The 72,089-nt window shown below is 40.0% G+C and overlaps 2 long non-coding RNA genes across 2 annotated transcripts in view; both read left to right on the top strand.

Annotated features, from left to right (window-relative positions):
- Positions 1-9,106: 9,106 nt before the first annotated feature.
- LOC120734970 lies at positions 9,107-24,312 on the top strand. Its single transcript, XR_005696147.1, has 3 exons — positions 9,107-9,119; positions 22,262-22,267; positions 23,474-24,312. It is a non-coding gene; the product is annotated as an uncharacterized LOC120734970 (long non-coding RNA).
- Positions 24,313-69,733: 45,421 nt separating this feature from the next.
- LOC120735009 overlaps positions 69,734-72,089 on the top strand; it is a 13,868-nt gene continuing 11,512 nt past the window's right edge. The window contains exons 1-2 of the long non-coding RNA XR_005696159.1: positions 69,734-69,744; positions 70,897-70,902. This is a non-coding gene — a long non-coding RNA (uncharacterized LOC120735009). The remainder of the gene's footprint in view (positions 69,745-70,896; positions 70,903-72,089) is intronic.

The raw sequence follows: 72,089 nt of genomic DNA on the forward strand, positions 1-72,089 counted from the left end.
CTCACCCCGGCTAGCTATCGAGCTGGTGGGTAACACACGTCTCCGAAAATGTTGGAGCACCTTTGTAAATATGTGATGTCTTGATAAACCAAGCAGATATTTGAAGTTTACACACCAACATTCCTTCTTGAAAATATCTTAAAAGTTTATTTTGTGACCCAGAAAAAGTAATAAGAGTAATATTAGGGGTAAGTAGCTGCCACCATTGTTGGAAACTGGAATCGGCTGGGCCGCGCTATGAATACTGGGACATGGTGGGCCACGAAGGATACACCCGACCCATCGTTATAATCTGGGGAAAAGGAGGGCGCATTTGTCGGCCGCATTTGGAGGAGTCTACGAATTTGGACAGCCTTCGTCACGTAATGTAATCGGCCTACAAATGCAGACTTAGGAGGATGCAGCTTATGAATTTGGACACCCCCTTAATCTCCTTGCACTTCCTGTTCTGCAACCAGACATGATGTTAGAGGGGTGGAGCTCACTAAGAAAATGAGAATGCAAGAATTGCAAGCTCATAAGGTAGCGGCTTGTCCGTCACTCTGCTGACCAACCAAAAAAGCTGTACTCTCCCTTATCTTGTCCACAAAATGAACATCATATTATAGTCAGTAAAATTCTAAATCAGCTCAACAAATCTGTTTCTGATGAATCAATGGAAGATATTTCAGTTCCTATCAATATGCCAATATAAATATCTCCTAGAATTCCAGTGGATATGGACCTAAAGATTTAAAATAATTATTTTATCTTGCTTCCAACTGGAAGGTGTAGTTTATGCATTGATACTACGTCTAAAAATGTGTTTTGCATGGTGCACAGTTTTCTTACAGGGAGGACATCTTTGTGCATAAAACACTTAGAATTTGCTACTACGTGCTGATTGGTTGGCTAAGAAGATCACCTGTTTCCAAATGAAAAGCATGGTTAAACCACAACAAAAGCTTCCAGTTGTAAATCCTAAGATTGTTGCAGTGACTGAAGGTGACGAAAATGTATCCCCCCTACTAAATAATTAAATAAATAAAACCAATGTTTATTCCACAAAATTTGCATTTCACATAGCGTGTCATTCATTCTTGGCCAAGTTGTGTGTGTTTCCTATGTAACTGGAAGTCTAGAGAGAGTGGGAGTTCTCAATGATCTTTGATGTTCAGCGTTCTCCTCAAAGAGAAGAAAGTCTATGGATTGCTATGCAGCTGTATTGCTTTTTGAAATAAGAGTAGCAACCCGCTACTGGCCTTAAAAAATAACACATGTTTAGGGCACTCGTATATTGACTTCATATCCAGAAGCAACATCCATTCCACACATTCAGCTTGAGCAAATGCTCTGCTGAATTAACATATAGAACATATAGCAGTTTTTTCCATCTGTAATCCCCCTGGCTAACCAGTGCACTGATCCACAGAGTAGGAACTGGAACAATGCAAGCTGTACATGATGCTGAGGCTCAGTACACCACCGCAAGGGTTTAATAATGTGTCATCTCTCTCTTACAGCTGAGTGTGAGCTTTGCTGTGTGGCTGCATGCCTATATGTGTGTATGTGCGTGTGTTTGTGTACAGTTCTGTCACATTTACTGCAAGACAACTGGTGATTCCCCTTTCATGCTTCCTGCAGCAACACTTCGACAAACCAAACTGACAGAACTTGCGGAAAGAGTTGAGCCATGAAGGCTCGCAGCAGGGTGCACAGTTATTTGGAGTGTGCGCCCGTGCCACCTGCGCGTGCACCCGCACATTACTGCACAAGTGCATCCGAGGATGTGTGTCGATATAACCAAGTGTTGGTTGGGGCCTGGGGCAAGAACAGAGTTGGCACAGTAAAGGTACTTTGGTTCTGCCCTTGACCCGAATCAATCTGCCATGTCTCGTTCTCAAATTGCAGACATGATGGCTGCAAAGCCCCAGCCCACGCACCTTCTGGCAACAGGAGCATCTCAACATCCTATCCTACCGATTGCCGCTACTAATCAACTAAACCAACTGGCAGCTCTTCTGCTTCATTGGGTGGTAGACCATCCTGTAGTGACAAATTTAATGTCTTTCCTCAGTGTCAGTCCACAGCTGCCAAATGCAAGTCATCTGATTAACACTAACTTTTAGAAAGAAAGAAACCATTTGTCAGACCTAGAGAGCTGGTCAAAGAAAGGAACAAGGATTTACAGTCGCAATACAGAAAATACAGATGGAGTCTTTTCTGACCTAGTGAATCATGTTCACTGTGTGCTCACTCTCGCTCTTTCAAAGTATAAAAATGGAAAGAGAAATAGGTCATTCAGACCAATTTGGCCCTCCATCAAAGTCACTTTCTCCCTGCAAGGAGTTCAGGTACTGAAAAAAAAGCACTGTGCATATGATGAGTGAGTTTGGAAGAAAATGCTTGTTCTCTGAACATGTTAGTGGGCACTGAATGAGTTTTCAACAGTTCTTCAAGACTTTAGCTCGGCCAAGTTAAATAGTGTAATCATAGCCAGTGTTTCTTATTTAAACACCTTCTGGCAAAGATCTTTGCATGCTCGCAGCCAGCTCAGAGCACTAGTTTCACTCAGCATTTGAAGAGGTTATTTTTATATGCAGCTGATGGACATATTTTGAACACACTGCGAGTAAGACAGATCGACAAAGCCCTGTCAAAACATTTGCAGGCAACTGGCAGAAAGCTGCTGTACTCATTTTGGAAAGATGCTTTCCGTATCCTTTATGTATGGTATGAGAGTTTGTTTTTACATAGTCAAGAGTAAGATTCTAAATTAGACTATTAATTTTTGACACCGCTTTATATATTTTCTTGTTCTCGCTTTTGTACTGGTGTAACAAAAACAGCAAGCACTGAGATTGTCCTTGACCCAGAACAGCACTGTTTAAAGGGTTGGTTGAAGAAGTCTCATAAGAAGGGCAACATGCTATTTACAGATGCAATAAAAAGCTAGGCAGAATCAGAATGTTATTTGACATAAATATGAGGTAAATATCAGCTTTTAAGTCCTGAAATCCTAAAATCCTAAAAGTTGATGAAGAGAAATAATTAAATAAAATTTAAAAAAATATTTTCTTATTTATTTATTAATAAATAAATAAGAAAAAAATATCCCAGTTTTACATATCTGCAAATGATTAGCAGCAAATTTAAAGGTCAAACAAGAAGCAATCCAAGAACGCAAGCCTTCACAAAACAACTCACTTTCTAGGAAGTATTTACCTTTAAGCTAATATTATTGCATTTTTTTATATTCATTTTGTTTTCTTTGTTCTTATTGAACGTACTTCAGTAAATTTTTAGTGCAGTAAACACAAGTACACGCTGTCGCCGTCAGTCCTGTTGAAACCCTTTTTAATATAATGTAATTGACATCATTTTAGTTCAAAATTATTTTTAGTATTTTTTATTTATGTGAATATAGTACATGTGTGGTATTCATTTTATTGTTTAACGACATTAGTTTAAATGTTTAGTAATAACTATGAAATGAAAAAAAATTATTTTGTTTACAAAAATACATTTTTAGGATTTTTGTTCATATATTCAAATTGTTATGCATTTAAACAGGACATCACTGTAATGTTACAGTGATGTCAAAAGCAGCCCTAAAAAATAATGTGGCATTTAAAATCCCTGTATATCATTTCCTATATCCCTTTATGTTGTCAATACAAACAATGGCAGTAAGAAAAAGTTTTAATAAACTTTTAATTGACATGATATTTTTAATCATTATACAGTGCTTTTTAAATGTTGACAATACACAGCAACTTTGTAAGAATCATAGTTTCAAAGTTTTAAGGCTCTTTGTCCATTTTTGACCAATAAACCATTAAGCTGACCTTAACCCTTTAAAGCCGGTCGGAGCGGGCACGCTCCGTTTTGTGCAACTATTTTTAAATCCCGGTAGCACTGCAACCACGTAAGCTAGCGCAATAATTTTTTTTGCATATGAAACCGGAGGAGTTATGCCATCAGCTTGTCCTAAGTCACAGTTTCCTTCCACATATAGCTTTGCAAAAACTACATAAAAAGCACTTGCAGCAACAAAAACATAATATTCCAGAAACACGCTTTGCCGATCCGATCAGCTGTTTGTAACACTTCCTACGTCCATCAGCGCGAACTATTGCGTGTCCGCCATGTCCTGCCCGAAACCAGAAGTGATGTCATTTTGCGGAAATGTCATTTTTGTACCATCAGGGCCTTATGAGCCTATACTGGTGTTTTTAAAAGTTTTGTTTGACTTTATGACTTTCTGTGTCGTTTCTGGGATGCTTAGGACTCATATTGCACTGCTGGAAATAGTTTATTTTGATGCATATGCTGTTTTTTTGCAAATTTGCACTATAATATTTATTTTCGTTTTTCCTGCAGTATATAAAAATTGGTGTATTTCAAAAATAAAACTATGAAGACACTTAAAATAAATTTCCTGTGGTGGGAAACTATTTTGTGCAAACTTTTTTGTGTTTACAGTTTTGAGGGATAAGCCTCTTAAATTTCTCTAACTAGAAATATATGTTAAAAAAACAAAAACGATTTTAATTTTTTTTGTAGTTTTTTGCACTTTTTTGCAATTTATGTAATTACTATGCACTTAATGCAGACATATTATTCAAATTTGGGCTATAATGGTTGTATTGATGTATATCAACTTGAAATGCTCCCAAAAATGGCACTACAGCATGTAAAGATATAATATAAGCTCTGGTGGACTTGGTTCTATGGTAGGTCTTAAAGGGTTAAAGACTTTAGTGGATGTAAGCCAAATTTTAATGGACTGTTAACACGACCACACCCTACACTGCTACAAAGTTTCATCAGAATTAATAAGAAAAATCTTTTGAGTCCTCGTGCAAACGCTACCCAGAAAATTACCTAATTAGTAGGGGTGCAACAATACTCAAAATTCACAGTATGGTTCGGTTCGATAGTTTGGTGTCAGGGTTCGATATTTTTTCGATACAAAAAAATGTTCATGCCTTTTTAAATTTGTCATTTATTAAAATTATAAATAGATATTTTAACTCAAAAGTACAGTTTTTAGATTTAATGTTGCTGAAACAACAAAATAATAAAAAATAAATAAATCTATCTGATGGAGAAATCACTAATCTTTGAAAAAGATAGTTTATTACAGAGAAATGTCTCTTTCCAAAATAAAAGCTATAGCTTCTTCAGGGGTATACTCTCAGCAGCATATTAAACATATCAGGTCCCCATAAGGAGAATCATGTGCTAATGACTCTGGTAAAGTTTGGAGCATGCGTACTTGTTGTTTTTGTCTGCTTCTACTTGTCTTTGCACTAGGATGATGTCGGCGTAAATGTGCAGTCATATTCGTTGTGTTCCCACTAGTGCTGTCAGCATTAATCTCGTTAAAATGACATTAACGCCACAACACAGCAAATCTCCGTTAATGAGTTACCACGGATCGCCCCGTGCGTGTGGCTGGACGGCGTCAACACGTTAATAAGCTAACTGCGCTAACGCACTAGTTCCCACCAATTGAGCATTGCGTGGTACATCCGACATACTGTTTTACTTTTGTCCATAACGCGCTTACCATCAGGGTCATACTTCACATGAAAACCAAGATAGTTCCAGACGCCAGATCTGAATGAGGGTGGGGGAGGTTCAATTTTGGCTAGCGTTGAGGAAGTTGCCATGTTGCAACGAGCTTAGCTTCTGTCTTGCTAGCTTGCACTGTGCTCAGTGGATCTGCACTCGACAGTGCAGCCTAGGTGGAGTAGTCGAACACAGATCCACTGAGCGCACAACACAGACAGCATCGTCAGAAGAAAAGTTGATAAAATAAATAAAAAAATTTGTATTGCTCGTACCGAACCGAAAGCACTGTATCGAACGGTTCAATATCGATACTAGTATTGTTGCACCCCTACTAATTAGAGTAATTAGAGTTGAGTGTTCAGAGTAACTGGGATGACAATGATGTGTGAGCAAGAACTTTTCTTTTCTCCTAAGAATAGGAATCTATCACAGTGTTACCCTGACAGCACATTTGAGGAAATCAATCGTGGTGTGGACACATGGGATTTCTGGGGACTTCAGAGAATAAAAGTTGTTCAAGCTTATCGGGCTGAAAAAGATTATAGCACCATCTTTAAAGATTTGGACTTCACTGTTGAAGTTTGGATTCCGCAGATACACAGTTGGACAGACTGTGTACAGGCGGAGGATATTTAAGAGCACAGTTATCGTCCTCCAAAGAGGTCAACCCATAAAGATTGCTCAAAGAGAGAGGCATGTAACAGTCTGGGAGTGCACAAAGAAGGAGGTCAGTGTTACTTATAAGCAACTAAAGACCTCTCTCACATTGCCTAGTGTTATTGTTTAATGGTTCACCATCAGGAGCACACTAGACAACAATGGTATGAACGGGTGGGATCCAAGAACCCTGCTGCTCTCTGAAAAGGACACTGCTGCCTGTCTACAGTTTGCTGAAAATCACATGGACAAGCCAGAAGGTTGTTTTTGGACAGATTAAACAGAAACCTCTCTCTTAAGAAAAAACAAACAAACACTGTATTGCAGCGTAGGGAACTTTTCCAATCTTGAAATATGGTAGTGTCATGAATTAATTCTGATGTATACACCTGAATTTGAAATGTCTTTCTGTGAGCCTAATCTCAAAATCAAGTCAGTCATGAAACAAGTACATTAGAAGTAGGGGTGGGTTCTGATAATCGATTTATCGATTAAAATGGATTCTGGCTTGGATAACGTGATATCGATTCATTAAAATCCTAAATCGATTTTTTAATATAAATTTATTTTGCCCAAAATGCCAGAATCTCAGGTTAAACCTCACAAAACTTCAACAACCACCAAACAGCTAAAACAGTAAATGAGAGCAGGAACACGGATTCTGCACAAAGATGTAAACACAAAGCGTGGACCCGGCTGTTATCTCTCTCCAAACAATATTGACCGAACCAGCAGCAAAAGAAGATCCAAACTACGCTTCACATAAACATCGTCATTAATTCCCTCTTACTTTTGCTGTTTTGCTTCCACCACAATAAAACCACACTTCATGCAAACCTCTCTCTCTCTCTCTCTTGCTCTCTCTGTATACTTCAAGAACAGTTTCCCATCTAAAAGTCTGTTTTCTGCATTATTTGCTTGCTTGTTATGCACAAGTCTACCGTTGTTTACAGGCTGTCAGCCGCTGTTTTTTTTTCCTTTTACTTACTTCTGAAAAGAAAACCTAATTTCTGCCGTTCAATAGGCTTCTGATCAAATTTAAACTTTTTAAAATTATGCAAAATGCAAAACGCTTAGCCGTGTCTCTAATAAAACCACTGTAACTTCAGAGGTAATGTTCATAGGTTGATTAATGGTTTTCTTTTGTTTTTGATGTACTGCAGAATATTTTTATAAAATCCCAGTCCAGGAAAATCACCTTCATGTTTTTCTGTGTTTTATCTTCAGCTACTTTGACACAAAGGCATCTGCTGTGATTCTTACACGTTTGATAAAGTCTTGCGAGTGTCAGCTTCCTTTTTATAGATACAAAAATATGTAAATGTACTGATCTGAATTGTAATATTTCTGACTGTCTGAGGCAAAATTTCCCAGATTCAAATGAAATGAATTGAATCAAATCGAGTTAAATCGAATCGTGGATCGAATCGATTGGGGACCTTGTGAATCAGAATCGATTCTAGAAATCAGTGACGATACCCGGCCCTAATTAGAAGTTCTTCCAAAGAATTCTCAAAAAAAAAACCTATTAAAGTAATGTTTTAAGATAGCCAGGTCAAAGCCCTGGCCCTAGTCCAATAGACATGTTGCAAAAGGTAGCTCATCCAAACTGGAATCATTGAAGTAGATGCTTAAAGTGGAATAAGCAAACCTTAGCACAAAGTTTAACTGGGTCTTTTTTGGTAATTACCACGAAACATGATTACTAGATCACCTTTCATATCTTTTGAATTTTCCAAACCAAAAGGACACCTCAGAAAAAGGTTAAGATGCTACAAATAATTTCACCTCGTTTGCTCTTCGGACATCAGTATTCACACTTTCTGCAATATTTATTACTTTTCACATAACCTTATTTTCCATTCCCCTATAAATAAAAAACTATTCTGTGTGAGTCATTATTAGCTGCAGCTGTGTGATGTTGGTTGCTATCACGCCATCTGGGAAAAAGCAGAAAGGAAAAAAAATGTGACGCTGAGCGTTACAGAACAGAAGCCCAGAGGCCTCAATGACTTGCTATGCCTTTTCATTTGGTCCTATGTTGGAGTTCCTGCCACTGAATCTTTGAAAGATCTAAGAAAAGCCTTAAGGTAACTTGAAAAGTTGCTCATGAAAAACAGCAGGAAGCAAAAAGTTATTTACCAGTCCAAGTAACTCTAAGTCTCAACTCCTGGCCATTGACCTCAAGTGAGGGAGCACAATGAGGTACTGGCATATCGGCGGGGGGGGGGGACTTCTGCTGTTCATGGGGGGATGAATATGTTGCTGTCCACATTCATATGTCAAGTATAATGATCCGCTCTCTTTTTCACTCATTCACGACTCCCTAAAAAATAGACCTGGTGAGCTAAGGTTAAGGACATTCAGTTATGCAATGGTCATTTGGGCAATTATAACTGTGGTGCATTATTGTGTGTAAGTGTTTTGTGAAACAAAATCTGTGCAATGGGCTGTATTTTTTCTAATTCCACTGTAGGATTTCGGAGGACACTGTATAACAGTCCAAATGCTGAATGGTGGGCTAACCCATATATATTAAAAACAACTGGCATAAATTAGCAGTTGTGTAATGGCCTTATAGTTATATCTCTAAAATCTATTTGAGTTTTTGGTATAATTTTGTGATTCAAAAAAAAAATTCTGGTAAACTAAATTTACAACTTTAATATAGATTACTTTAACTTGAATACTGTCATTGCCATCTAGGCATTGAGCCATCTACCTAGCACTACAGTAGGAGACAAAATTTTACAACATAATTTTTTTTATTACAACAGTTTTTTGAAAACCAGGTAGGTGAAAAGTAACCAATGTTCCCTCTAATTTTTCATGTATCTGAGCAAACACACAAACTCCCTGAGCGATCTCGTGGACAACTGTGAGCGACATTAGACGTGTGCACTGTGGTCACGCCAGCGTCGAATCCATCCAAGTTACATGGTTTATTAAAATAATAAAGTTACAGCATTTACATTTATGTTAGACTACTTTTAATTAACTGCTGTAGCCCACTTACAATAAAAATTTAAAAAAAATCTTGTTCATGACCTGTGTAGTATGTTAACACTATTGGAAGTGAAAATAACTTGAACTCCAATTTTGAAAACACTTTTTTTTATTAAATAAAACTCTGACTTGTATTATGAGTCTGTGATCTGGGAGAGAGTCCTGTAACTCTCTGTCTGCAAAATACACCATATAATGACCAATGTTGGGCAATTAATTATATAGTTACTTCTTCAAAAAAGTTACTGAGTTTTGCAAACAACAATGTTTTTTGCAGCTGTTTACCTAAAAATGCAGCCAAGGTGTTTTTTTAAACAAACATTTCAAAATATTTACAGAACAATCAGGTGTTCTGCATCAAATTTGATGCCACACAAATTATTTGTGCCACTCCAAAAAAATAAAGGAGAACATCACAAGCCTGATACCTGCAGGCCTGACAACAGGAGATGTATCACTCCTGTAACACCTGTAACATTCAGCAGTCGCCTCATTGTTCTGACACACACAACAAAACTTTTGACTACACTACACACTAACTACACAAGATTTGCGCTAAACGTTGCAAATCTCTCACATCTCAAAACATCGACGTCACTCCTAAAACTTCCTCCCGTTTCTTAACAACTAAATGCCATGTTTTGATTGGTCGACAGGGTACATTTTTTTCCGACCAATGGGAAAGAGTGGGGTGTTTTGGTTTTGTCTTTGCTCACAGGCGGAGAGTGCTTTTGAGCGTTTTCCTTATAAAACGCAATTTTTACCGTTTCTTCCCGCAGTAAACATAAACAACGATAGTATTCAGGAATAAAACCAAACATTGCAGATGTTTTTATCATAACTCTGGTTTTACGTGGCCTATCAACACAATTTAAAAACTGGTATAATGTCCACACTTTTTCCATCAGTTGAACACCGTCTGTCCTGCTCACATCTCCAATGGTTGTACACGTTGTCATTAACGTGGCTTCACTCCTCATCAGCCACGCCGCTTTGCTAGCTAAAACACCGGTGTCGGCACATATTTACTTTAATTTCAATTCAGGTTAGATTTTTTATTTGTGTGCGCAGATTTTCTCTGCGCAGAGACCGTGCCAACAGTGCGCAATTGCGCACGTGCGCAGCTTAGAGGGAACATTGAAGGTAACCTTCAAATAGATCAACATATATCGCCAAATCTCAGTCTATTTTTCACATCACATCCTGTGTTGCAAGACTCAATCTTTGTGGTGCGTTAGCTGGTTGTGACCTCTTGATTTTTTTAACTTGACACGGTTGAGCCCAGCCATGACAGCTGGGTTGAAGACATGAAGGGTATGTGATTGTGCCGGTTTTTACCGCCATTCTAGTGACATTGCCGCACAAAAGCTCAGAGACATACAAACACACAGAGGGGGAAGTAGCAACTGTGGAAAGAACTTTGCAAAAAAAACCCTCGACCAAGTCTTGGCTTCCAGTTTTGGCTTTTTCTCCTCCTCATCAACGCATATTACGGGATATTGTCTGAGTGGTGACACCTATGTTTTAGGAGAATACTACAGCGGCTTCCTGCACTTTAACACCGGGTATAAATTACTGCATCTGTGTGGTGACGGCACGGCAGTGCGGGTGGTGAGCAAACCAACCACTGCGGAGGGTATATTGGCAGCATTAACTTCACAGTCACAGATCAACAAACAAGTAAGAAAGAGAGGATGGAGAAAAAAGATGAGGGATGTTTTTCAAAGGGTAAAGATTACTCAGCAAATGATAGCTTGAAAATTGGAAATATAAAGCTTATAGGCACTGTGTCGTAGTTATTTTTACATTTTTAATCAGACAGATGATCTATACAGGATGTATTGTTGAAGTTATCTGGTTATTTTAAACTGTGACATGTCTTTTCAGTAGGAAATAGTTTGATGTCCATAAACATCTATTGTCCCTGTTAAAAAAAACAAACAAACATACAAATATAAATCAGTCAAATGAAACAATTGATTACCATTAGCAAAATTGAAATTATTAGCTAAACATTAAGTTCATCTGAAAAATTGTAAAAACAAACAAAACTATTTGACACATGATCATGAAAGACTGAAAGAATGAAAGCCTGTAGCTGGCATTTACTTAATAATGTGTGATTTTTTAATTAATGCAGACCTGTAATGCTCTGTATTCTGCTCCGAATACAAAATACAATAACATGCCATCTAAGTGACGCTAATCAAAAATAGCACATGCTATCTGTTTTGTGTCATACCTAGAAGGTTATGTTTTCTCTTTTTTTCTTTGCAAATGATGGCGGCATAAAACCTGTCTCAATTAGCCATCTGGGGGTCGATGGAGAAATAGCACTCAGACTGTAATCACGGTTTCCCTACCTTGCTTGCCAAATACTCACTAACCGGCTGGACTCTCCAGCTCCCTACTCTCAAATGTCCTTATGCGCTTGATAATCACTCGGTGGAAATGTTCACAAATCTGTCTGGGTTCGTGTTTGTATGTGCGCATATCAGAGTTAATCTTCTGCCATGAATGTCTCTGTCTGTGCATATATGTGAGTGTGTGTGTGCACGTGTGCGTGTCTTTGTGAGGCTCTCTGTGCGATTGATGATCACCGAGTGAAAACATTTAGATTGCCTGCTTCTTGGTGCCAGTCTGGATTAAGCTGGCGATGAGACCATTCCACCTTGATTACTGTTTTGGCATTTAACCTGCACGGATAACAGGGGCCATCAGCAAGAGAAAGCTCGGAGAACTAGACACTTGGTACATTCATATACACACACACCCATACACACATTTCACATAATTGACTCATCATGCCTTTGCCAACACCCCCGTCTTTTCTCAGTACCCCCCCAACCCCACCCCACTAATTCACACTCTCTGCACTGTTATGCACCCAGGACTATTTGGATTAAAAGCATCCACCATGTGTGACGTGTGAAATTCCCTTTCTCTAGCTTGCACACTATTTATGCTCAAAGGCACCTCTGCATGTAGCTATCAAGCAGCACGAGCTGTTTGACTCACACAGTAGCTATATGCAAATCAAGTGATTATTTCACCGTCACAGAAACATCATTTCTGTGTTTTATGTTAGTTTGTTTTTTTAAAAAAATATTATTATATGCTTCTGTATGTACCATAGGCTAGGGATAGCGAAAGGTAAACAAGTTTTCACATACTCTACCTAATGAGTTTATGCTAACACTTACAATTTACATCTGTCTAGCTGGTGAAAATGTAAACCAATTTTTGACACTATACACACACACTCTAGTTTTTAGAACACTCCATGGATGTCCCTTATACCATATAATCTTCTCCACTGTGCAAAAAAAATGTCCCTTCAACTTTAATTTAATTTTGAAGAACAGACACCGTGTGAGAAGGATGGATCGTCTTGGTCATGCTTGTCACCCGCTCTACTGCCTTCAGGTTTAATAGCAGCAGGTTCTTCCACTTTTGTTTGGTATCAACGTTGATGATCCTCCACTTAAAAGTCAGGTTAGTTTGACACATAAGTTGGTATTTGGTCTCTGCACAAGTTTAAAAGTTGCAAAAGCGAGTGAGAATTAAAGAATTCAAAGAAAAGCTATCTGGAGCATGTACAAACTGATATTAATCTTTAATAGGGCTGTCAAAATTGCGCGCAAACAAAACAACTGCTGTGTAATGCCCTCAGCTATCTTAGTTTAATTGGTCACATGACTGCATCACATGACTAAAATGTGTCATTGTTTTTTAAAAGATTCCAGGTTCGCTGTCCACACTGTGACGCGAAAATGGCATTTTCAAATGTATCCACTTTGGAGAGCATTTTCAAAACGCTCTGTTTTCCTTGACCGAAAACGCCGTCTCAGTGTTGGATGGAAGGCCAAAACGGAGAGAAAAAGATGCGTATTCAAACGAAAACATATTAGTGTGGACATGGTCTTACTCATTCCTTATGTCAAGTTAGGGTTATTAGTGTGGATCATATTGTATATTTTAATCCAGTCAGTTGGATAAGATCATAGTCAGATCTAGTGCAGATGCAATGAAGGGTTGGGAACCAAACCCTACTTGATTAGCTAGCTTGGCTATGAATAGCTTGGCCAAGTAATGCACAAGTAACTACTGTAAATCTTACTGAATCCAATTCAAAATGGGCCCCTTCTTATCTTAAAGAACTCACTGTAAAATATCATCCCAACAGAGCAATTCCCTCACTCCTGACAGGGTGCTGCTTTACTTCCTAGGATATTTAAAAGTAGAATGGGAGGCACAGCCTTCAGCTTCCAGGGCCCTCTTCTGTGGAACCAACTCCCAGTTTGGATTCAGGAGACAGACATGCTCTCTACTTTTAAGTAGAGAGCTTTATCGAAAAACTTCCCTTTTCGATAAAGCTTGAGTTAGGACAGGATGAGATGACCTTGAGCCATCCCTTTGTTACGCTGCAATAGGCCTAGGCTTCCCATGTTGCACTGAGTTCTTTTTCTTCACTCACCTCTTTTCACTCATTATGTGTTTATACATCACTTTTATTGTTGGACTCTCTTCCACATTTTTTTCCTGTCTCCCTCCCGTCAGCCCCAACTGATCATGGCAGATAGCTAGCCTCCCTGAGCCTGGTTCTGCTGGAGATTTCTTTCTATTCAAAGTGAGTTTTTTTTTCTTTTTCAGTCTCCAAGTGCTTGCTCATTGAGAGCTGACTGATTATTGGGGCTTCTCTCTATTACTGTAGGATCTTTACCTTACAATATATAGTGGCTTGAGGCATCTGTTGTTGTGATTAGATGCTGTATAAATAAAACTGAACTGTGAACCGAACTGTACTGTTTTTCTCAGCAACATACACTGTCCTACATCTTGTTAATTGGATGTTCAAAGCAAATGAAAAAGAAAGACACTGGCACTGAAATAAGAAAATCCGCAAAGATGTACAATAAGCATAACTGACTGACAACTAGACTAACTTAATAACAAACTAGAAGACGTACTTAATTAAAAAATAAAGATTATTCTAACTTGATGTAAAGGGGTACAGTGGATAACAAAAAAATGAACAAAACGATTCTCATTTCAAATCTCCTTGTGGGCTTGAGTTTTTGACGTGGAGTGGGCACATTCACCTCATGTGGTTTTCCTCTGAAAGCTGTGGGTACTCACACAGTCCAAAGACATGCAGTTTCCATTAATTCTTGTTTAAAGTGCTTCACACACTTTGGCTCATGAGTGACTCACTGACTACTACTACTGTAAATGTCAGGAAAAGTGTAAACCTTATGTGCATCCCTGAGATGCCAGGTTAAAGATGTTGTATACGATTCCTTAGGTACTTGCCTTCACAGGATCCATAGTCTCAGTCCTGAACTGTATTAAAGTTTCTGGTGGACAAATGGTTAAAGATAAAACATGGGCATTCTCAATAGAGACTGCATAACTGTAGTATATATTATGGATCAGTAGTTTTAATTGTACTTAATTTTAATTTACTTTATACTTTATTGTCTCCAAAGAGGTATTTTGTTCAAGTTGCAACATGTAAATAAAAAGCTCAACAAATCACAATTTAGAAACACATCAAACTCCACATCAACACTAACTGCAGTTATAACAGTTATGGTGCACAAACCCAGTGACCTCCACACTCCAGACTGCCACTCAATATTCGCTATAATAATACCAGGGTTGAGTTTGTACACTCAAAAAAGGTGAAACTGGGTGGTTATTAGATTTACAAGAGTTTGAAGTTTGAATAAAATAATTTTATGTTCCTATTGTGAACGCAATTAAATCATGTACAATCTGCATGACAACTTAACACTTGTTAAATTAATTCTTCTTGAGATAATGTGATACAACCTACCAAGTTTGCATCTCACAGCTATTTATTGTGGTTTAAAGTGTCAATGACAAAAATGAAATGAAAATTCTGTATCAAGCCTGGTAATCATAGCTTTCCTACTTTTTTCAAGTATGGCACAACACCTCAGTGGTGCCATATCCGTGGCGTCTTAGCCCAACTTAACACAAACATGGCAAACAACAATTGTACTTGAGTTCAAATTTAGGAAGTCAAAGATTATTTGGTGGAACGTGATGAATGCTGGAAACTCCCTCTGCACTGCTATACTTGTCATTGCAGGCGTGTTAGCATATTAATGCTGTCATTTAGCTCAAAGCACTAGTGTGTCTAACTCTAGTCTGTTAAAATTGGTACTAAAATAACACAACCCTGGTTTGCATGCAGACTGAGACTATATCGTATCTTAGCTGTCAAAATCAGACTTATGCCTTGTGTTAAACCTCACTGAGGTTTTAGGTTCTCCCTTTAGATAATGGTTTTATAGCAGTCCAAACAGCATACCCCGTGGATAAGACTGCGTCTATATTTTCATCACTTAAAGGTCAGGGCAATTTCTCCGACACTCAAGGCACAAATGAATGTTTCCCGAAATCTGTCATTGACATTTGTTTATATTTGTGGTCTTGATGCCTTACAATAATCGGCATGTGGAGCTTGTAGCTCACCCCACATTTTATTTACTGCTACATCACTGCTCGTATGTGCATATCCGCTTTGGCAAACAGCCCGAGCTCTAAATCTCAGAGGGGTGCGTGCTCCTTTTTTTAATTTATTTATTTCTTCTTCTTTTTTTTTTGCCTCTTGCCTCTGTGTACGTGCCCCTACAGTTCATGAATAACTCTTGCTTTAAGATAGTGAGAGTGGATTCGGGCAAGGGGGGGAACATAAATCTGAGGCTGACACCCTCAGTGAAAGTCATTAGTCAGCCGTCACCGACTCTGGCCCTCTGCCATGTCAGGAGAACCACCTTGCTCTGCCTCTATCCTTCTCCACTTTCTTCTCTCTTTCTCCCTCTCTCTCATTCTTCCAACCTAACAAGGTCTATCTCACTCGCCCACAGCCTCATTCCTCTAATAGAGCCAATGAAAATTAGGAGGCATATTCATGCTTGGAGGCATATATACTACAACGTGATATGAACACAGATACTGTATACATTACCACATCTTTAAGTAAGCTATATTTAGTTATCTACATTCATCAGGAAAGAATTGCACATACAGTACAAATATAATGGTAAAAGGCATGAGTCAGTAAAAATCTCGGTTAATAATTTGTTACTGGGGTTGGATCCATTTTTCAAAGAGGAACAGAAAATAATCAGGTTCATCTTATTTTTTTCTTTCTTTCATGAAATGCAAAATGCACAAGACACACACATACAAAAAAAAAAACCCACACCAGAAGAAGAAGCTAGTGTTCAAAGTAGGGGCAGGAAATATGTTTACTAAAGCGCAACCCAATTCATTGTGACAGGGCACTGAGGAGAAGGTAACAGCCTGTGCTGCAGCAAAGTTCAGAAGATTTAAAAAGGTCCTTTTGTACCTTCAGTGAATGTGATTGATGTCGGGCAGGCCCCAGGAAATCAGGTGGCTCATCCCTTGTTATTTTCAGTGAAGGGGTGATCAAGTTTTTTGTTTCTTTGTTTTTGTAATGTGTGTGTGTATTATTTGAGATTCACTTTGTAATGAAATAGAGGAAGATGCACACGTTCTCTGGGGGAGCAGGCACTTTCAATTTGCTCGGGAAAGGACACGCAGAATGCCGGCAATATACAAACGTGCACCACTCTACTCCAGAGGACACAGTGCTAGATGTTGTCTAATCCTCCACTGCAAGTGTATAATTGCAGATTGCAGAGGTCTGACTGTGAATGAATCAAAGCCCTGGATCGGTTGTGAATTCATTTAATTTACACCCCAAAAAATAGTAGGGCTTCAATTGTATGTCCAGTGGTCTCTCGTTAGAGGAAATTTAATCACAGCATTCAGGCCTTATCAGCAGCAGGAAAGACAGGAAATTAGCAGCTTAGCAAATATAAGTCAAGTTTGTCACGCTGAATACGACTTAATTGTGGTCTAATCCTTAAATGGCATTTCATTTGTTGACACAAAACCAGCCAGTAAACGCTGAAGCTAAACAAGCCTCGAGCAATGCAAACATATGCAGCTGCATTAAGCTTATATTTATGAGTGCAGTTATAATTTGTGCTTATTTTGAGCTGTTCTGTGCTGCAGGTTTGTGTACCGCCTGCAGAAAGGGGAAGCTGCTTCTGCCAAGCATAAATTGAATGTAGTGTACCAAAGATTTATGTTACTGTTGGACGTGCAAACTTGGGATGTTTTGAATGCATTTGAGATTTTTCATTCCTTCTGGGTCTTGCCAAGTACAAAGACAGCAATGACACTGTTTTTTTTTGTTCACAGAGGCAGCTCAATACCGAACAACGCTGTGTTCAGATAAGACAACCCACAACATTAATAATAATAATAATAATAATAATAATAATAATAATAATAATAATAAATTAAAAGGAGAAAAAAAAGCCACAACACATTAGAACATCAATCGCCAACGCCTGGCTGTTGATGCACAGATTCCTGGAAGATTTCTTTGTAACATTAATTAGGTAATTATACTGTTACACAGCTCGTTTGTGACTGTCAGGACAGGAGATAAAAAATTATTGCTGCTTTCAAAAGTTTAAGAAGTCATACTTTGTAGAAGGACTTTTACATGAAAGTTTTTTGCATCTGATTAACCTTCACAGTCTTCGGTCAATTATTCAAATGAGCCTTACTGGCTGTATATTTACCTCTCTGGTGCCTGAAGCAACATAACCATGGTCAATTCAGTGTATATGAAGCAAAAAACTGAAATATCATGCTGCTGCCTACTGATATAAGAAGAAATATGAACAGTAAGAATGCATCTATATATGTTATGATCTAAAAAGGAGACATTCCAGGCTATTGCCTTACTTTAAGACATGGCATTGCAATACAGTAAAGGTAAATCAGGTAAAATAATTTACCAGTACATATAATAATTAAAGGTTATTACTTGGTGGTTACTTGAAGGTTAATCGTTCAATCCCTGCCTTCTCCAGGGGCACATACTTCACCTCTACTGTATTGTCTGGGCAAGATACTAACCCCAAGCTGCTCTCTGATGCATCCATTGGAGTATAAGTGTTAGATAAAAAGAGCACAATAAAAAGTGCTTGTGCGAAGGACTCTTTACCAAACGCTTTGAGTGGTCAGATTGAGTAGAAAAGCACTATACTGTATAAGAACCAGTCCATTTATTAGCAAATTCAACCCAAGGTCAGACCCTGCAATGCTCAGAGAAATTCCCCAGAAAAAACCTGTTAAAGTTCATGACAGTACAATTAGAAAATGACTTAATAAGCATGGTTTGTATGGAAGGGTTGCCAAGAGAAAGCCTCTTCTCTCTATAAAAAATCATGTTTGCACTGCTTAAGTTTGCAAAGTTGCATCTGAACAAATCTTAGGACATCTGGAACACTGTCCTTTGCATAGGTAATACCAAAGTAGAGATATCGGGCCATAGCCTTTTCATGGAAAACCATAGTCGGGTTTTAGCACTAACACCTCATACTGTACCAACTGTCAAGAACAGTTGTAGGGGGGTTGTGGTTTGGGCTTGTTTTGCAGTCACAAAGCCTGGGAAACTTGCAGTCATGAGTGCAACTGGGTTTAGGGGTAGGTAAGGTTAATTTAGCACACCAAAGTATTCTAAATTCAAATGTGAAGCCATCTCTCTGACTTGGATAATGATAACTGGGTAATGATCTGAATCACATTTACAACAGAATGACTAAAAAGAAAAAGAATCAAGGTGTTACAATATCCCAGCAAAAGATCAGATCTCAGCCTGATTGAAATGCAGTGGTAGGACATTAAAGCAGTTGTGCATAAATCAATAGTAGCAAACCTTAGTGAACTGAAGCATTGTTGTAAAGAACAATGGGCCAAAATTCCTCCACAATGATGTGAGAAATGTGTGAGAAAATCATGATGAAAAACAATTATTTCAAGTTTTGATCAGAATATGATCAAAACAATGTTTTTGTTTTTAAAAAGCACTCATTAAAAATGCCTAACAACATATAGCATTATTAAAAGTGGTAATTACAGATACAAGTTACGAGTAGAACTTGACAAAATGACACTTAATTGCCTAGATTAAAACAGTTATTTGTATTTCTATCATGCCATGTATATATATTCACTGTTTCATTAAATGTGCTCTAATTTGCAAAGGTTTTCTATAGATAAAGCTTTTTTTACACTTTGCAACTGACAGTTTCTTACCATTAATCTAAATGTGCACATTTTTATAGAAGCAAAATAAGCCCATGTTTACCAGTGCATGGGGAAGAAAAAAAGTTTTGCCTGTAGTGTCTAGCCTCTAGTATAATTTTACTGTTGCAGAGGTTGGAGAAAGAGCTACTTTATATAAAGTCATTTATATTTTAGACCAGTGGTTTCTAGCCTAGGGGCCAGTGTCCTCACAAGGGTCAAAAGACAAATCTAAGTAGTCTTGAGATGATTGATGGGAGAGGAAAGAACTAACCAGGACAAAGAGAGCAAAAACTTTGGAAGTAGTTGATTTCCTTTTGGACTGCACTGCATGGAATAATGTATGTTCTTTCTGTATAATTTCAAAAGTTAACACTAGCTACATTTGTAAGATTCATGTATTGGCGAAAAAAGGGAGAACATGTCATTAAACCCCTATATAGTGATATATACATGTATACCTAGAAACAAATACTTTAGGTCACTGGTTTGAAAGAGCTGGATATCCCCGAAGCAGAACGATCCTTGTAGATCAACTGATTATTGGACTGTGCATATTTTTTCTGTTGATACTAGGTATTATCTTTAGTAATTTAAAGACATCAATTGAGGGCATGTACTATGTAACAAAGTATCAGCCTAATTCAAGACAACTTTTTTAATACTAGACATGGATTTTAAAACATGCATCCTGTTTATGGCTGAGCCTTAAGACTAGAAATTTAGTCCTTTATTTTTACCCCATAATCACCATCACCTGTCTATATTTCAACTTTTTCAAATCAAATCAAATCAAATCAAATCACTTTTATTGTCACATCACATGTGCAGGCACATTGGCACAGCACATGCGAGTGAAATTCTTGTGTGCGAGCCCCACAAGCAACAGAGATGTGCAAACACAACAACACAAACGAGCAAAATACAAGAATGGCCGACCTGAAACTAATAAATATATGTACAATATATAATAGTGTATGCATTTCTGGATGTGTATACTAAATATTTTCCTACGTGTGTGTATGTGTGTATGTGTGTGTGTATACACATTTTTACAAATTAAATAGTAAAAAAAAAATAAATAAATAAAAAATAATAATAATAATAATAATAATAATAATAATAATAAAATATATAAAATATACAGAGTTGAATATGTGCAAAACAAGTGGCATTTATATACAGTGTGGAGTGCATAATGTTGAAGTTCCAGTAGTGAAGCTGAGGTGTCTATGACATGTTCAGCAGTCTGATGGCCTGATGGAAAAAGCTGTCTCTCAGTCTGCTGGTACGGGACCGGATGCTGCAGAACCTCCTTCCTGATGGAAGCAGTCTGAACAGTTTATGGCTGGGGTGACTGGAGTCCTTGATGATCCTCCCCGCTTTCCTCAGGCAGCGCTTCCTGTAGATGTCTTGGAGGGAGGGAAGCTCACCTCCAATTATCCGTTCAGAGCACCGCACTACTCGCTGGAGAGCTTTGCAGTTGTAGGCGGTGCTGTTGCCATACCAGGTGGTGATGCATCCAGTGAGGATGCTCTCAATGGCACAGTGATAGAAGGTCCTGAGGATGCGGGGGCTCATGCCGAATCTTTTCAGTCTCCTGAGAAAGAAGAGGCGCTGCTGCGCCTTCTTCACTGTTTTGTTTGTGTGTACTGACCACGTAAGATCCTCAGCCAGATGTACACCAAGGAACCGGAAGCTGCTCACTCTCTCCACAGCAGCGCCGTTGATGGTGATGGGGGTGTGTACTTCTCTGCACCTCCGGAAGTCCACTATCAATTCCTTTGTCTTTGCGACGTTGAGGGTGAGATGGTTGTCTTGACACCAGTGGGACAGGGCGCTGACCTCCTCCCTGTAAGCCGTCTCATCACCGTTGGTGATAAGACCTACCACTGTAGTGTCGTCCGCAAACTTCACAATGATGTTGGAGCTGTTAGTGGCTGTGCAGTCGTAGGTGTAGAGTGAGTACAGGAGAGGGCTCAGTACACACCCCTGTGGAGCACCAGTGTTCAGTGTGATGGGGGATGAGGTGATGCTGCCCAGTCTGACCACCTGGCGTCTGTCAGACAGGAAGCTAAGGATCCAGCTGCAGAGGGAGCTGCTCAGTCCTAGATCCTGCAGTTTCCTGTCCAGCTTCGAGGGAACGATGGTATTGAATGCTGAGCTGTAATCTACAAACAGCATCCTCACATACGTGTCTCTCTTCTCCAGGTGTGACAGGGCAGTGTGTAGTGTCAGGGCTATGGCATCATCAGTGGACCTGTTGTGGCGGTATGCAAACTGTAGAGGGTCCAGTGAGTCGGGTAGTGCAGAGCAGATGAAGTCCCTGACCAGCTTCTCGAAGCATTTGCTTACGATGGGGGTCAGGGCTACAGGTCGCCAGTCGTTCAATGAGGAGATGGTGGAGGATTTGGGTACAGGGACGATGGTGGCCATTTTGAAGCAGGCTGGGACTACAGACAGAGAGAGGGAAAGGTTGAAGATGTGCGTGAACACTCCAGCCAGCTGAGCCGCGCATGACTTGAGGACGCGGCCGGGAATCCCGTCCGGACCAGTAGCTTTGCGTGCGTTCACCTTCCTGAAGCACTTCCGCACATCCTCCTCAGACACAGTGTGCGCCCTGACGTCATCCGCGGTGCGCACACTGTCCGGTCTCATGGTGTTCGCTGCATCGAATCTAGCATAGAATACGTTTAGATCCTCACACAGAGAGGCCGTGGTCTGCGGTGTGCTGGTTTTCCCTCTAAAGTCTGTGATCGTGTTTAGTCCCTGCCACATACTCCGAGGGTTGTCAAACTGTTGCTCCACCCTGTCCCTGTACTCACGTTTGGCTGCTTTGATCGTCTTCCGGAGTTGGTAATGTGCGTGTTTGTAGTCCGATGTGTTCGCGGAGGCGAAGGCGGTGTTCCGTGCCGCGCGAACATCTCCGTTAATCCAGGGTTTTTGATTTGGGAAGGATTTGACTGTTCTGGATGGGACGACATCTTCCACGCATTTCCTGATAAATCCACAGACTGAGTCTGTGTATTCATCAATGTCTCTGGCGGCCACGTGAAACATTTCCCACTCCGCATGATCAAAACAGTCCCGCAGCGCAGACTCCGATTGGTCCGTCCAACAGTGCACTTTTTGTCAAAATGATAACTATTCCACTATCAACACTTAATAAATCAGGAGTAAATAACAGATATGTGACATTTAAATATTTTGCAATATTTTTCATTTTTACCATTGAGTCTTCTCAAACACTCACTATTTACTACATAGAGCTAGGTGTGGAGGATTCTCAACTATTTACTCTGGAAGACTCTGTAAAACTTTGTGAAAGGAGTCTGATATAGGTCGATGAGTCAGCGAACCTCTCTTCGGTCTGATGACAGTGATAATTGGGTGAATTGTTGAGGATTTCCAGAACTTTTCAATCTGTAAGTGCTGCTGTTATTTGTCACTTTTAGCGACTTTCTTTGATGTGAAACAGCTGTGATACTTAGTGGATAAACTAATACAGTTGAGTTGAAAATGAAATGTAGTTGTTGATCAGAAAAATTTTTTTTGGGCCTCTTGAACGTAACCTCAACTAGCATAATGTTAGCTTATAACTAGCTGTTATTTAGCTAGCTAGCTCTCTTATCGGCTGAGACAGGATGATCACATGTCTAAACTTCTGCCTGTAAAGCTGGGCATACACTGTGCGATTTTTGGCCCATTTTGAGACTTTTTTTCAGTTGTGGAAAACGGGATCGGGCCCGAGTTTCACCTTAATCGTATGTCGTGCATCATGTAGTATACATGGGGTAACGAGAAGCGATTAACACCTCACGATCAGCTCCCAATCAGCAATCGTATGGTCGCAAGAAAATCAAACCTGTTTGAAATCCTGTCGGACCTCGTGAGGGTATCAACGCAACCTCTCACACTGCGCACGCGCGAACAGAGAAGTAGCAAAAGGACGGAGTAGCACGGCAGTCCAGCGTGTGATGTGGAAACAAGCGACGGAGGCACAACTTGTAGAACTTTGGCAAGCTTACCCGAGCCTTTTAGATGTGGCCTCAAAAAAATATCACGATCGCAACAACTGTGAGAAGAGATGGACCTTGCTGCTCAATTGCAGCTGCCTGGTCAATTCATTAGCAATTTAGCAAAGTTGATGGTGGTGGTGTGTGTGTGTGTGTGTCTGTGTGAGTGAAAGACGGAGAGAGAGGGAGAGCGAGAGACAGATTTTGTGTTATAAGCTTCATGTTGTTACTTCATGTTATGGACGCACAGTGTAAGCACTCAGGTCGCATCAGAGCATGCATTGTGACCTACAAACTTCTAACCCCTGTGATTCAATCATACAATTTGAGCAGTCGCTGAATAGTGCGACTAAAAAAAATCGCGCAGTGAATGCTTAGCTTTAGTAATTGGGACAGTATCAGAAATAAATGAGCCTCTTCATGTAAGCTTTTGTTTTACAGCTGTGACTTCCGTTCAGGAGATGAGGCTTGAGGTCAGGAAGAAGAGGATGTGGTGGGGATGAGGGAGGAGAAAAAGAAGTGGAGGAGGTAGATAAAGAAAAAGAACGGGAAAAATGAGATAATAAGAAAGAGATAATGAGAAATAGATGATGAAATGCGTACATTTTAAATGATCATTTAACATAGTTTTAAAGATTTTACAGCCTTTGAACATTCAAAGCACCTAAAGAGTTGTTTAGAGTTTCTCTTTCTTTGAGATTTCTGAGGAGCCTGGAACATTCTAATAGAATTCTGTTGGGTTATAGAGGGTTAAGCAAAATTAAAACTATGCTACCTGAGTATTCAATCTTTCACATTCCTGTAAACAGAATTATAATTAATCAAAATACCAAAATCATGTGGGACAAAGTGCAGAATTAGCTACTAGTATTATATGACAACTTGAAGTATATAACGTGGTGCCTCCTGGTTATCATTCAAGTCCCAACCAACACAAGATACAAGCTTGGAGCTCTTGAATTGCCCATATTTTATTCATTAGGTTAATTTATTTAGCAAAAAAATAGCTAAATCAAATATAAACATTAGCATTTTATCTCCTCACCAAGATGTGAGGACACAAGTGAACTTAGTAATTTTATTTTGCTGGTATTCCTCTCCCTGACGAAGCACATGAGCGGCTCTACAAAGAATAAACATCAAAGTAAGCTTCAAATACATAATTCCACAAGGGTGCATGACATTCCTTGTGACGATTCACACTTTAATGCCAAGCTCATGATGCATGACCTGAAGACACGGTAAAGACTTTCCACATGGCCAGCATCAAATGAAAAGCAAAGGTCAATAATGGCGTTTTGGTATTCGGTCAGAAAATGCATGGAAACAAACACAAATTGTACATACAATATGAGCTCATTTTTGACCTGCGTGCCAGTCAAGGACAGTCTGAGCTACAGCTCAGGGATTTGAGAGGGTGCATAACAAATCAAGGCCAGAAAGTTCAAGAAGTCTAGTGTTGCTCATGTGCAGCTGTTATTTTAGAAGTAAAACAGCAGTGTTGGCAGTGCAGCAGATGTGAACTTACACATTTACCAGATTAACACTTCTCTCTTTACATACTCTGTATATGTTGCAGGGCTGCTACATGGCGTTACATATGCAGGAGGACACAAAGAAAGCACACAGACAGTTTCCAAGTAATAACTGTATTTAACTTCCAGAGGAAACATTTGACAAAAAAGCACTGCAGGTGAAAATGCAGGAAGAGTACAAAAAAATTTGAACAAAAAGAGAAACCTTCTCTAGGAATTTAAATCCAAATCCAGAGGACTTAGCACAGGGACATAAAGAAGCAAAGTTTTTTGTTTTTTTTTTAAAGGCCAGTAAACAGGGTGAGGGAAGTACACCAACCAAATACACACACCAGAAACCAGGGTACATTCAAGAACCTTTTGGGAAGACAACACAGAATAATAGTGCCAGAGAGCGGGGAAGAGGAGTCCGTAAGGCCAATAGTCTGAGGAAAAGACAATCAGGTGTAGCGGCACAGGTGCGTGGTGCGATGGTACGGCTACCTGACAACAAAAAAAAAAAAAATACAGGGCAGCACTCGGAAATTACCTTGAAAAAAAGAATAAGATTTTAGAGCAGAGTAGTGCCAAATGGCTCTGGACCAGGGGTAGTCGTTGACTCTATACCTGACTTGATATTGGTTGACCTAGAAGATCTGGGAGACATCAGCCTCAGTAGCAGTGAAACATAAGGTCTGTAGATGCTCTGTTTTCTACTTAGGTTTTTGACAAAAGACACCTTTAACCCTGTTGGGGGAGTACACGGACCCTGATGAAGAAAGTCTGGTTTACAAAAGAAATGAAATACCCAATATCTCTACCAGTGGTATTAGGTTTTAGGTTTTAGTTCCACCGTTCACAGACAGGTGAGAAGAAAGGCAGAACTGGGCAAAAAAAAGAAATAAATACATGGAAAATATTTTTATTCTGCCTGTCCTATTTCCCTCTCACCAGTCCTTTAATCCCCTTCATGGGCCGCTGAACACACACAGAACTAAGGTGACAGAGAACAGCTGAAATGCTAGTTGAGAAACATGCATACAGTATGTGACTGATTTGTCGGGGGATCCATCTCAGCTGTTTGTGTCTGTTTGGCTCCTTCAATCAGGACCGTCACAAATGTTTCATTGCAGCTGCCGCGCAGAAATTATTAGCTTTTTTGTTTGACAAATAAATACTCTCCCTCTCAGTGAGAATGCAAGACCTCAAACCAATTTAGACAATTATATGAAGGATTAGACTTCCTTGGAAAACAAGAGAAAAGCTGTAGGCTGGCCCCAACCACTCTGTTACCATGGACACGCTTGGAGATTGCTTTTTTTTATTTATTATTATTTATTTTCCATCCACCAAGGGTACCTTTTGAAAGCATGTATGTGAGCCCAAGATAGAGTGCTTGCTTGTCTGTTGTTTGTGCAATTATAACACAAATCTGTTTTGCAACCTGTACAGCAGGCTTTCTTAGAAGAACAATTATCTCAGAGTGATGAACAAGCTGGGAGCATATTGTCTTTTCATTCTCGGCCGTGTTGTCCCCACTCAGCATTTGGAGCATTTCTGCTTTCATGCCGCCGGTGTCTTCGATGATTCTGCAATGCCCTTGGAGACCTGCAGTCTGTTCCCCTGACGCCGTGGTGCTGAATGACATTTCTGACACAATTACAGATCTGCAGAGTTTTCGGTGCTGTGTGCACAGGCAAAGAGCCAAAATGCTGCTCTTTGGACACTTAAATCTATTAAGTGTTAAAACTGAACATATTTCACAACCCAATGTTTACCACCCACTCAATATGTATACACTTGTTAAAAAGAAAAAAAAGAAGTTGTGTTTTCTGCAGGAAAGTTGTTAATGTTTTTAGACTCAGCAATTTAGTTTAATCAGCTGTACTAGATTTATGCAGTGCTATCCACTAGCTATAACATAGAGAATTGAATCTAATAGATAATTGGATTGTATCACATACAGAAGTTCTTGCCTCAGTGTATGTTAGCAGACATGTTTTTTCTCTTCTTTTGAACAGAAGCTATAAGAGACACTGGCTCATAATACATTGGTAGATTCTTTGCAATCAACTTGTGTGTTGGGAAGACTTGGCAAGCTGAGGAACACTAATGAACCAATCATTTGAAGGACGACTTGCAGCCAACATCTGAGGTTTGTGTCAAGATTTGTGATGACCCTGACCCCACACCACAACCTTGCATGGGTTCTCTCTGGGTACTCCGGCTTTCTCCCACAGTCTAAAGACATGCAGTTAGTGGGGTTAGGTTAATTGGTGATTCTAAATTGGCCATAGATGTGAATAGGGGTGCAAATAGTTATCTGTCTCTCTGTGTTTGATTAATTTTTTTTGGCCTTGGTTCAAGATATGGGTAAGTGTTGGATGTCTTGATGCATGCTCAATCATCCAGGTAAGAACACCCCCCCAAAAAGTTGATTCTGTTCACCTGGACGTACCGCTTTCAGTAGGAGAAACGTTTTGTCTCCCACTGAAAACGCTACATCCAGATGAACAGAATCAACATTTGGGGGGTAAGTGTTAGGGTTATTATGATAAGTTAGACCCAACACGAACAATTAACTGTGGATAGGAAATACTAGAATCTTTAATGTGAGGTGTGAGGGTGTCAGTGAAAAACTAGCAACAAGTGGCTAGCTTACCTGGCTCCGGGGCAGGTTGTTAGCTCAGAAGTATGGCTTATTCAACAAAGTACCAGAACAGACATCTTCCTACCAGTCTGAGAAAAACTCAAATATAACAGCAAAAATGATGGAGTCACCAATAAAAGCCACAAAAACCTGTAGCACGAATCAGCAACTGTGCTTCACAGGAATACAATTTTAAAGACAGGACTGCTAAATTAGAAACATAAAGAAATAACAGTAATTCAATGAAACATATGCTGATGAACTCGGACACTTGACAGTAGCTGATATATTTACACAATCATCAAGTCCCAATATAGCCCACAGAGTTGTTGGTGCTGCGTGTATGTCAATACACTGTGAGTACAACTGTTGATCTTGATCTATTGAGCACTATCCTGTGACTGTCGACTTCAGTATCAGCTCCTCATTCAATGTGCATACACTTTCTCAATACATGAAAGAACCAGTCAAATGAGGGACGCCTTGCAGCCTCTGAATTATAAAAAGTTATTGTGCAATATTTAAATTTGGGTATAATGAACAGATAGCCTTATAAATGGGTAGATGTTAATCTAACCCCAACTCTTAACCTACACCTACACTCAGATATATCAGTGTAAAATGTTAAATAAATAAACCTGTAATTTTATATATTTCAGCTGCATTTTACTTAAAATTATTGCTTTGTATTTGTGAGTGCAAATAATCTTTTTTGGGGGGGAGCCGCGGATTATTGTGTGGTGTTACTGATCTAAAAAAAAGAGACATGGCAGCATTTGGCTTGCTTATTGACCATGGGCTCCTGGCCTTCTTGAATGACTCTCCATTAATGTCTTGGTACAAATTTGAACTTTAGTTCAACACACATCAAAATAGTTAGTAACCACCTTGTGGTCCTATTCAGTTTTGCACTAGAATTAAAAGTACTGAATTTTCCAAATAAAACAACAAAGACTGAACAAAGAAACAACGACTGATGGACTCGGCCAATAGCAGATGGTTGATGGAGTAATCCAGTCACCCAGCCTCTTAGTTGTAGGTGCTGGACATTTAGGTCAAAGGCCAGTAGAGCTGCTTTTTTGACAATCATTGGTATTTTGCTACGTTTGCTTCTATAGACTTTGTCATTTTGAGTATCAGCATACGTTCAGCAGTCGTGACAGGCACACATGGGCAAATATGTCAAAAAGAAAATCACTAAACAGCAATCAGGAATTCATCTGAGAGCATTTCACTTACTCATCATTATTATTTTTTCTTTGTCACAACCTCTTCAAAGACCCAATACACAAACAAAAAAACAAAGAAGGCAATTGATGCGAGGTTTCAAATGTGTCACACATTTATTTTCCATCTCCAGTTTTTTTTTTTTTTTTGGTGTGTCCATTTGTGTTATGCACACATCCAAATACGCACCCACCAACAAAAAGCAAGAAGCAAACAAAGTAATCTAAAATTGTCTAAATTGCTTCAAGGTCTGAGCCAGCTCTCGCTAAAAAGCCGCGACATTTATGTAAAGCAGAAAGGAAAATTATTCTCAGCACGACGGCTCCAGCAAGACATTTCTGTGACGGGGCATTGATTGGAGTAAATTTGAACCATTTCACTGCCACAATGCTCATAAATAACCAACTTGGACAAAGTTGTACAAGCGAGTTAACTTGCCTGCTGTGGCACACTTACACTGAGAAAATGCACATTTACTCCGTTTTGATGTACATAAAGTGGGATTAAAGAGTAAGACTTGTTTTTTTTTTCCAATTTCCCTTCACTCTACAAACTGAGATTTGCATTGCTGTAATTCATGAAAATGTTTGGTTTTTTTGGTTTTTTTTATTTGTTTCTTTTTTGTTACTATGCTTAAGGTAGTTCCAAGCTCTTTCCTCAGCAACCTTCCCTGCATCTATTTCCTAAATCTGACCAACTCTTTTAAGGTTTTTAGTGCCAGCCCAGTGCTTTAACTTGACTGAGCCCCATCTCTGATAGATAGAAGAAGGGACTGGATGAACAGTTTAATGGCCTCTACATTAGTGGAGTAGAGTTATTAAAGGGACACATTCATTTAGATATCTTGGACCATTGATTCATTAGCTCCCTCTGTGGTATTTACACACATTTGTGTACAGAGTAAGCAAAAATGGAAATAAAAAAAGAAGGGAAAAAAATAGCGAGCTTTGCAGCTGCAGATGTAGCTGATGGATTTTGGTGCAGCTTGTGATTTAACTGCGAGTAGGGAATGGATTTTGGTGGCCTCTGTAATATGGGGGCCTGGATATAAGGACAGGACGACTTGGCTCGGGATGAGAGCCGTGCACCTTGTAATGGATGCCGACTGAGGGATAATCATACTAGACTCTGAAATTAGTCCCATCAGTACTGTGAGAATATGAAATATGCAAACTCCTGTGTAAAAAGTCAAGATTCGTCTCTGTTTAAAATAAAAAATCTCAGGGTGGAATTTAATGTTTTAAAAGTAGTTATTACTGTTTTCTAAGTATTATATTTAAGGGCTGTTTACAGAACAAAATATTTGTGTATGCATTAAACGTTTATGAGGATGATCTCTACCTATACAGCTAACTTTGGAAAAACATGGAAGATATTCTAATGGTCATCAAACCACATCTTTACTGTCATATGCTGAGGTGTAAATTAATTGTCATTGAGGGTACAGGGGAGATGATTGAATGTTGTCATTTGTCATCACAGACAGATGAAAAATGCTGCTGGGTTGGATCCCATTTTGTCTTCAACTGCCTTGATTCTTCATGGCATAGATTTAATGAAGTCCTAGAAACATTCCTCTGAGATTTTAGTCCACATTGACATGATAGTATCACACAGTTGCTGCAGATTTATCAGTTGCACATTGTCAATGGAAAATTGTACTTAGTAGTCAGTATAATCTTTTAATGATATAAGTTTGAATATGGTAGAATACTGCATGTAATCATTTGTGTTTAGAAGTATATAGTTGGTGGCATTGAAAGAATGTCTCATCCTAGGAGGTCTGTAACATTCCAGGGTGTTCTGGCGTTCACCCCCACATCCTAGAAGTATGAGAGAGGTCGTACCTTGTCTTATTGTTTTACGGTAGGATTAACGTAGCTATATCTGTTTTATATATCTGTTTGCTTTTTGTTTAGATGAACTGCTGGACTTCCAGTCCAGCAGGTTTAGAGAAGTCATTTATGGACACACACACACACACACACACACACACACACATTTACACCTCCACATTTCAATGTATGGAACAAACGCTCACTGAAGCATATAAATAAAGACCAGGGCAGTCCTCAGGGCTTAGTCTCTGAGCCTCACTCTTGGAGTGTGAGCTCAGGAGGCTGCCCTTGCTAGCAAGAAAATCTGTGTGTTTCTCTTCTCTGATTCTCTACTGAAGAAGTGTTTTAGAATATATCTCTTAACACACATCTATAATGCGAATCTCCCATTCCGGCACAATCTAAGAAATTCTATTGGACTAAAATCTGGTGACTGCGGAGGTGTTCCATCCCATCTTCTACATCCCAATTATTTGTGAACCCAAATGAATTAGGGGACTCTTGATCATGTCGATCGGGGCGATCGTGACTCAAGAGTTGGGTGTTCGTCTTGTAATCGGAAGGTTGCCGGTTCGAGTGTTGTGTTGTGTCGGTCGTTGTGTCCTTGGGCAAGACACTTCACCTACTGGTGATGGCCAGAGGGGCCGATGGTGCAATATGGCAGCCTCGCCTCTGTCAGTCTCCCCCAGGGCAGCTGTGGCTACAACCGTAGCTTGCCTTCACCAGTGTATGAATGTGAGAGTGAATGAATAGTGGTATTGTAAAGCGCTTTGAGGGGTCCCGAAAAGTGCTATATAAATGCAATCCATTATTATTATTATTATTATTATTATTATTATGTATACATGCCTAAATTGGATTGCTGTTGTAGGTATTTGCATTAACAAGCAGTGGAATGGGTACACCTAAATAAATTGGCAAGCTTATGTAGTCAACATTGATCTGATTTATTATATGTGATATGCAATGGCATAATTAACAGTACTGAGACCATTATCTGTTTAGTGTTCGAAAGTGGGGTTTTTTTTGGGGGGGGGGGTTGTGCTACTTATATGGAGAGTAGGGGAGTGGTGAATGAATGAATGATTTTGGATACAACCAGAAACCAACTTATTGCATTAGCGTTAATTTATATTTGAAATTATTTCTCTGTTCTGGGAGCTTCCCGCACTTCACCAGGTATTCCTGCAATGCCTTAAGGAAAGGAAAGCACTCTACCTCAAAGAACTGAAAAGACAATAAAAATACAAGACAAGACTAGGTCAGAAATAGAGATGGAGCTTTAAAGGGGTGGGTTGCAAAGTGGTTTGCAGAGCAGGAGAAACTTTAGGCAGGCTGAAGAAGTTTAAATAGTTTGACCAGTATGAGAATTGCAACAGGACTTACCGAATTTGTCAACTCATGTGGGTTTAGCTGATGTACCGTGCCTGCCTACTTTGCTTAACTTACACTACACTAAAGTGGCGCTGCGGCTGCAGTTGTGCTGCAGCTACAGTGATGTGGACGCTGTCCCAGTCTGTCGTGGTGAAGAGAGAGCTGAGTGTGCCCTGTTCCCAAAGCGAAGCTCTCAATTTACCGGTCGATCTACGTCCCTACCCTCACCTGGGTCGATCGTGGCTCAAGAGTTGGCGGTTCGTCTTGTAATTGGAAGGTTGCCGGTTCGAGTCCCAGCTCCGACAGTCTCGGTTGTTGTGTCCTTGGGCAAGACACTTCACCCGTTGCCTACTGGTAGTGGTCAGAGGGCCCGGTGGCGCCAGTGTCTGGCAGCCTCGCCTCTGTCAGTGCGCCCCAGGGCACTGTGGCTACAATGTAGCTTGCCATCACCAGTGTGTGAATGTGTGTGTGAATGGGTGGATGACTGAATGTAGTGTAAAGCACTTTGGGACTAAGTAAAGCGCTATACAAATACAGGCCATTTACCTGTGGTCACGAGCTGTGGTAGTGACTGAAAGAATGACATACAAGCAGTGGAAATGGGCTTCCTCTGACGGGTGGCTGGCCTCTCCCTTAGAAATAGGGTGAGGAGTTCGGCCATCTGGGAGGGGCTCAGAGTAGAGCCACTGCTCCTCCATACTGAAAGGAGCCAGTTGAGGTGGTTCGAGCATCTGACAAGGATGCCTCCTTGGCGCCTATTGGGTGAGGTGTTCTGAGCATATCCCACCAGGAGGAGGCCCTGGGGCAGACCCAGGAAGCGCTGGAGGGAAGAACTATGCTGCATTTTGGAAAATTTAGTGTTACCATCCATCCATCTTCTTCCTCTTATCTGGAGCTAGGTTGCGGGGGCAGCAGCCTAAGCAGAGAAGCCCACATCCCTCTACCCGACCACCTTCTCTAGGATGTCTGAGGGAGCGCCAAGGTGTTCCCATGCCAGCCTAGAGATAAAATCCCACCAGTGCTTCCTGGATGGTTACACTAAATTTCCCAAAATGCAGCATAATTTTTCTCACTATTATTATCTGATGTGTTTTACTCAGTGAAGTGTAAACACAGTTATTATTAATTACTTTAAGAACATTTACATGAGTGACAACTTGCATACTTATGTTGACAACTTACTAATTGGCCACACTGGAGAGATACTTCTTTTGCTGATTTGGGAACATCATAGTGTCCCCTTGGATGAGCCAGAGGAGATGACTGTAGACAAGGTGGACTGGGGGTCTCTAGACTACTGCCCCTGTGACCCAGATAAGTAATAAAAAATGGATGGATGGATGAATGGAATTCATTCACTAGATTTAATTAATCGTGCATTACCTCTGCTGTGGAAGGATGTAGAATAGGCCAAATTGGAGCAGTTGAAGGTATTTCAACCCTTGATCCTCAAGGAAAAAAGCTGAACACTAAAAGACAAAAGGAAGACGTCAATTGAATAAAAACAAGAACCAAATCTTCAACACTCGACAAAACCCAATGAAATAGTAGGTACAATGCAACTGATACATTAACAAACTGTCCCAACTATTACTTTTTGCTTTGTCATATCCTATAGGTGACAAAAAGTGTAGTTTTAGGGTGACTGTAAGAGTACATTTTTTCAGTGTGTTTATTTTAAAAAATGACTTATTCAGCAAATTGATGAAAAAAATAAATAAATAAAAAGTGAAAGGAAACAAAAGAAATCAATGTTCTAAACTAGGACATGCAGTATGGATACGGTGATGCATATTTTAAGATGTTCACAGGAATCTATGCACATACTTAAAAAGTGGGAGCAAGTCCCTAGAAAATGGTCCTATCAACATGTAGGACCTAAATATAATATCTGCAGAAGTAGAGAGCCTAATTATAAGTAGGACTTGTATGGCCCTTCATAGTTGGAAGGTTTTCAGCTGTAGTTTCAAACAGTTTGACTAATTAATGTCAGTTAAATGAGGTCCACCATATTTTTTGAAAGGTAATTATATCGTTTTACGATTCACTGACCATTTGTCACCACTGAGTATAAATTAGTGCTTGTCTGCCTAATTGTGCCTCGGCATATTTGCAAACGCGCAAGGAGATGAAAGAAATGATCCCAGAGACAGTTCAAAGTTTCATACATTAAGCTAAAGATGATATGCCCAGAGGGCAAAAGTAGCATACTGAAAGGAAAGTTGGAATTTCAGCGGCAGATATGATGGTTGGTTAAATTCTCTTGTTCTGTGCATTCTGACAAAATACAAAAAAACCTGTGTCATATCAACAAGCAGTCTTTGTCAGTTTCTAGTCTTTTCATCATAGAGCTGCTCAAATGTCTGATCCTAGAGGATCAGACAGATTTTCTTGGGATAACGTCAGACTGCTTTGATGTTATTAAAGGACCAGTGCGAGAACTGCAATAAGCTGGTCTGTGGTGGTATAGAGCTACAACCTCCAAAGAGGAAACAAATTTAAGCTATTTTACTGCTCCTGCATGGTAAGAATGGCAATACACAATGTGTGTAACTGAACATATTTTCTAAAAGAGCTTTCCTGACTGATTGATTGATTGGTAATTTATTTCAAACATGTAAACAATATACAGGTACATTTAGAAAAGAAAATAAGAGAGGAAAAAAAATACTATACAAAAAAAATCAATACATTTCAATATAGCTATTGTTCTGATTAATTTACATGTTGTTCTTGTCATAACATTCTTAATATATAATAACAAATGTTTCAATGATTTTAATTTTAACCAGAATTTTGACACCAATATTAAATCATTTGTCTATAACACTTCCAAGTATTGGTTATAAATCTTTTTGGTCAATAATAATCACCATCTGCCCTGAAATGCACACATCAGTCAATCCCTAATATTGTAATCAAACACAATGTAAACACTATGTACTTTTGCGGTGTTTGGAACATGTTTTGAGGTGAAATCATTCCTCCTGAAATTTACCGAGTTGTGTTTTTTTTCTGAGATCTGAAAATGTCCAGAGTATTTTACATCCAACCTGATTCCCTTCGGCAGTTTCTTGGAGTGAACACTTCCACTCTGGTAGAAGAGGTGCCTGCCACATCTAAAGTAGGCAAATAGGACAGGCTTTCACCTCCGTCTTGCCAGACTAGGTGCCCATCAGCCCGATGTCAAACCCCCATTACTGTCTGAGTATCAGCTGTCGACATGTCAAAAGGACTCCGAGGAGCTACCCTCTGAAGTGCTTTTCACACTTTTGTTCTACTTCTTTTCATTTATCAAGTCTCGCTCCCTGCCAGAGCTTGATATCTAAAGATTGAAAGTCTTTGTGAATCTCTGACAGTGTCTGTCACTGGATTGTATCATGTCCCTTTACTTGAAGTACTTACAAGGTGGAGTAATAGAAACTTGGGAAACTTAATGTTACAGCTGAGTGAGCTTTTTCCAAAAGGAAAGTTAAACTACTTTTACAGAGAGGGTCAGGGGAAAACTGAGACTAGTGAAATAGAAAAAAAAACCCTGAATAACTGTTTGCTAGATTTTTGCATATATTTTCTGCTTTGTGAAGTCCTTTGCACTTGTGTGCTCTGTTGTCTGGCTGGCTCAAACTAAGCTGTGAACCCCAGCGGGGAAAGCTTAATTACCATTTGATGAGTTTGAGAACAAAGCTGCAACATTACAAGCTGAAAACTGGTTATTGGTTTCTCGTGCTGTTGCTATAATTTGGTCCTGGTTGTGTTCAATGCTTCAGTCTAAATTGTTCTGTCACTAGAGGTTATGGGGAGAAAAAAAGAAGATCTCTACTGAGACTGAAGGTCTCTAATTATCTTATTCTTTTCACGCAGAGAAATTCCTAGTATGGCGTCAGCTTGACAAGAGAACAGGGGATATTTATTAACTTGATGGAAAAAAGACAAGCAATTGTGTTTTGTTTTTGGTATACAAATAGCTGTTTATCTACTAGATCTAAAATAGGACAATTGAATGGACTCCTTAACTTGATCAAATGGAAAATCTACATAACTGTTTGTCAGAGAATTGCATCTTATCAAAGCCATACTAATGCAAAAGCAGATTGTTTAAGAGACTAAGAAACAGCAACTTTTACAAAATACTCAAAAAGAAAAAACATAGCATTTCTGATATTCCAAAAGTACTGTGAATTTGAAAAATGTTGAATCAGACAGAACGAGCCTACCTCCAGACAGGGTGTTTCTATGCATTGATATTGCTAACCCACAGATAAGTCTTGCCAAGGCATTCTCATCCCAGGACACCTCCAAGAAGCACAAGGTGGGTTTTGGCATCTGCGATGTAAAAGACCGGCTGTTGCAGTGTTGGCCATCACAGTTTCAAGGGCTGGCAAAGGCATCACTTGAGTCCCATTTGGGCCCTTGTGCTTTTTTGTTTCTCTTTTTTCCACTTTCACTTCCACTTACTGGTTAGGTTTGGCACTAAAATCTACTTGATTAGACTTCTGGATAGATGATGACATAGGTTAAAGTAACCTGCACATTGAAATATAATTTGGCAGCCCTATCATACCAGTGGCAAAAACCAGTGTGTCATACATTTCCATCAAAGGAAACCTTGTGTGTCACTGAGACACACCAGTAGCTTTGAGAAGACTGTATTCTAAAATATCCTAGGAATGAAAATAGGACCGAAAGAATGTAAAGAGTTCATCTATCTATCTAACAAAGACTTTTAAAACAAGAGCACTCAGAGAGCGCAACTCTCATCAAAGGGTAACGGCCAAGGTCAAGGCCACACCATTTTGCTCATCTAGATGTTTTAAGCAGACCATGCTTAGAAAAAATGTGATGGATGATCAGTTAGATGCTCATCATTCAGGCACTGCCACCTGGCCCTGGCCTTCTACTTTAGGCCAGTAATCATCCAAAACAAAACATTCTGACAAGATTTCCTCTCTAGGTCATCAAAAAAATCCACATTTTTACAGAGTTTATCTATTTTAATTATCTACTGATGGTGTCTCCTTGAACTAGAAGAAATCATGATGAACATTCTTTAAATAATATTCCGATGTTTTCTGAGTTTTCAAACCAGGGTTCATTAGAGAGTTTGCTTCCAATGAGTTTTGAATTAATCAAACCTTAATCAAACCTTAATTAATCAAGCCTCACCATTTTGTCCTTGTTTACTGGTTACGTAACAAAAATCAACCCTGCATACCAAAGTATTATAGACTTGTTAAAACATTTTCAGTTCAATGCAATTTAAGTTTATTTATATAGAACGAGATCACAACTGCAAACACCTCAAGGCACTTTATATTATAAGGCAAACCGCCTACAATAACATAAAGAAAACCCCAACAATCATATGACCCCTGTGACGAAGCACTTGGTGACAATAGGAATGAAAAACTCTCTTTTAAGAGAAAGAAACCTATGGTAGAACCAGGCTCAGGGAGAGGCAGCCATCTGCTGTGGCCAGTGGAAGTGAGGGGAGGGAGACAGAACCAAAGATACACTGTGGAAGAGAGCCAGAGATTAACAACAACTAATGATAAAAGCATTGAAGAGCATGCCATAGCACAACATGTATATAACTTTCTGAATATTACTTTAAATCTGCAACGTGTGCCTATACATTTGGGTGTGTAGCTCAGGTGGTAGGTTGGGTGGTTCGGTGCGGATTGATGGTTCCAACCCCAGTCTTGCCCCCCCCCCAGATAGTCCAGGATCATGCAAATTTCGCTAGCAGGTCACTATATCATAGAAAGAAATGATTAGGGTTTGTACAACAGCGTATTACCACTAAAAGGTAAAAAGCCAGAAGCATTAATGATTTGTCCTACAAATTTAATTTCCAGATCAAGTTAAAGGAGGGGATCTGACATGCAAGTTCTTTGAGAAAGACTGATCATTCCTTGGCGAAGCAAACTGTGAACCGGACAGTTTTTTTTTAAAATAAATTCATGTGATGCTGGGCTACACAGTATCAGTTCTTTTCTGGTTCTTACTTTCATATTTCCAGGACAGTGAGTCCAAACGGTCATGTTTGTTGCAATGACACCAGAAAAAGCAAAATTCCACACCCTTTATATGGAGACAAAGTAGTCTTTAGTAAAGTAAGTATTTTTAAATCTGTATGGCTTTCTTTGTATTTCTAATTTGAATTCTAATGCTAATTCAGCACATGCCTGCTTTCTGAACCCATCTCTGATCAGATGCTGCCATTAGCTGCCTAAAGATGACATGCAGTCTGCATATTGACCATGTGGGTTCTAACCCTTTCAGCTCTGCTACATAAAGGGAATACTGAATGTTGCACAATTGTCCAATATGAACACATTTTCTTGGGATCCTGGGCTTAGGCCCCTAAACATAGCTGGAAGCACACAGATGGACCCTAATCTCAGTCTCAGCGTCCAGCCTCAAAGATCCATAGCTGTGTTGTCAGAGACCACAATGAGCACATAGCAAACTCAAACTCTGAGCCTATATACAAAAGTATGCATATATATGATGAATACAGAACATTACTAATGATAAAAATTAATAATTGATATAAAAGACAGATACATACCGTAAACGATGCAGGACCAGTAAGGCTTCCATCTCTTTTGGTAACTAATTTAACTGTAACTGTGACTGGGTCTACCTTACAATATAAAGCGCCTTGAGGCGACTGTTGTTGTGATTTGGTGCTATATAAATAAAACTGAATTGAATTGAATTGAACTGTAGCTTATCTGTACACATGGCTGACTAAATTAAGAAGACTACTGCTAACAGTATTCATGTTTATTAACTTTGTGAGCTAATGTTAGCTTTGTATTGTCCTGTGGTTCATAGGTGTGTCTAAAATTTGTATTGCTAGACTGTACACAGTATAAAAGACTGACAGAGCCAAAAACTTTCTACCTTCTGTTTTTAAAAAGCCACCATGTTGTTTTTGTAGCCAGAAGTCATGTTAAGATATTAGCTAATGCAAGCAATATTATTGGTCACATAATTTCATTGTCTTCCTTACTAAACAAACTAAGAAAATCAAAGTAGGTAAATGTAGCCAAGTGAACTAATACTACGCATGGAAAGTGTTTAAAAAGAGGGGATTGTGTTTTTGACTGGTTGCCTGTCTACCAGAGGTCTGTTGTAGGGTTGTCATGGTGATGACTAGACCTTGCGTTTTGGGGGTATACTGTCCCTTTAAGAGCCACCGTAAGCTAGAGCATGCATGCACTCAAGTTTGCATCACACACTAGCTGTGTCCCAAAACGTCGGCTGCATCCTTCGGAGGCCACATTTGAAGACGATTACGTCATAGCCAGGTGACGAAGGCTGTCCCAATTTGTCGACTCCTTCAAATGCGGCGGACAAATGCGTCCATCGTTTCCCCAAATTTGAAGGATGGGTCGGGTGTGTCCTTCGTGGCCCACCATATCCCAGAATTCATAGCATGGCCCAACCAATTTCAGTTTCCAACAATGGCGGCCGCTACTAAGTTTTAAAATTACTCTTATTAATCTTTCTGGGTCACAAAATAAACTTTTAACATATTTTCAGGCGTGAAAGTACCTGTGTAAACTTCATAATATCTGCTTGGTTTATCAAGACATCGCATATTTGCAAAAGTGCGCCGACGTTTTCGGAGACGTCTGTTACCCACCCGCTCGATAGCTAGCCGGGGGGTTCAATGGTCACTCGAGCTGGCAAGAGCAGCGGACTCCCGGCTTCATCATTTTCACACCCCCGCTGTCTTTCGCTACTCAGGTTAAACATGATATATAAGTCACTCGGATAACTTAAAAATGTAATTGTTTGGCTTTTTTCTGTGTTTTATTTGTTCCAGAGTAAATCGGTTTGGCTAAGATCAAAGTTATTAGATTATTAGATTAAATAAAACTTTATTAATCCATCGGGTGAGTTCCTCTGGGATTTTTACACAGCTGAATAAAAGTCAAACAGAAAACAGATTAAACAGAAGTATGAGACGGTCGAGAATTTACGCCAGTGTCCTGTTATATTTTAGATAGCAAGGAGCAGACGGCCGAGTTACTTCCTATATGGTGCACGTCTTTTATTTTGACAGCGAATGCGCACCTGCGGACCACTTATGTGCACCCCTGGCTATAGGGATTGATGTAGCAATACTGAGTAATAGCAACATCAGGAAAAATGAAAATGAGAAACCCAATAAATACCAAGCACTGTGTGGTAATTGTAACTCTTGGTGCTGTGACCCCCAAACTGGGAGAGTGAGTCCAGCTGATTCTAGAAATGGCATCTGAGATCTGTACAGAAGAGAATCCTAGGAACAGCAAAGATAGTGTGCTTTTTTTGTGTCTATAGATCTTGCAATATTTCAGATATCACTCATTAATTTGGTCATGATAATTGCTGTGAAAATCCAAGATTGTGACACCTCTACTCACACCAGTGAACTTTACTTGGATCACCTCAAAGCAATAATCACAGACTGCAGTCTAATTTTCTTATAGTATCACACGTGGTAAAGCTTTACAGCCCATGTTATTACACTGCAACATCAATAATTACAATCTAACACTTATGAAATGGGATTAGAAATGAAATAATTTAGTAACTTTACTGGACCAAGGCCAAAGACTGATCTGATATTTTTAAATGAAAAGGCCAAATAACCAGAACCCTTTTACCAAACAAAATAACAATGTGTAATTACCATGTGTGATTAACAATCCAAAATTACTTCGGCAGTTATTTAAAGAGATTTAAATGTGCACCGACCGGCAACACAGTCAAATGATTTATTAGGTGATATAATAGCAAAGAATTTTCATCACTTTCCTCTGCCTGCAGTTGGCTTACACTACTCGAGCATCATTACTCATCAGATATTGAATGTAAAGATACATGTGACATTCAGAAATGCATGCTACGCACTCCACAATGGTGTCTGGAAGGGAAGGCTTATCTGTCAGTTTATCTAAATTAGATTTTTATAGATTTTTTATTTTTATTTATTTATTTATTTTTGCCGTTCTCTCTCTGGTTGTGTCATCATGCTGAACTCAACCTGACTAGACTTTAAATGTGAAAGGTAAAAACGCTCCAAGAGGAAAGGACATGATGCAGCTGGCATTTCATGGTTGATGACCTACTCTAGGAAGTGGCAAAGGATCAGCACTCTTTAATAAGTGTTACAATGCTCTGTTATGTCAGCTGTCATAGGCAGAGGGTATGTAATGTTCTTTGGAATATATTTCTGGATGTGTTCAGAATTCAGTTCTCAAAAGGTTGCACAGGTGAAACGGGTGTTTTTGTGTTTTCCTGGAGGCTCACGCTGCAGCTGACTAATGGCCGGTGTGCACCATCCCTGCCAGCATTCCGGATTTTCATCTGTAATGAAAAGGTCAACCGTCAACCGTCTCTAATAATGGCAGAAAACCTGAAGTGAGCATGAATGACGCTGCCTGAAACACATCATTCGATCACGGAAGGATATGTGTCCCCGGGCGTTGTGTACTGTAGGTCGAGGACACTGCAGGCAGCACGTAATTCAGTTTGCTGGGAGGATGTTGCATTCAACTGAAGCCATTTTCTCTTAAAAATATATCTAGTGAAGGTTGCGTGTTTCCAGCAGAACCAACACTCACATTTGCAGAGCTCTACTGGAAATCCATCAGAGGTTTTGTGAGTTTAGTTTTCTACAGCCATTTTCCTTTGCTTTCAGAACTACTCTGTTCACAGATTCACACACTCTGTACCAAAGAAAATATTGGTCAGCTATAATTCTCCCTGCTCTTCAGCTAATCAATTCAAGAGATTGGTTAAAATCAATCGCAGTTCACTGAGTGCACTCTTTTGCTCTTATAATAATTATTAGATACAAAAACAAGACAATCACAGACTCACAGCCAACCAGCACTCGCACACCTGTGATTTGTGAAAAAAGAAATCATATAAATACGGACAGTGGGATTCCTGATATAGCTGCATGCTGCAGAACTCATCATAGCCAGACCTTTCTGACTAACCCTTGCTGGTATTTCGGAACAACCTGGGACAAAATGCTCTAAAATTAAATGAATGAATTCAGCACACGTTCATTACAGATTCTTTCCTATTTCCAGATATTCATATTCCTTCTTGCTACCTGTAGTGCTATCTCAGAATTGTCCATTCCACTGGACTATAAGTGAATATATTCAGCCCAGGTCTGATCTGTCCCATAGCCTAATGAAGGTGATGTGGGAATCACCTCATGCTAACAAAACCTGACCACCTTCCCAGAATCCACATCACCCTGGGATAGGCTAAGATTGGTATGGTGTTTATTAGTTCTAGTATATGTTTTCTTCTATTATATATTTAGATTCTTATTTAGTTAGCTTCTTTATATTTTTACTTTATATTATTCTTTCTCAGAGTCAGTAGACTTTATCTGTGATCAAATATAAATTGTTTCTCACTATAATGTATTTATTATTCTCTTCTACACCTGTTGAGCTGTTTTGTTGTAGACTGTATTTATTATTCTTAAGCTGACTCTGGATACAAATTAATTAAATGTTTACATTAGATATGTTAGCAGTCTACGTGAGGTGAGGAGATATACTCTCTCCAGCATGTCGTCGGCCTGCCCTGGGGCCTCCTCCCAGTAGGATATGCCCAGATCACCTCACTTAAAAAGGTGCCCATGAGGCATCCTAGTCAGATGCCCAAACCACCTCATTTGGCTCCTTTCCTTTGGCTCTTTACTCATATCTCTAAGGCTGAGGCCAGCCGGCGTTTGGTGGAAGTTTATTTCTGCTGCTTATGAGTTTCAGTTTTAATCCCACCACCTTGAAATTATTGAAAACACTTTATACGTAATACACTCCACCACTGACGGTGTGATTTGATTTATTTGAACTAATTTAATTAGAAATTAAAATGTAATTAAATTTGCATAAAAAAACATAAACATTACAATAAGTGGGAAAGATTTCAGGTTTACTGTAAGTACATTTAACTAGTGTGTAAGTAATTTCAAGCACTGATTTAAGATTTCCTGGTTATGTAGTTTAGTCTGCTGTCTATTTAACAGGAAAGGAAACACACACTATACTGCAAGTAGTGTGTAATTACCTGGTAAAACAGTATTCCTTGTTTTATATTGTAAGTACACAATGCTTTTCTTGTGATGCAGGCTAAATTTTGGAGTGATGTAAGCTTTCCTTTTACATCTTTATTTTTTTACTTCACTGTGTTGTTGATGTGAAAAATTGAGACATTTTTTGCTATTAGACCTCAGAGTAATGGCCATAGACAGGCATGACACTAGCACAGAACGCCAGTTATAGAGTTGATACTAAATCCTTAAAAAAAAAAAAAAAAAGCGTGTAAAAGTCATAGATGTAGTGCAGTTTTAAGCGAGTAGCAGGATGCTTCAGCAGCTTTTCTGCATTTGGAGCACATCTTGTCGAACATAAGGAGAAAATGTATATTTCACTTATTAGAAAAAAAAATCTCATCAGTCATTTCAGTCATTCGTGTCTGAAATGACTTGTTTTGTGAAACAGTGGCATCACACAGCGCTTCACTGAGTCCTGAATCCTCCTCCGATGAATGGAAACAGCTTCTGTGAGGCACTGTCGGCTTAGGCTTAACAATGTTCCACAGCAACGTTTCATTAGTAAAAACAAGCTTTGCTTGTATTTGCAATGCATGGTTAAACATTTACTCGGCAAGCAAAGCGGAGAGGAAATATCATTCTGTAAATTGTTTAGGCATTCAAATGTGTTGCTTTTTATTTGCAACACACTGTCCAAAACAAATTTCTCCCGAGTGCATTTTATTTGTCTTGCAACAAGACGGCGATTATGAAACATTCTGGCAAAATTATAAATTCAAATGTCACACTTTGCATTAAATCCAAGTTTGCAAGTTGTACTAATTATAAATCATATTTAGACTATTTAAATAATGGTCATATGCATAATGAATATTTCCATATTTTAGACTAACTGGAATAAACAAGGAGGGAGTCTCAGCAAAAGGCATAAATACTGCAGCTTGCACTAAAACTGCAGGCAAATCCGACAATATTCCTAATATTTGTCAGTCTGCAAAGCGTCTGTAGGGAGGGCCTACTGGGAGGCACATTTAGCACATTCAGTTTTGTTTTGTTTTTTGATAATGCTTTTGATCAGTGGCTTCACAGCTGCAGGTTCATCAGCACCACCCTGTCATTAAGAGTCCAGGGCTCCCAAACTGATGGGAAATCTGTTGGCACTTCAAACGTTCACTCCAGCTTTATAATATGTGGCTGAAACTGATCGGATTTCAGTGCAAAGTGCTTTAGCTACCAGCAACATGCTTAGAGTGCACGGCTCCAATTAAGCTATGGAGTTGCTTTTCTGTAATTAGAGTTAGTGGTGCTTAGAGCATGACTCTAAAAAAAGAAAATAGTAGATACTGTGTTGGGGCCTGTGTAGTTGGTCACATATTGTAATAAATAGACATGGATTTTTGTCAGCTAATGCACTAGTTATTAATCACACATGGGTCTATTAGCAGTAATCTATTATTTAATGATAGTGATGCAGTAGTGAACCCAGCCAGGGAACAAGTAAAGGGAAGAAATATGGAAACAGCACATAATGATGTTTATTATTTTAGTTGTTGTTAGCAGTAAAACGTGTCTTTTGGATCTTATTGTAGTCTTTTCTTTAATTCCATTTTTCAAGTTAATAAGGTAAAACGTGGAGCACCTATACACTAATTTAGTAATGTCCTCATTTAGTGGCAGCCTCGCTTTATGTATTATTCAAATAGAAAAGAACAGTGTGCTCGCCTTCGTCAATTAAAGCAGCTTTTCACGCGATGTAAGACAACACAGCTAAATGCTGTCCTTGGCATGCTTACCCTTATGTTTCAAGACTAATTTCCCCCATGGGACTGCCCCAAGTGTTTGCACAGCAGGAAGGTGGAGGGTTTTACACATATGGAGTTTTGCGTTACAGATAATACCATCAATTTTTTGGGTTGTCCTTGAGAAGGCAAAAAAAAAAAAGAAATAAAGCGAACCCCATGGTGCTTATTAAATGCTCAGTTTAATTCTGTGGTGTATTCAACAGACACATGAAAATCTAGGGTAAAATTTAGAAGATGCCTTAGAAAACGGCATGCACAAATAATACTGATATTTTATTCCAGTTGAACACTGATAAGAGAGAAATTTTAATCATCTGTCCCAATCCCTGAGCTCCCCATCTTGTCACGCCGGTATCCAAGAAATTTGTATTTCGATTCGTCTTTGCATTTCAATCAGCGCATTACTAAACTGCTTCTTCCAAGCTTCTTTCATCACAGGGATATCGCTAAGATCAGCTTCAATGTGTCATTCCAGGACACAGAAGGTTATTCATGACTTTGTCATACCCCATTAGGAGTACAGTCGTTCATCTTGTCTTTATTCATCTTGCAACTCCCTTTTAATGGATTTTGCTATTTTTAGATGAAAAATTTGTTTAATGTAAGTTTTTTTTCCTTCTACACCAATCCAGAAAATACCTTAGTAGTTAAGAGGACCTTTTACTCCCCTGCAACCTTTTTTTTATTTACAAATTTACAGATAAATGGTAGGGTGTTAGTGTACCTGTTCAAAGGTGGATGTGCAGTCTCTAAATAAGACAAGAAGTTCTCAGAGAGCAAAAACCAAGGCACCTCACTCTCTGGGCAGTATTTTGGTAAATTTGTATTTTACAATGTGTATTATACACTCTAAGAAGTTTGTAGTGTGGTAAAAATACTGCATTGGTCAGCTTGAAAGAAAGATACATATAAATGGTAAAGGTGAGATTAGAAGTGATAAAAGTATTCAATCACCCATCCAAATCATTGAATACAGGTGTTCCACACACTTCCATGACCATGGTGTATAAAATCAATCACCTGGGTATGCAGACTGCTTCTATAAACATTTGTGAAAGAATGGGTCGCTCTCAGGAGCTCATTGAAGTACCTGTGATAGTATCTCCGGTGCAACAAGTCCAGTTGTGAAATTTCTTCACTACTAAATATTCCACAGTCAGCTGTTATTGGTATTATAACTAGGGATGGGTACCGGTATCCGGTGCCATTATGGCACCGGTTCTGACATAAACGGTAGTAACCAGACCAAAAAGCAGCGCACATTTCGGTGCTTTATTTTGGTGCTTTTTTTTCCTGAGATGTGATGCACTTCAGATTCTAGCCAATCATTTTACGTTTCCAAGGATAGTAGGCGGGCCCAGGTACGTACGTACGTTCGTTTAGAGAAGAGCTACAGATTAATAAGGCCCAAGACGAAGCAGTCAAAAGTCTGGCTGTACTTCACAGCAAAAGATGCAAACTCAGCAGCCTGCAACAAGTGCTTTAAGGTGATACTGTGCAAAGGAGGTAACTCCTTGAATCTGATGAAACACCGGGCGACGCATAGCGCTTTTTTTTTAAAGCCAAAAAATGCACCGTACCTACTACGGGTGTGGTGCCTGTTATCGGACCCAGAGTTAGCAACATCCCCCAAAAACCCGAAGAGTAGAGTCCTGGCCCCTAGCCCTGCTAGTGTAGCAGAAATGATGACGGATGATGATGGCAGCAGCAGCCGTTCTTCTCTGCGTGAGTAGCTTAATGTTGTTTGTGTGTAATTTACGTTGAGTACGCTAACCACGTTTTTACATTAATGCATGTAAGGTGAACTAGCAAACACTGTCGTAGTTACATGCACCAGTCTTCTTGTTTGATGGCAGATACTCCCTTCACCCTGGCCAAAAAGGCTAAAATGACCAAAGAAAAATTGGAAAACAGCTAAACATGAGAGGTTTTTGGACAAAGTTTGTGTTTTTTCCATTGTTTAAGCACTGCTTTCAGCCAAGAGTGATACCATATACAGTGGGGCAAAAAAGTATTTAGTCAGCCACCGATTGTGCAAGTTCCCCCACCTAAAATGATGACAGAGGTCAGTAATTTGCACCAGAGGTACACTTCAACTGTGAGAGACAGAATGTGAAAAAAAAAATCCATGAATCCACATGGTAGGATTTGTAAAGAATTTATTCGTAAATCAGGGTGGAAAATAAGTATTTGGTCAATAACAAAAATACAACTCAATACTTTGTAACATAACCTTTGTTGGCAATAACAGAGGTCAAATGTTTACTATAGGTCTTTACCAGGTTTGCACACACAGTAGCTGGTATTTTGGCCCATTCCTCCATGCAGATCTTCTCGAGAGCCGTGATGTTTTGGGGCTGTCGCCTAGCAACACGGACTTTCAACTCCCGCCACAGATTTTCTATGGGGTTGAGGTCTGGAGACTGGCTAGGCCACTCCAGGACTTTCAAATGCTTCTTACGGAGCCACTCCTTTGTTGCCCGGGCGGTGTGTTTTGGATCATTGTCATGTTGGAAGACCCAGCCTCGTTTCATCTTCAAAGTTCCCACTGATGGAAGGAGGTTTTGGCTCAAAATATCACGATACATGGCCCCATTCATTCTGTCCTTAACACGGATCAGTCGTCCTGTTCCTTTGGCAGAAAAACAGCCCCATAGCATGATGTTTCCACCCCCATGCTTCACAGTAGGTATGGTGTTCTTGGGATGCAACTCAGTATTCTTCTTCCTCCAAACACGACGAGTTGAGTTTATACCAAAAAGTTCTACTTTGGTTTCATCTGACCACATGGCATTCTCCCAATCCTCTGCTGTATCATCCATGTGCTCTCTGGCAAACTTCAGACGGGCCTGGACATGCACTGGCTTCAGCAGCGGAACACGTCTGGCACTGCAGGATTTGATTCCCTGCCGTTGTAGTGTGTTACTGATGGTGACCTTTGTTACTTTGGTCCCAGCTCTCTGCAGGTCATTTACCAGGTCCCCCCGTGTGGTTCTGGGATCTTTGCTCACCGTTCTCATGATCATTTTGACCCCACGGGATGGGATCTTGCGTGGAGCCCCAGATCGAGGGAGATTATCAGTGGTCTTGTATGTCTTCCATTTTCTGATGATTGCTCCCACAGTTGATTTTTTCACACCAAGCTGCTTGCCTATTGTAGATTCACTCTTCCCAGTCTGGTGCAGGTCTACAATACTTTTCCTGGTGTCCTTCGAAAGCTCTTTGGTCTTGGCCATGGCGGAGTTTGGAGTCTGACTGTTTGAGGCTGTGGACAGGTGTCTTTTATAAAGATGATGAGTTCAAACAGGTGCCATTCATACAGGTAACGAGTGGGGGACAGAAAAGCTTCTTACAGAAGACGTTACAGGTCTCTGAGAGCCAGAGATTTTCCTTGTTTGAGGTGACCAAATACTTATTTTCCACCCTGATTTACGAATAAATTCTTTACAAATCCTACCATGTGAATTCATGGATTTTTTTTTCACATTCTGTCTCTCACAGTTGAAGTGTACCTCTGGTGCAAATTACTGACCTCTGTCATCATTTTAGGTGGGGGAACTTGCACAATCGGTGGCTGACTAAATACTTTTTTGCCCCACTGTATGCCCTATAGCTGCAGAAAAGGCTAACATTGTTATCTTTTTACAAAAAAACAGCTAAACATGAGAGGTTTTTGGACAACGTTTGTGTTCTCCATTCTTTAAGCACCGGTTCGAGCACTGTTTAAGCACCAGCACCGTTTCAAATGTACCGGTTTGGCACTGGTATCGGATAAAACCTAAACGATACCCATCCCTAATTATAACAAAGTGGAAGCGATTGGGAACAACAGAAAGTCAGTTATGAAGTCATATGTCATGTAAAATCAATAAGCAGAGTCAGCGGATGCTCAGAGGCACATAGTGCATAAAGATCACCAACTTTCTAATGATTCAGTCCCTACAGACCTCCAAGGTTCATGCGGCCTTCAGATTAGCTCAAGAACAGTGTTTAGAGAGCTTCATGAAATGTATTTCCATGAGCAGCTGTATCCAAGCCTTACAACACTAAGAGTCAGATGCATTTGTGTAAAGCACACTGGCACTAGACTCTAGAGCTGTGGAGACGTGTTCTCAGGAGTCATGAATCACATTTCTCCATCTGCCAATCCAAATGACGAGTCTGGGTTTGGCGTTTCCCAGGAGAACAGTTCGTGTCTCACTGCATTGTGCCAACTGTAAAGTTTGATGACAGGGGCAATATTGTGACATAAGACATTTTGGACAATTTCATGCTCTTAACTTTGCGCAAACAGTTTGGGGATGGCCCTTTCCTCTACCAACATGACTACGCACCAGAGCACAAAGCAAGGTCTATAAAGACATGGATGAGTGAGTCTGGTGTTGAAGAACTTGACTTCCCAGCACAGAGTCCTGACCTCAACCTGAAAGAACACTTTTGGAATAAATTTGAGTGAAAACTGCGAGCCAGGCCTTTTCATCCAACATCAGTGTCTGATTTCACAAATGTGCTTCTGGAAGAATGGTCAAAAATTCCTATAAACACAAAACCTTCCCAGAAGAGTTTCTGCTGTTATAGATGCAATAGGTGGGCTGACATCACATAAAACCCTATAGATAAAAAATTAAATGTCACTGAAATTTATATATGTGCGAAAACAGACGAGCGAGACTTTTGGCGATACAGTGTACTTGAATGGAAACTATAATCTGATTTTTAGAATACAGCGGTCCCTCGCTATATCGCGGTTCACCTTTCGAGGACTCGCTGTTTCATGGATTTTTTTTGTGCAATTTTGTATGCTTTTGTAATTTTTAAAAATTTTTTACAGCGCATTGTGTTCTGTGTCCTGATCTGCTGTAGACCATTGTCAATCAATCTTGTGCCGTGTCTCCTGTACAGTACAGAATGTGTTCAGCTTGTCAAATTTACATAAATATTCGATCGCTAGCAGTGTGACTCTGAAGCGCTGTACTGTATGTTTGTTTGTAAGTTTTCTCCCCAATAAACAAAACAATGTCGATGAGACCTTTTGCACCGTCAAAGGCAACTGCGGGTGCCTTTGGTTTACTGGACTTATTTTTCTACGAAGGTTTCAACTTTGAGAGTGTTTTCACACTTTTCTCTCTTGTATAAAGTGTGTAGTGAGCCTTAAAACATCTTTAATAATTGTAAAAAAAAAAAGTTGGCTACTTTGCAGATTTCACCTATCGCAGGTTATTTTTAGAACGTAACTCCCGCGATAAACAAGGGACCACTGTACCTATATACCAGTATCATTTCTAAATTCTACTTTAGGGCACTGGAATTCATTGATTAAAAGATAAAATGCTTTTCAGAAAGTTTTATCTCAGTTGAAACATTTTAAAAATCTATGTAATATATTTTACATCTTTTTATTGTACTTTCTATATATTGACAACACAGTTTATAATAAGGTGTTTTGTTATTCTTCAGGAAATAAATCAGTAAGTTGACATCAACAATGCAATAATTTGTTTGTTAGCAAGTGTCTTGATTTTATCAGCATAGTGACATTTCTTTGCTCAGGTATAACCCGGTATTAAGGATCCACCCCCCAAAATATGTATACATATAGATTTCATGAGGTCTCAGTAATTTGGTGACACATTTAAAAATATCCTTTTTGGACCACAGTGATCTGGCTGTTTTCTGTTTTGCCTCTGTGGAGGCTCTTAAGGACAGCCCGGCTGCTTGCTGTTTTGTATAAGAGTATGCAGAACCTTACTGTGGTCTGTTATCTGGAGGGAAGATGGAATTCAGGAGCATGTATAAAGACATCCCTGTGTGAAAGGATAAACTCACAGAGCACAGATGACCATACCTGCTGTAAAATGTGTGTTCATGTCTCTTCTTTATATTAAATATTTGCATAATCTGTATTTTATACTTCATCTCATGAGAGATTATTTCAGCAGGAAGAAAACCTTATCTTATGATATTTTTATAACGGAACTCACCAGAAAGCAAAATGAAGGCAGTCAAGCGCAATTTTATGTTAACGACATAATCATCATTGTGTAGTCTTCACTTCCTTTCCATTAAATCTGAGCATCTGAGTTAAGTTAGAGCTAGCGCAACCTAAAAATCTTACTCCTCCTGCTTCATAGTAAGTGTTTAGACAGAGGAATTCCCAAAATCTTTTGGTGTGTAATTTCCTTATCCACCTCTCAAGGATGTCAACGATGCATCAATTTCTTACAGAGAAATGCAAATGGAAAAAATAAGAAATAAAGAAATATATATATTTCTGTGACAGCTATTATAATGCAATGAGGTGTATTGAAAAAGCTTTGCCTGAAATATTCTCCATCAGCTGCAAAGTGTATGAATATTACAAGGGATTGTGATATTAATGACAGTCTGGCGAGGGAACGACAAATTGGATTTCAGCGCATATATGCATGAAAATACATTTTTAAAGACGAGTGGAAATAACACTGAGCAACACAAAATTGTGTCACAATATGGGAGCAAAACACCTGGTAATGTCAGGTGCCAGAGAAGCAGCAGCAGCTGGAATGAAGCAGGATGTGAGCTGATGACTGGAGGGTACAGTTTAATTACTGTGGCAGCATATGACATAAAGGTTTATTAAGAATCAGAAAAATGAGGCAGGCCAGTAAGTAAGTTAAGGTACAACAATGGTAAAATTATAACTACACGCATAGACAGATGTTTGCATATGTGTGTTTATTATGTTTACCCATATGATTGGAGCAGAATTGAATGAAATCTGTGTGTCTATAATTTGCAAAAATGTTTGTACTCAAGATTTAAAAATACATTCATGCAGTGTGTGATTTTGTGAAATTTTATGGTGTCATTGTGACATCATAAGGCATTGTACTGGAGAATAAAAGGTGTGTTTTACAGCTCTCCTCATGTCCTTTTACATGATACTTATATGGTTAGTTGCAAAGCTTTTCTAAGGTCGACTTTAACCATGGGTGCTAACAATGAAGGTCAAGGTCAAATGGTACTCATGTCCTTATGTATATTATTGTGAGTAATATACAGGGTGGGCCATTTATATGGATATACTGTAATAACATGGGAATGGTTGGTGATATTAAAGTCCTGTTTGTGGCACATTAGTATATGTGAGGGGGCAAACTCCTCAAGATGGGTGGTGACCATGGTGGCCATTTCGAAGTCAGCCATCTTAGATACAACTTTTGTTTTTTCAATAGGAAGAGGGCCATGTGACACATCAAACTTATTGGTAATGTAACAAGAAAAAACAATGGTGTGCTTGGTTTCAACGTAACTTTATTCTTTCATGAGTTATTTACAAGTTTCTGACCACTTATAAAATGTGTTCAATGTGCTGCCCATTGTGTTGGATTGTCAATACAACCCTCTTCTCCCACTCTTCACACACTGATAGCAACACCGCAGGAGAAATGCCAGCACAGGCATCCAGTTCCATAGTTTCAGGTGCTGCACATCTCGTATCTTCACACCATAGACAATTGCCTTCAGACCCCAAAGATAAAAGTCTAAGGGGGTCAGATCGGGAGACCTTGGGGGCCATTCAACTGGCCCACGACGACCAATCCACTTTCCAGGAAACTGTTCATCTAGGAATGCTCGGACCTGGCACCCATAATGTGGTGGTGCACCATCTTGCTGGAAAAACTCAGGGAACGTGCCAGCTTCAGTGCACAAAGAGGGAAACACATCATCATCTAGCAATTTCAAATATCCAGTGGCCTTGAGGTTTCCATTGATGAAGAATGGACCCACTATCGTTGTACCCCATATACCACACCAAACCATCACTTTTGTTGTTCCAACAGTCTTGGAGGGATCCATTCAATGTGGGTTAGTGTCAGACCAATAGCGGTGGTTTTGTTTGTTAACTTCACCATTCACATAAAAGTGAAGCCTCATCACTGAACAAAATCTTCTGCGTGAACTGAGAGGTCCTGTTCCAATTTTTGTTTTGCCCATTCTGCAAATTCTGTGCGCCGATCTGGGTCATCCTCGTTGAGATGCTGCAGTAGCTGGAGTTTGTAAGGGTGCCATTTGTGAGTAGCTAATATCCGCCGAAGGGATGTTCAACTAATGCCACTCTCCAGTGACATGCGGCGAGTGCTATGCTGTGGGCTCTTGCTGAATGAAGCTAGGACAGCCACTGATGTTTCTTCATTAGTGACAGTTTTCTTGCGTCCACATTTTGGCAAATCCAACACTGAACCAGTTTAACGAAACTTAACAAGCAGTTTGCTAACTGTAGCATGGGAGATGGGTGGTCTCGTAGGGTGTCTTGCATTGAAATCTGCTGCAATGACCCGGTTACTGCGTTCACCAGATATCAACACAATTTCGATCCGCTCCTCATGTGTTAACCTCTTCGACATGTCAATGGCTGTGAACAAAGAGAAACTTGTAAATAACTCATGAAAGAATAAAGTTACGTTGAAACCAAGCACACCATTGTTTTTCTTGTGACATTACCAATAAGTTTGATGTGTCACATGGCCCTCTTCCTATTGAAAAAACAAAAGTTGTATCCAAGATGGCCGACTTCTAAATGGTCACCATGGTCACCACCCATCTTGAGGAGTTTGCCCCCTCACATATACTAATGTGCCACAAACAGGACTTTAATATCACCAACCATTCCCATGTTATTACGGTGTATCCATATAAATGGCCCACCCTGTAGTTTTAAAGTTTTTACTTAAAAGACTTTTACATTTGGTGCGACCTTGGCACAATTATCTAAATTATTAAATCGTCTCAAGCTGGTATTAGTCTCTACCATAACACCAAATTTGATCACCTTGGAAACTGTGGATGTTAAAGTGCTAACACTAGAATGCTATCAAATGGACAGATTACTTATATTTTTATACAACATAAGCACAAGCGTGCCCTGGTACAGTAAAGTGAATCCAGGACTGAAACAACCATATTATACTGCTAACAGAAGCTGAGCTTTTTGCAAGCACCGGCACACACAGCATACAAAGCTTGCCAAAAACCCTGAGTGATGATAATGCTGATCCCAGTCCAGCAGCCAGAGCCTGAACTTCACCAGGTAACAAAGGAAGTGGTGAACAGTCAGGCTTACAGCACTGATGCCTCCACTTCTACCTGTTTATATTTCTATAGTTGAATCTGTGTGGGCAAAGTCTCTTTGGGATGGTTTTCCTTTTTGCTTTTTGTTGTCAACATTGTGTTTATATATAAAGAAAGAAAGACCACATCTGTGTCCTCGTGAGGATGGGTATGTGTGTTGTGGGGGACTGTAGACTGTAGGTTTGTATTGCTAAGTAACAATTATGTGACAATACTTTTACGGCCATTTATGGAGTAATCTGAAACTAATGTGACAAATACTGTAGCAAAATATTTTCTCTGGTGAATAATTAAGTGTGTGCACGTATGTGTGTATTGTACTATAAAGTTTCTAGTGATATTTATTAAGTTTTTTATAAATGCCTAATTGCCCATGTCACGAGAATGTAAGTGTTATTATCTCTTATTAGCCATGATACAATACACTTTCCAAAATGAAATTAACGAATCAATGGTTTATTGACTACCTCAGAGACAGGGGGACTATGACACTGTGACGGGCTGAGTGTCTGAGCTCCACAGGGGACTGTTCATGATCACACACAGTACGACATGCAGTGAAATGCTTATTGCTGTGCTATTCCCAACCAGATACAAGAATACAACTAAAATTAAAAATCAAGCATAAAATTAAATTTAAAAATTAAGATTAAAAAAGGTGTGCAAATCAGCAGTGTGTGGATTGACAGTGAACAGTCAATAACAATTATGAGGTATATTATTGAAGTACATTATTCTTATTAAGTGCATGTACAAGAAGTTCCTCCTCATTCTCTCTGTGTTGGCCTAAAGGGAGCGTGATGATGACATGATGGTAAAAAGGGAATGATCTGGAGGATATCAGCTGCTTCTAAATGGAGCTAAAACCACAGAGGTTGTGAAGAAGAAAGAGAGCAGCTGCATGATTAACACAGGGTCTTGGCGGTGGAGGAGTACAGGTATCTGTGCTTTCACATCGACCAACTAGCAGTATACATAAACACATGTCGTTATCTTACTCCTACAGTATTTTTCTTACACTATTTAATGGCAAATAAACATAAATTCTAGCATTAGTAATGATAGTTAACTATTTAAAATAGCTTAATTTGCTGTTAATTTGACTTTTCAGTTTTGCAGTTTAAGTCATTATTTAAATCTGTAAAATTAAAATCAAAGCTTTCAGGCACTGGCTTACTTGGTGACATTTAAATCTAACAGAAATACTCAGACACAATAAAAGAAAACCACAAGCTTGTGTTAACAGTGTCATTGTAAACCTCCATGCAAGTCATCCATTTTAGACAAATCTAGTAGACTCCTATAATCCTTTTGTGACTCTCACTTGGCCAGCCCCATGGGTGCCATTTAAAAAGCCTTTTCAGGATTGTCCCTCTAATCCTCCTATCCTGTCCTATTACGGCTGCTTGTTTGGTGGGGATTGTTGGATTTGTTAAAGGTTGTTTGTGTGTATCTAAGTATGTGTGTGCATTTTCCCTTCCTGCCCAACACTTAAATGCTCATAACTTGATTTTGACGAGCATAGTATTCAGTTCTGAGAACCAGTCAAAGCTGTTCAACAGTGATTTCAAAGATACCAATACTTGTGCCGCGACTATCTTAATGTAATATGCGTTATTGCATATTATGTATGCAAAATTTATAAAAACTATTATAGTTTACATGTTGTGTTCAATCAGAGTCAAGATTAAGTTATTTAACCCCAATACAAGGATTAGCCCAACCTAAGCACCCTATTTTGTAAAACATTCACCCAAAATTCCAAACTATTTCTTGTGGTCTTGAATGTAAATCTAATTTTGTTGCAATTTAGACAGCATTTACAGCATTGCCCTGGATTTCCCATACAGTTGCAGTTTTAACTCAGCTGACCTTAACTGAGGCAAATTCCTTAGATGCTCTTTAGATGTTGTTCTGGGTTCTTTTGTGACCTCCCGGATGAGTTGTCAGTGCACTCTTGGAGTAATTTTGGTAGGCCGACAACTATACTGTTCTGTTTTCTCTATTTGTGGATAATGGCTCTCAATGTGGTGTGCTGCAGTCCAAAAGATTTAGAAACGGCTTTGTATTCCATACAGTGAAAACTATGCCAAAAGAAATGACAGAAATCAGGATAGGAGGCAAATATTTTTTCACAACACTGTAGCTTACAACAAAATAGAACACAGTTATCAAAACCCAGGACTGGATCAGCACCCTCAGCATGTCTTTCATTGTCAGGGGAACTTCAGCTTGGCAAGACTTCTGTTTATCGCTTCTTTTTTTGTTCACTTTTGCAACTTCTCTCTCATTTTCTTAATCATTTAAAGGTGTTTTCCCAGGACTGTGTCAGTGGCCCTTCACTAATCTCTTGACCCTCCTTGGGAATATTGATTTTCCCTGGCTCAGAGTCTTAACTTGGATATTCTCCCTGCCTGAATTACTCATATTTTGTACACACACTTGTTCTTCTCTGTGTTCCCCATATCACTGTTGACTACCATTGAATGTGATGTGAGGCCACTCTATTGTGTGCAATCTAATGAAGCATGTCCAGTTAATTACAGTTAATACATCACTGCATCTCATCCCTCTTTAATCTATAAGAGTTTCTAATAGCTACTGGTACAATAAAAATGGCAAAATGTTCTTTGTTAAATGTCATTTTTCAACAACTAAAGAAATACATTTTAAAAACCTACTTTTCCACCAGTACGTGACTCATTTTACTGATGAATTTTTATCACGCTTCTCTACAATGACACATCAAATGTAAAATTGTTTGTATGCTGTTAAAGCCATGGGTCAGTAATTCTAATTTTCTCTAGTCAGACCGTGAAATAGTGTGAAACCCATACAGTATTTCATCCCTGTTGTGCTCATGTACAGTCTACTCTACTGTTTTGTCACGGTCAGCAAAGGTCCTGCAATCATCTCAAAATATACATAAATCTTCACAATGTGGCTAAAAATGAAGAGCGTCCCCCTCCAGTTGCATCCCCTAGCTACTCAGCAGCATTGTTAAAACCATTTTCTCATTAATCTCAGTATATTGGCTTGTTATCTTAATGACTGCTTAATTAGTCTGAGCTGCAGTACTAGACTGTGCTAAGAATGCTCCTATAGAGTGAGGCAGAATTAAAATATACATGAATAATGCTGACTGAAAAGTCTATCCACCTTCCTTTCAGTTCCTCAAAAACCTTGAGAGTTTTCTGCAACTTTCAGTGAAATATTTCTAGCAGGAACTGTGGGGCAACTGTGTGGCTATATCACCTCACAAAAGAATAAAGCCAGTTAAATGGCATTATATCTGCAGGCAATGAGGCACGACGTCATTTGAATCCCCCTTAAAAACTGGCAGATGCGGCTTAATTGGAGCTTTAGCTGCAAAAAATAAAAAATAAATTTAAAAAAGTTAATGAAACTACCCTGTTTCTTTTGTAGCTTAGAGTCCTATTTGTTGCTGACAACAGCTATCACAGTGGCAAGCAAATAGGAAAATACCCTGAAGAGAGGAAAAAAGTAAAATTCACTGCATTTTTATGGCGCTTTGAGTAATTTTGTTTCACAGGGTTCACAGCAAGCTCAGATAACTCGAACCTCTTTGTTCAGTTACCTAACAACTGAAGAAAGATGAGCTGATAGCTGCTCACTTTGGTTGAAATAACTCAGCAACTCCTTACTGATTTTCTGTAAAATGCTTTGAAATTCAAAGCACTGTATGGTTAGATATTAATACTTCCTTTTCCTGTGATCTCTATAGAAACTGGACGGTGAAATATCTCTAAACATACAGTGAAATACCTCCATGCATTGATTAATTGTTATGTATAATTGTTAGAGTTTACATAACAGCTTACGTAGCACTTTTTATTGCTGTGGATTCACTATTTTAAAAAATCAACGAATTAAGTGTCATATCCTGTATAAGATGATCTTCAGAAATTGTGTTATGCTTTCAGACTTTTAAGTTATTTATTTTTTTATTTTTTTATTTACTTTTTACAAAGAAATGCCTGGAACGCTTTGCATAAGTGTTGCATGGGTGATGTGTACAAGTTAGTAAATTTGAAGTAAAAACCAGCTGTAAAAACTAAGATGGTATACATTATGACACACAATGACAGTGTGTGCCTTGAAAGTTCACACTGTCATTGTGAGCTTTCCACAACAACAATATGACAATGACAATATGAATATCAGTATCAATACTGGCTAACTACCTAGTGGCTAAGTAAAGACTGAAACAGATGCTAGCATGGCTTTAGACAAGCGGTTACCAAGTATGTGTTGTCCTGTGCCCTTCAATGGCTAAAGAATGAAGACTGCTGCAGATAAAGTTGAGGCCAAAATTATTAGCCCTCCTTATGAAATTAGACAACACTCTTGATTTCAATATGGAAATGACCATTAACAACAAGTGTTTGGAAACAGATACACTTTAAAAAACAAAGTAACAATGTCCACTAAGTTTAATTAGGATATTTATTGATGCACCAAGTTGAAACAAGAAAGGGCAAAAATGATCCATCCAAAATTATTAGCCCCATGGCCATTAATAGTCAATACCGTACCCTTTCTGAGCCACAACTGACAACAATTGCTTAGGATAGGTCTTTACTAGGCTGGCACAGGTCTCCTGAGGGATTTTGGCCCATTCCTCCATTGGAAACTGTTCTAGCTGGTCCTAATTACACAGTTTTCGAGGATGGACATTTACTTTGATCACTCGCCACAGATTCTCAATACTATTGGCCTGGTAAATGGTAAATGGCCTGTATTTATATAGCGCTTTACTAGTCCCTAAGGACCCCAAAGCGCTTTACATATCCAGTCATCCACCCATTCACACACACATTCACACACTGGAGATGGCAAGCTACATTGTAGCCACAGCCACCCTGGGGCGCACTGACAGAGGCGAGGCTGCCGGACACTGGCGCCACCGGGCCCTCTGACCACCACCAGTAGGCAACGGGTGAAGTGTCTTGCCCAAGGACACAACGACCGAGACTGTCCAAGCCGGGGCTTGAACCGGCAACCTTCCGATTACGAGGCAAATTCCCAACTCTTGAGCCACAATCGGTCTGCGCTTTGTGTGTGCCACTCCAGGATCTTGGTTTTAGTATCCTTGAGGAAATGTTGGACTAGTTTCGATGTATGCTCTGGGTCATTGTCTTGTTGGAAGACTCAGCAACAACCTAAGTCTAGACTACAAGCAGATTTCTGCATCTTCTTACTCAAAATGTCAACATAATTTTCTTTTTTCATGATGCCATGCACCTGGACAAGGCTCCCTGTGCCCAAGGCTGCAAAACAGCCCCACAGCATGATGCTCCCACCACCATGTTTAACTGTGGGAACAGTGTTACTAGGGTTGAGGGCCTCTCCCTTTCTTTACCAAACATACCAATATCTATGTGCCCAAACAGTTCCAGTTTAGTCTCATCAGACCAAAGTACAGACTTTCAAAAATCATCTTTACATTTCAAAAGTTCATGGGGAAACCCCAGTCGGGCTACGATGTGCCACTCTTTGAGTAAGGGGCTTCTTCTGGGACGATGCCTCTGAAGCCCACCACAGTTAAGAGCCCTCACAACTGTGTTTCTTGAAACATCAACTCCAGAAGAAGCCAGGTCAGCAACAATCATCTTGGCAGATGTCCGTGGTTCCTTGATGACATCTCTTGACCATTTTCCTCTCCAGAGTTCAAATTCAAATTCAAATTCAAATTTTATTTGTCACGTACACAGTCATACACAGTACGATATGTAGTGAAATGCTTGGACAACTGCTCGTGACCTAAAGAAAACAAAAAAGGAAAAGGCTATGAATAAGATAGGAAATAAATATGAAAAATTAAAAAGGGTAAATTTAACTAGGAAGGAATAAAATATAAATTAAGGTTAAAAATGAAATAACTGTACAACACAAATTAGAATGAAGGGTAAATCTAACTGGGAAAGAATAAGATAAAATATATAAATTAAAGTTGAAAATAAAATAACTGTACAACAAAATACACAATATAGAACTATATAAGAATGTATGAAGAAATATAAATACATAAATATATACACAATAACAGCAGCTGTACAAGTATTAACTGGAAATGAAGAATGTAGTGACCAGTGTTGTGCAATCCACATTATGTCTTGTGCAGTGCAAATATGCTTAAAGTGATTTAAGTGATGAAGTGAAAACAATGTCCAGAATGTCCAGTGTGTGTGTAAGAACTATATGTGTGGGTCAGTACTGTGTGGTGGTGTGATTGAGAGACCGTATCGCCTGCGGGAAGAAGCTCCTCCTCAGTCTCTCTGTGTTGGTCTTCAGGGAGCGGAATCGCTTTCCTGACCTCAACAGAGAGAACAGTCTGTTGTTGGGATGGCTGAGGTCCTTCACGATCTTCCTGGCCTTGGTCCAGCACCACCTGCTGTAGATTGAGTGCAGGTCAGGGAGCTCGGAGCGGATGGTGCGCTCAGCTGATCGCACAACCCTCTGTAGAGCTCGTCTGTCCTGCATGGTGCTGTTCCCAAACCAGGTTGAGATGTTTCCAGTCAGGATGCTCTCTATGGTGCACGAGTAAAAGTTCCTGAGCAACTTGGAGGGCAGTTGGAAGTCTCTCAAGCGTCTGAGGTGGTAGAGACGCTGACGGGCCTTTTTCACCACGGTGTTGATGTGACAGGACCATGACAGGTCCTGCGTGATGTGAACTCCGAGGTATTTGAAGCTGTCCACTCTCTCCACTGGGCACTCGTTGATGACAGGGGTCTGGTAGTTCCTCTCCTGCTTAGTGCTGAAGTCCACTATCAGCTCCTTTGTCTTACTGACGTTTAGAAGGAGGTTGTTCCTCTGGCACCAGTTCTCCAGATTCCTAATCTCCTTCAGGTAGGCCGTCTCGTTGTTATCAGAGATCAGGCCCACCACAACGGTGTCGTCAGCAAATTTGATGATGATGGTGGAGCTGGTAGTGGCCACACAGTCATATGTGTACAAAGAGTACAGCAGGGGGCTCAGAACACATCCCTGGGGGGCTCCAGTGCTGAGAGTGGTGGAGGCTGAGACATGTCCGCCCATCCTTACTGCCTGTGGTCTGCCAGTTAGGAAGTTGGAGATCCACTGACACATAGATGAGCTGAGTCCCAGATGCTCCAGCTTGGTGGTGAGTGTGGAGGGAATTATGGTATTAAATGCAGAGCTGTAGTCTATGAAGAGCATTTTAACATAATTCCCCCTTCTAGTGTCCAAGTGAGTGAGTGATGTGTGGAGGAGATGAGAGATGGCATCGTCTGTGGAACGATTTGGACGGTAAGCGAACTGTAGTGGGTCCAGTGTGTCTGGTAGTGAAGAAATGATGAAGTCTCTGACCAGGCGTTCAAAGCACTTCATCACTACTGAGGTGAGGGCTACAGGGCGATAGTCATTGAGAGAAGCAGGGTGGGGTTTCTTCGGGACAGGAACAATGATGGACTCTTTGAAGCATGTGGGGATCACCGACTGAGATAAAGAGATGTTGAATATCTCAATGAACACAGGAGCTAGCTGGTATGCGCAGTCTCTGAGGATACGACCTGAGATGCCCTCTGGTCCTGCTGCTTTCCTGGTGTTCACTCTCTTGAAGGCTCTCCTTACTTCATGCTCGGAGATGACGAGCACGTTTCCGGTGCTGGCAGCATCTTCCTGTCTGCAGCCGTTAGCGCCGCTAGCACTAGCATTGTTGGAGTCCTTAGCTGCAGCCTCGAAGCGAGCATAGAAAGTGTTCAGCTCGTCTGCCAGAGTCACGGCCGCGTTCGTCATACCGGTTGTTGGTGCTTTATAGTCCGTTATTGTCGTTAGTCCCCGCCACAGGCTCCTAGAGTCACTCTGTTGGAGTTGTGACTCTAGTTTCCTCCCGTAGCGCTGCTTCGCCTCTTTCACCGCCCTCCGCATGTTATATGACGCGGCTTTGTACGGGTCCATGTCCCCCGTCGTGAGTCCCATGTTGTAGGCAGCGGTGCGGGATCTCAGAGCGTCGCGGATGGTTTTATCCACCCACGGCTTCTGGTTGGGAAACGTTGTGATAGTCTTTGTCTCCACGGTATCATCCGCTAGTTTCCTGATGAATCCCACAACCGCTTCTGTAAACACGTTGACATCATCATCGGAGCTGTTTCTGAACATGCCCCAGTCTGCGTCATCGAGTGCGTCCTGTAACGCGGCCACCGATTGATCCGTCCAGCGCACGACCTTCCTCTGAACCGGAACTTCCTGTTTCAGCCTTTGTTTGTATTTTGGCATGAGGAAGATGGCGGCGTGATCAGATTTGCCAAACGGAGGGCGGGATTGTGCCTTGTAGCCGTCCTTGACCGTAGTGTAGCAGTGGTCCAGTGTCCTTTCACCTCTGGTGGGGCAGGTGATGTGTTGATAAAAGTTCGGCGCTGCGCGTTTGAGGTTGGCGCTATTAAAGTCCCCCGTTACAATAAGCGCAGCGTCCCGGTGTTGTGTCTGGTGCTGTGTGAGTGCCTCATGCAGCTCGCATAAGGCGGTGACCGTGTGGAATATAAACGGCACTTATAATGACCGATGTAAATTCCCGAGGTAGATAAAAAGGACGACACATGATGGACAGTGGTTCCAGATTTGGTGTGCAGGAGCGTGTGAGAGGAACAACGTTCGCACTGTTGCACCAGTTGTTGTTCACCATTAAACACACGCCACCTCCCCTTGACTTCCCCGAGTCCCGTGTCCTGTCCATGCGGTGAACCGAGAAGAACTCGGCCGGCTGGATGGCGTGGTCCGGCACCGCTGGGTTCAGCCATGTCTCGGTGAAGCAGAGGAGATTGCAGTCCTGAATGTCTCTCTGGAACTTTACCCTGGCCCTGAGGTCGTCAAGCTTGTTCTCCAGTGACTGGACGTTGGCGAGCAGGATGCTAGGCAGAGGTGTGCGGTGTGCACGAGCTCTCAGCCAGTTCCTGACGCCGGCTCGCTTCCCTCTAGGCCGCCGCCGCTTCCCTTTGTTCTCCCTCAAGATCTCACTCGGCCAGCTCGGATCCGGAGTTAAAAACTTCGAATTGTGAGTCCATTGTATACCAATAGAAACAAGAGTGTCACTGTCATACCTAATGTACCCAATGGTGATGATTTTGCCGATTTAGAAACGCTGAAAACTAACTTAAAAAACAAAGACAAAGAAAAAGTGGTCGGAGCAGTCGTGACGGCAGCCGACCTCACCGGCGCCATCTCATCTCATTCTTGAAATCTTGTACTTACGACCACTGCCAGGTTTGTTTCTTATACAATTTGTCTTCTTGTACTTGCCAATGATGCAATGTACAGCAGTTCTAGACACTGTGAATTGCTTGGAAATGGCAGCATAGCCTTGCCCCTTATCATGAGGCTCTACTATCTTCTTTCTGAGCTCCAGACTGACTTCCTTTGTCTTTGGCATGGTAAGTAACAGTAGTCCCTCTCATGTGTTCAAGTGCCCTGTTCCTTGGAGTCTTTAATGCTAAATGAATGTTGTTAGGAAGCCAATTGACTGCACAGGTGTGGTTCAAAGCTGATTGGTTAATCACTGTAGGTGTGTTTTAAAAGCAAACATTCACATGGGGCAAATATTTTTGAACACCCCATTTTTTACTATATTTGAAATAAAGCAAACCTAAAAGTGTATTTTATATAACAAAATGTACCAAAAGCTACTAAATAGCACTGATGAATGTTTGATTATATCAAGTTTAATCAATCCTGCAAAAATTATGAAGAAGTGTAGGAAAATGTTCCATAATTCATGGATGGCTAATAATTTTGGCTTCAACTGTAATAACTCTCGGCTAGGCTTCACTGTGCTAATCAACAACACTGAACTGAGCCTCTTTAAGGAAATTTAAAAAATAATAATTCTCTGACAAATACAATGGCTTGTTGTGTCTTACAGGAATTCTAAGATGTTTTTGCTAGTATTACTACTCTGTTACTGAGTGTCTATAAAATTTATAGATGAAGCTTGCTATCCAAGCAAGGTTAGCAAGCTTGCAAAACCAAGCTCCTCCTACTCAAGAGGGTGGAGTGATAACTTAGTAATAGAACTGTCAACACTGGCAAACATAAGACTAGCAATGACGCTTTAAAATGTGTGTTTAAAATAATACATGTAATTCAAATAATGGGCAGCATGGTGGCATAGTGATTGCCACTTTTGCCTCGCCGTAAGAAGGTCCTGAGTTTAAGTCCACCACCTGGCTGGGACCTTTCTGTGTAGAGTTTGTATGTTCTCCCGTGTTTGTGTGGTTTCTCTCCGGGTACTCTGGCTTCCTCCATTAGGTTAATTGGTAATAGGTGTGAATAGTTGTCTGTCTCTATGTGTCAGCCCTGCAACAAACTGGTGACCTGTCCAGGGTGTGTCTGCCTCTTGCCCTAAGACACCTGGGATAGTCTCCAGAGACCCTGAGAAGGATAAGCAGAAGAGAATGGATGGATGGTCAATAAACCAGAACGTTTAAACTTTTTTTCTTATTTGCAGTAGTCTCTGAATTGAAGATCTTTCTTGATGGTATGCATTACTTAAGTAGCTCCTTCCCTTTTCTAGAAGTCTAATTTTTTGTATTTCATTTCCATGTCTTCCTTATTTCCTTCACATCTTGCTCACCCACTCCGGTTTTTTGCCTTTCCACATTTCCATTTCTTCCCCTCTGTGACCTCCACACCTATCTAGCCTTAGCAACACCAGCCCCTCCTCCCCTGATCTGTGAGCATCTCACTTCTGACTTCCCCAATCCACCCACCCCGCTTTTTCCCACCTTGCCTTGTCATTTTCTTTTCCTCTGCACCACTCTTTCTGTTCCCATTGCTCCTCCCTCCCTCCCTCCCTCTCTGTCTCGCCCTCATTCGCCCCTTCTTCATTTAGAGACTTGGTGTGGCTCTGATTTCTTTAAATAGCTCACATTGCCTCCAGCAGGTTGAAGCCGCAGTCTGGTTCTGCTAATAAATGACAGCGAACAAATGTGAAAGTTGAATCAATCGCATTGAGACACACAGATAGGCAGACAAAAACTCACATCCAGTAATTGCATGGACACACAAGCCACATCAGATCACACAAAATGGAAGGACATCTTTTGCAGAAAAGTGACATGACGTGACATGTTTTGCTGAAAAAAAGAGAGTTTCATAGAAACATAGCTTCAAGGTGCATGTGTCTTTTCACGTTACTGCTAAATACAAGCCTAGTCTAGTCTCATCTTATTCCTTATTCTATTCCATTCTACACTTTTCTAGTGTGAAAATCTGACAGAATAATGGATTGCAAAGTCCAAGTAATTTTGCACATTACTTCTGAGTCATTGCCTTGCATAATGAATACTGGCTAATGCACTTTTTTTGTTAATTCACCACAAAGGATTAAAACATATGTGCTTATGTATCACTGCAGAGCAGTGCACATATTCTTAGTATAACCAGGAAAGGTAAGTGTGATGCCTTTATTTATTGTTTGTTTCTCTCTAACACAAAGCCTGGCTTTCTCCAACTTTGTGTTATCATTACTGGCCCTGATATATCAGTTAAGTATCTTATTCAGCTTATCTGAGAGAATACGTCTGGCCAGTTTTCTGATTTTTTTTCTTTACGTTTTATCCTTGTATTTGTTGAGAGCACTAAAGTACAAGTCAGCATAAAGCCTGCTTTGTCTGGGCTCAATCACTCAATTGAAAATATACAAAAGGTAAAAACCAAGGCTATTTTTCCCATTATACACATTTAAACACACAGCTTGATGTTGGCTCTTCGAGGTATAATTTTTAACGGAGGGCTGTCAAGGTCATTTTGAATTGTGGGTTTCATGTAGCCCAATTTGAACTGAAGTGAAGCAGCAGCAACACTCTTCTATTTGGTTCCCCAAATCCATGTGGGGAGTTTCAGCTAAGTTAATGAGTGACAACTACACAAGCATGGTTTTAGCCTTTTTTAACTGAACGTTAATGTTACTCTGTCAACAGCCTATTGTCTAAATTACCGAGCTAACAGAGCTACGTAAACAGAATGAAAATGAGAGCAGCTGACTGCAGACGTCAACAATGCAGCGCAATGGAATAATCTCCCGATCTTCGCGAAAGTTATAAACCGTAATCCAGTTAAGGTACAAAAAAATCGATTCCACAAAAATAGTGATGCAGTTCAGTCTTTTTTTGCTCAGCCGAACTGTCTCTGTTGATGTGTGGAGCAGCCCGTGTCAGTCACCTCTTTCACACGTCACTCACTCATCCGGTCATGTTCTACGGTCTCATAAAGAAACTCAGCGTTTTGATATAAAGTTTTTCCTTGTTCCTGAATACAAATATTTTTAAAATATTTGTTCGAAATAAATATTCGTAAAAAACACTTTATTTGTGCCTTTCCGAATACCATATTCGGGTTCGGCTCCACCCCTAATCTCCACTGTCTTGGAGCGTTCAGCACCAGGTTGTTGTGGCTACACCAGGACACCAGACCTTCAACCTCCCTCCTGTAGGCAGACTCATCCCCATCCGAGATGAGTCCGATAACGGTGGTGTCATCTGCAAACTTGATTAGCTTGACAGACTGGTGGGTGGAGGTGCAGCAGTTAGTGTACAGGGAGAAGAGCAGAGGAGAAAGAACAAAGCCTTGGGGCGAGCCGGTGCTGATGGTACGGGAGTCCGAGACATTCTTTCCTAGTCTCACGTGCTGCTTCCTGTCCGTCAGGAAGTCAGTGATCCACCGGCAGATGGGATCAGGCACATTCATCTGGGAAAGCTTGCCTTGGAAATGGTCTGGAAGGATGGTGTTGAAGGCACAGCTGAAGTCTACAAACAGGATCCTGGCGTAGGTTCCTGGGGAGTCCAGATGCTGCAGGATGAAATGTAGAGCCATGTTTATAGCATTGTCTACAGACCTGTTGGCTCTGCATGCAAACTGCAGGGGGTCGAGGAGCGGGGCCATGGGGGTCTTAAGGTGGGAGAGGACCAGGTGTTCAAATGACTTCGTGACCACAGATGTCAGAACCACAGGTTTGTAGTCACTTAGTCCAGTGATCCTTGGCTTCTTGGGGACAGGGACTATGATGGAGGACTTGAAGCAGGAAGGCAGGCACATGACATGCTTGCAGTGAGGAGTTGAAAATGCCAGAAAAAACTGGGGCCGGCTCATTTGCACAGGCGTACATTGGAAAGGAAGATCCCAGGAAGAGCAGTCCGTAGTCCGCACGAGTGCGCCAGTTCTCTTTCCTCTCCTTCGGCGTCTCACTTTCCTGATCAAAGTCTATAGTAAATCCGTCGCAGATGCGACAAATACTGGAAAATAAATCCACAGGTGTTGTAATCCTGTAGTTAAGAAGCTCTTCTCTGGTGTAAGAATATTCAGAAGAATGTTCAGACACACAAATTATGCACAAAAACAAAACAGAAGTAACGCACTGAAGTACCAGGGCATCCATATGCAGCGCCATCTTGGAAACAATCATGCCATATCCTTCAGCGGAGTCACTGGGATATCAGTTCACTTTATCTACCTTGCATTTAATTATTTAAACCCAGATTATCGAGCCATGACTAGCCTTTTTAATCAAACAGGTGACCAATGAGCACAATGGGGGAAAAAACCCACTAAAACTAAAACACTACTAAGTTGCCCTCTGTAATTACCATTTTCCTGAAACTGGGATTTTTCATCAATAATGAAAGTTATTGTAGATTCAGAATATTTGACTGAAAGTTTGAATTGAATGCTCCCATGTAATTGCAGGGAAAAGAGTCGAGTTTAAAAATGTAGTTATCCAGGATATTTAGGAAAGGTTCAAACTTAAAGATTTTTGTTTAGCAATATCAAATAAGCAGTGTGGTATACTTTGCTGAGTATAGTACTGTAAGTCTTGTAGGTCTCAGAGTGCAAACTTTGGTTTTGCTTCATTGTTAGCTTTACCGTTATCCTCATCCTATGCATTGTTGATGAAGGATTCAATTGAGTTTTATTTATCCAGGGACAAATCACAGCAGCAGTCACCTCAAGGTGCTTTAAATTTAAGGTACACACCCTACAATAACAGAGAGAAACCCCAACAATCAAATTACCCTCTTTGAACTCCATTTTAACAGGAAGAAACCTCTGGCAGAACCAGGCTTATGGAGGGGCAGCAATCTGCCATGAACAAAATACTTGGGATTTACTGCTTATTCTGCCAATAAAATATATGAATTGTCTTTTGTTAGCTTGTAATGAACACGTCTGTTTTCTTAATTGTCAAAATGTGTGTGATATTGTAAAAACAATATTTTTGATAGAGAAAGAAAGCTGCTCTGTAACTCACCTTTGACCACATCGTGGTAGGCAACCAAGCAGTGTTTTCAAGGCATCCCTTAATATTCAAATCTGACCACGATGGACCACTGTAAGCAATTTGTCAACCAATTAATAGTTCCATGCCTGAAAAAAAAAACACACAATCTTAAAAATCAACCCTTGGCATTATTGATCACACATTCATTAGGGCCAGAAAGACAACTTTACATCTCAGTTATTCTCATTACATCTCATTATTTGTAAAATGTTGCAGCATGAAAACTATGAACTATGATCTTGAACTAAAAAGCATGCACACAGTCATAGACTCAACATGTAAAAATTCAAGAGAAAACAAAGTTATCCATGAAAATCGAAACACGTTCATCTAACAGCCGCCCTTACCAGTTACATGCCCAAAACATCTCACTCGATTTAATGACAGGACACTCCATTTGCTTGTCTGTCTGCAAAGTGCAAATGGCAATTTTTCTGTGTGAAATTGCATACTGACAGTTCCACTGATGACCTCCAATCACAGGCGCTAAAAAAAAGGAAGGAGACGATTGTGAGCAGATACACAGTGACAGGCAGACAGAAGGTTCTTAGAGTCACCAACGAAGCGTGGGTCTCTAACATCAGTCATCATAAACCTCACCTTCAACAAAGACCCTGATAAGTCATGGAGTATGCTTTCCATCAGAACGTATGGAGTTCAGTGCAAGGATTTATGACAAGGTTGTATTCTTGCAAGCAAGGGTGTAGTATTGAGGAAGGTACCATCTACTTGTTATAGGAACATCGCTATTGTCCAACGTTTCATCACAAAGTTAGATTCAGGCAGCTTCTTTTTTAAAAGAGCAACATTTACAAAAATAAAAGTAGTGATTATGCGTACTTTGAAACCCAGTAGAAAATCTAGGTTTTGTTCTTCAGATATGGAGCAATTGTAGCAAACACTGTAGCTCAAACAGAATAAATAATTATTCTGTCACTGGGCTACGAAATGTTTTGTCACCATCTAGGATGGAAGTGATCCGCTGGTAATGCTTTTCTAATTAAGTCACACTATTTTCTGGGGCTTTTTTTTTTTTTCGCTAACTTGGCAGCCACTTTAATCACATCCCCAGCAGCTGTTGACCCAGCTCTGTGGCACTCTGTCTGACAACCTCTGACAGATGCTAATTTGTTATTGTTACTTCCTGCAAACAGCGTCACCTGCAGGCATGATTGACACCACGGCATGTCAGTCTATCTGTCATTGGAGACAGCGCTTGACTGAAGTGGTTTGGCTTTAAATGGGAAGGTAAGGGGGGAAAAAAATTCTATATGGATGGAAATTTTATTTAAGATGCCAGGAATCAGTTGAAGAATACCAGGTAAGTAAACAGTTATCTCCAGTGAGTAGCATAACAGTGTGTCTGTCAGAATGCAGGAATCTAATGATTTATACAACAGATACAACATAACTGAGATTTTGAGAAAATAAAGTAAGCAAATGCAAGAATTTCATTTACAGTGGATGAACTGAGTGCATAAGCATGCAACATTTAAGATTATTTTGAACTTTGAACTATGAATCCTGGAAAGCTACTTCAGGGCAGTTCAGGAATAAACATAAGGAAAAGTGGAAATGAGGTTGGAAAAAGAAAAGGTAGACCATGTATGATATGGTACTTGGTAGAACTACTTAATTTTTTTTTACTTTCAGTTATTTTTGACTGCATCCTTATTTACTTTGTGTTGCCACAGCAGGTCGCTCTGTATGTTTGATTTAGCACAGTTTTTATGCCATTTCACTTTTTCATGCAACAGCCAATGAGATTTGTGTATACCTTCACATTTTGTGAATTAAAAAGTGGACCTATTTCTGTTACATATATACTTTTACACTGGGAGACACCCATACTGATATTATTATTTGAAGCGTAGGTCATATTCAATATATGTATAATTAATCCATGTGATCCAAAAGCGTAGGCGTGAGAGTGCACTAAACACTTGGTTTTTGTCAGTTTTTCTACTTTCTACTTTGGTTTGATTATACTGGGAGAGGATGCTCCCAATATGGTCATCTCAGGCACATTTTACCTATGAGGTCAGAAGCCCCACCCACGTTCTGTTGATGAGTGGCAGCCAGTAAGAAGAAATCTTGCCTAAGGGGAAGGGACCTAAAATGGTTTGCTTTAGGAAGTGGATGAAATGAGGAGTTGCACCAAGGCCAAAGCTACTGTAGTATAGTCCAAGAATGAAGTATGTAGCTGTATATATAGTATAACAGAGCGCCATTAAATTAATAGGTAGCAAAGCAAACCTAGAAAATTGTTTATCCTTAATCTTTATTGTTGTGTGATTATTATGGTCCTCAGGTTTACTTGTCCTTTTTTAAAGTACTCACATATTTATCTACTCACCATCGTTTTAATTCACTTTGCTCTTTTCATCACCATCAATGAAATTAAAAGTTGGAATAGACAGAGGGAGAAAACAAAACAAAAATGTTTCTACCTTCACCGATGGTCACAAGTGCTTAGTAGTGACCGAAAGAAAGAGATCACGGCTACAAACGGTAGAAATGAGCTTCCTTCAAAGGCAGGTGGGCTCTCCCCTAGGTTAAACCTTCTAGTTCTCAACATCAAAAGGAGGCAGTTGAGGTGTTTTAGGCAAGTCCTACTGAGACTAGGCCCTGAAGCAGACTCAGGACAGGTTGCAGAGATTGTATCTTGTTTGTGGTTAGGGAACACCTTGATGTACCTCGGACGAGCAGTAAGAGGTGACTGAGAAAAAGGAAGTCTGGGTTTCTCTGCATTGACTGCTGCTCCTGTGACCCAGACCAAGGTCATTACAGATTACTAAATCTAAACTTAAAACTAGACTTGAAAAAATGTTAGAGCAGAAATGGATGGATGTTTTGAATTTTTATATAATTTGTTTTGAGCTTTCAGTCTTTGGGTTGATGCTGCTTCCGCTGCCAGGCCTGCAAACAAAACAGGCCCGGCGTAGTTCGACTTGATGCAGTCCCGGATTGCACTGCACCATGGGAATTGTTCCTCTGGCATCACGGGGAGCGGGTAGATCTCACACAAGAAACCACTGGAAAAAAAAGTTTACCTGGAGTGACTTACTTATGCATTTCTTCAGTGCAGATATTCCAATTGCGGGTTAAAATAAAGAGTAGACTTCCTTGAAGACAATTTTTGTATTGATAATATGAATCAGAACCATGACATTGACTAAAACAAATCTGACAACTTCTGATGTTACCGGCTACACGCAGGGTTAATTGATAATTAAAAGCTATCCTAGCTTAGCTGAGGATAGTTTAACATCAAAAAAGTGGGCCAAATGATGCCAGAGCACATGTGCACGCTTCCAACAATCAGCCCTTGTGCCAATTAGCATAACCTGGACTCGTAGTTCATGTCAGCCCTGGTTCATACAGGTTCCCCAATGGACACAGTACCAATGCATCCCACTCAGTGACACTGATGTCCTAATAAACTACATCTGTCTCATCTTATACGCTCAAACCTGAAAAGCAAATCCTTGTCTGTTCTCATTTATCACTCAGCTGCTAGTATTCCAACCCCAGCTTTCGATAAAAACACACTGACACAAGCACACACACACGCACACACACACGCACACACACACACACACACACACACACACACACACACACACAGAAAACCCCAAATATAGTCCACCTTCCATTACAAAGCAGAAACAGTGTCATTTATAGGAACTTTTTAATTTACACTTTACAAAAATGCACACATCGCAGATGTTTTAAGCCCTCTAATTGAGAAATACATGGCATCAGCAAGACTAGATC

The sequence above is a fragment of the Simochromis diagramma genome, unplaced genomic scaffold (assembly GCF_900408965.1).
Source record: "Simochromis diagramma unplaced genomic scaffold, fSimDia1.1 OVJJ01000176.1, whole genome shotgun sequence".
NCBI classification, from domain to species: Eukaryota; Metazoa; Chordata; class Actinopteri; order Cichliformes; family Cichlidae; genus Simochromis; species Simochromis diagramma.